General features: G+C 40.2%; 2 protein-coding genes across 4 annotated transcripts in view; one reads left to right on the top strand and one right to left on the bottom strand.

Moving 5' to 3' along the window:
* Positions 1–2,697, bottom strand: part of LOC109899095 (ventral anterior homeobox 1-like) — a 10,574-nt gene extending 7,877 nt beyond the window's left edge. The window contains exon 1 of the mRNA XM_020494150.2: positions 1,641–2,697. Within this exon, the coding sequence (XP_020349739.1) occupies positions 1,641–1,857 (217 nt within the window). The 5' untranslated portion in view covers positions 1,858–2,697. The remainder of the gene's footprint in view (positions 1–1,640) is intronic.
* A 22,156-nt stretch (positions 2,698–24,853) lies between these two features.
* LOC109899096 (cytosolic phospholipase A2 zeta) lies at positions 24,854–49,912 on the top strand. 3 transcript variants are annotated; one of them, XR_004211629.1, is made up of 21 exons: positions 24,854–24,965; positions 25,761–25,827; positions 26,072–26,144; positions 26,337–26,473; positions 28,621–28,749; positions 28,848–28,888; positions 29,026–29,068; positions 30,530–30,584; positions 43,401–43,540; positions 43,886–43,993; positions 44,101–44,135; positions 44,251–44,389; positions 44,652–44,788; positions 44,935–45,157; positions 45,409–45,526; positions 45,770–45,907; positions 46,021–46,128; positions 48,031–48,210; positions 48,402–48,552; positions 48,778–48,964; positions 49,268–49,912. XR_004211629.1 is itself a non-coding variant. In XM_020494151.2 (21 exons), exons 2-21 carry the CDS (start codon positions 25,822–25,824, stop codon positions 49,639–49,641), a joined length of 2,541 nt encoding a protein of 846 aa, XP_020349740.1. In that variant the 5' UTR covers positions 24,855–24,965; positions 25,761–25,821; the 3' UTR covers positions 49,642–49,912. The 3 variants fall into 3 exon arrangements, 2 of the variants coding, with proteins under 2 accessions (XP_020349740.1, XP_020349741.1); XM_020494151.2 differs by having other exon boundaries at positions 24,855–24,965; positions 48,402–48,571; XM_020494152.2 differs by having other exon boundaries at positions 24,906–25,001; positions 48,402–48,571.
* Positions 49,913–72,089: the final 22,177 nt, after the last annotated feature.

Here is a 72,089-nt window from a genome sequence, read left to right as displayed (position 1 = left end):
CCTACTGTTGTCCATGAAATTGATGATTGTCTTCAATGAAAGACTTAGGTCTTGAGGATCTCTGTACATCTCCATTTAATTACATTACACAATCCAATATGTTTTGATAACTAAGAATGTCTGCAAAATGGAAAAATGAACCATCCAGGTACGCACATGAAAATGGTGCAGTATTTATATGAATGCATACAATGCACAATGTCAATCACAGTTCTACGCATTACTTCAGTTGATACACTGACATTTTCCCAACCAACTACTGTACTTTGCAGACTAACTACGGGTAACCTCTAGTGCACTGAAACCAGTTTAAAAAAAGAACCGTCTTTAATTCATTTGAAAAGTGCCGTTTACAGAAGAAAGTTGATTGAAAAAAAAAGAATATAACATCTACAAAATACAGCGATATTATCCATTTATTTCATTGTGATAATTTACTTTTACCAACTCATTTATTGCTGTAATACTTTAAATGATCATATTTTATCATGTCAATCAGAACTCTCTCCTAAAATGAGTCAACTAACCTCAAACGTGTTTTTTCCTCTAGGTTTCTACAATCCAAATCGAATGTGTACAGTAGTTAAAAAGTTGTACTTTTTGTCATGTGAATGGAAAATAATTCAAGGATATACATTTAAATAATTTGATTTGATATTAATTCCATATCTGTATTAGCTTTTATTGACTTAATAGAAAAGAGAGAAAATGTAGTAGGAAAAGGTTATTTCTCAATGAACTTTTAATAGTTTTTATATAGTATTATTATTTCTCTCATCTAAAAGCAGCAAAAGACAACCTAAAAGTATGACCATTTATCTTTGAATGTAGTTTTCATTTAGTTAAATGATTTCTATACCAATTAGCAAGGATTATTCCTATTTTTTAAACAGTCTCTGTTTAACCAACTGTGTTAAACAGAGTAGATAAATGATGTGTGCTTATTCTGCGGTAATTTACCCCTGAGGCCAGACGACGCTCATAAGAATTAACACATTTATTTGTATTAACTACATATGAAATAGCTTGAATTAAAGATGATATAAGCAAATACATTTTACGTCCATTAGTACTGTCATTCAACATCTGTATCTGAATAAGACAGCGAACACCTATGTATCATATTCTTTTAAGCTTCTCTGAATATTGTTTTCAAAAACAGTGTTTTTCAAAAGGAGAAATTGTATAGTATATAGCAGCGTAAAATGCATTCTTAATTTAGAAACCAAATGTATTTAGAAACCTTAAATAAAGGTTTGCTATGATTCTTTAAGTGTGCCCTATAATTCAATTTCAGAAGAAACACAATTGTTGTGAATCATTTTTGACACAAAGAACATGTCACAAGGAGCATGTCACAAGGAGTATGTCACAAGGAGTATGTCACAAGGAGTATGTCACAAGTGTTACATAAGTCATGAAAATATGAACATACAAAATGCTCAAAATTTATGTTTTTATTCACACTTTTATATTTGTATTTACTCCTAATTCAGAATGTTTTTTTGAAAAATTCAGCATATCTCACATAGAAAATTATCTTTCTCTATTTCTGCCTGTGGGTACATATAAAATAAAGCAATGAGTAAATAGACCCCATACGCTTCAGCATTAGAACATATGAGTAGAAATCCTCTCACCTCTGACCAGTATTCTCCGGCAGTAGTCTGGGTCCCCCGTGCTCGCTCGGTTCTTCTCACAGTTTTCCACCATCCCAGATGGTGAGAAGGACTCCTGCTGATTCTTTAGGAAGGTTTTGGAAAGGTTTCCCTGGGAATCCTTGCTGTCTTTCCCATCCTTTAGTCCGTTCTTCAGCCCCATCCCCGGTTCTGTCTCCTGGTTGTATCTGACCTCCATAATCACTTATCCTCTCCGATATTTTTTTCCTCCCCCACTTTCTTTCCTTTGTCAGATGAAAAAAGGGATTGCAGAGAGTATTGCGCGTTGTGTTGTCTCAACAGTGTGGCTTTGTTTTAAAACAGCACCTTTTAGACCAGAGAGTCACCTACCTAATGTTCGGGGAGCGCTTGCCTCACCCGCCAAGGTGCCCTATTTTCATTGTCCAACTCACTTGCCCAATGATCATGGACTTATCACTGAAACTTAAAAGCGATTTAATGCCACCTCGCCTTGTTACATACACATCAGGCTGATAGATGATCTCCAAATAATCAGAGTGATGGATCGACACACGCTCGCTGTTTCAATTGATTACGGTCATTTTGCTGCTTCCACATTTGCATTGCCTCATGAATACACTAAATTGTTTGGGAAATATATCAGGTCCTAATAGAGGGGTTCGCTCACTCCGTCCTCATCTGTCAGCCAGCTCTCAGTCAGGGAATCAAGAGAAATGATTGGTCTCGCTTTGCAAAATAGCCTCCCTGAGCACACAGACACAATCACAGGGGTACAACACTTCCAGAAAAGTTCCCAGGCACTTCATTCTTTGATCCCCGGAACATGGCCAGCCATTTTCAACGTTTCTCCAGTGTTGGTTGTCTGGCCACGATGGCTAACTTTAATCGCATTTATTGTGTCTTTTGCCAATGATCGTCCCTCTGCAACATAGAGCTCTTGCCGATATAGTACTTTCACAGGCGAGTGGGAGTAAGAGAAGGATAGAGAGAGAGAGAGAGAGAGTGAGGGAGGGAGACCGAGATAGAGAGAATAAAGCAGAGGTGGAGAGACAGAGGATACAGAATAAAGTGAATCCACCCTGATTGGAATTTGTACTCTCCACGACAGCTGATTCACAAAAACCACCTGGCTCTGCTTAACAGGAACTGTGTTAAAGTTTCCTGTGTCGTCCCACGTCACTCAGCCCGACGAACAACAGCAGGAAGAGCTGCCCACAGGTCCTAGTCATTAATGCAGTGTCCCCACCATTCATAAGAAGCAGTCTGCTGCATTTCTAATCTTAATCTGAAAAACACAAAAAGGGGACAAAACTTGTCATTAGTGCCCCTGCACTCACACCAGTGGAACGGCCCCCCTCTCCAGCACTTCCTTCCATCCCACTATCCACCCACCCACCCACCCACCCACCCACCCACCCACCCACCAACTCTTAACTATTTCCATTGTCAGAGCAACAATATCTCAGGGAGTAATCCAATAAGACCATTGATTAGGCTACAATGATTCAATTCAAACCAATGGCCTTGTGCAAGGAACATTCTCCGGCCCTTCTCGTCACCTTGCGGGGCCAGAAGCCCTCTTCAAGCTGCCCCCCTCCCTGAACACCAATAATTCCTTTATGGGAAACAGAGAGGAAAAGGAGTGAAAGATGGTAATTATCTAATTGGACTATTAACAAACAATTCTGTGAGTGTGGCTGCCAGGCAGCAAACTTGGGGTGGGTTTAAGGGCCGCATGTTGCACTAACTTTATTCACTGAGTGTTTGGGGACGACTGGTTGAAGTGGAGAAGGAGCGATTGTTCAAGAAATGTAAAAGGGGGCTAAAAAGGGAGCGACTGAAGGGGAATTCTGCTTCTCAAGCTGTGTTGCTGAGCTTCAGCCTGGGAAACAGCTTGTACACGTAGCCCTGTGGCCTCTCGGGTTCCAACAATGGCTCATCTTGAAATATCCAGTCCCCAATTGCTAGTTCTACAGCAATATTGCAAATACATTGTAAATTAGTGTGAATATAATGTGAAAATTCAAAATCCATTTAACAGGCAGGAAAATAGTATGTACATTCAAAAGGTTGAGTATTAAAAAAATCGATGGGTGTGCTTTGTTGAGAAATGAAATGCTCTATTCTCTTTTTGACACTTAGATTCTGCATGTCTTTTCACAGGCTTCGCAGCTAGTTTGATTTTATTCCATTGTTCTTATCACAATGTATTAGTTGAGTTTCTCATGTTTAATTATGAGCTCACTTGAAAGCTTTGTATACATCAAACAAGATGGTAAAACAGTACATCAGTAACAGTCGCTATATACCTGTGCAATGTCGTAATTACTATAGTAACAACATTCTATTAACATGCTGTTACGTGGTGATTTTAGTCATCACTTTACAATGGCGTTGTTATGGAGTTGAGCAATTTGTTGGGGGTGAAATAAGGACCGGATTGCAACAATCAAAAATCTGATTGCAACAACTTAAATGCTGGTACTAAGTGCAACCACATGGTTCAGTTACAGGTAGAAGAGCAACTTCATGTGAAGTGTTACCAGGACCAGCGAATGCGCTATTACTGGTCAAATTGGGAATGGTTGGGCACAATATGAAGAGGCAGTGGTGGTGCTGTGGTTATTAAAGGGGCATGGTCTTCCCCAGTAACAGTCCTGGCAATGCGGGTGCCCTCGGATAAGATTGTAAAAGCTAAATGAATACATTTAGAGGCTGCACCCCATGGCGCTGCATTGTCGCTGATTTTGTCACTTCCACTCTATCCAAAAAGAAGGTTACATCCCTCCCAATAATGGGCATTATTCAAGAGAGACATAACAGTCTCAGTAATAGTAACATTTTGCAACAGAGATAGCGCTATAGCATTATCCTCCCACAAATACAGTGGTTTCTGCTTATAAGAATCACAGACAAAATAACCATTTATGGTGGAAGAAAACAGGACAGAGGCCTTTGTAGACTTAGAATTACTTACTATGCTTGTAAGAAGCAATTGGTTATAAGATTGTCAAAATGTTCCAAATTGTGTGGGTTGAATTTGGTTCTTTTAAAATAAGAAAATTGTGGTACACATTATTTGTATATGTATCTACATGTATGGCAGATGGTAGGGAAACTACCCCTCATTTCCCCCTCAACCTGTGTCACCAGGAACCCACTTCACATGATCCCTTCATATAACATGCATCTGTAGCTCCATTCAGAGCCTCTCTCAGAACACCTAATAGCAGCAGCCCACAACTGGAAGCTCTTAACCATACATATTGGTCATCATGGGTGGGCTAGCGACTGTTTACAGAAAAGGCCAACTGCAAGCAGAGACACTACCACTAGCAGTTCTAGTAAAGCGCTAACACATTCATCATGATCACAGCCAGCATGATTAGTGGGAAGGTCCAGTATCAGAGCCTTGCTCTTTCAGTGTGATTGTGTGTGTGTGTGTTTGTACAGTGTAATGGATTGGGAAACAGAGAGAGGACATTTCATTATCCTTCTGTCAATCAAGGCAGAAAACTGGAGGTTTAAACTAAACACATTTATGCCTGGATAGAAATCAATGTGTTTCACAAACAGGCGCCCGGAAATCAAATAGGCCTGCACATAAAATACAAATCTGTTCAATTGGGGTGGCATGATGATGTGGTGTGAAATTTGTAGCGATCTCGAAGATGAAATGGTAAATGTTGATGCAGACCAGACAATAACATCCATCTGTGTTTATATTAGAATTCCTTTATGCTGCCTAAGCAAAGGCACTCCTGGCATTAGTGATGAGCAAGTTCAGTCAACAGAGAGAACCCGAAAACTACATTCTTGTTAATAGGTCATTGATGCCTAATTACCAAGCTTCCCAGTATTTTCTTTAGGTAATGTTACTTGGCACCCTCTAACAAAGCCTCTAATAGAAATTAACTTGCTACCAGGGGATAAGTCTTGGCAAGTTATACAAAATGTGTTAATTCAAGGTAAACATGTGTATTGAAAGAGTTTTATGTTTACGATTAGCATGATTATATTCCTTATGGTAGTAAACCCAGCTGTTACCCAAACTGAATTATGTAGTAAGGAGCTTGTTCTTTCTAGGTACATAGGGGCCTGCACAGGCGGCTGAGCTGGAGAATCTTGTGTGGTTTATAGCTGGTTTCACATTTACTTTTTTCTTTCTTGTCAAAACCCTTGAGCCATGTGGTTCCAAGTGATCTTGTGAAAACAAACTTTCCTCCCTATTATATTCAACATTTTGAGACACTAGGTTTAAAAATGACCAATTGTGACAACTGCGCAAATAATTGGGATTATGGGTTTGTGTTGGCTTCAACACAAACGCCAGATGTTCTTAAAGGTCCCAGCTGCTCCATAGTTTTCAAAGAGAGGGGGTGTCAGCTATCTTACGCCTTTTCTCAATCAACAGGTTATACAGACAAAGTGCACACAATACCCCTTAACGACAAAGCGAAAACAGGTTTTCAGAAATGTTTGCAAATGTAAAAAAATTAAAAACAGAAATACCTTATTTACATAAGTATTCAGACCCTTTGCTATGAGACTCGAAATTGAGTTCAAATGCATCCTGTTTCCATTGATCATCCTTGAGATGTTTCTACAACTTGGAGTCCACCTGTGGTAAATCCAATTGATTGGACATGATTTGGAAAGGCACACACCTGTCTATGTAAGGTCCCACAGTTGACAGTGCATGTCAGAGCAAAAACCAAGCCAAGAACACAGTGGCCTCATCATTCTTAAATGGAAGAAGTTTGGAACCAACAAGACTTTTCCTAGAGTTGGCCATCCGGCCAAACTGAGCAATCGGGGGAGCAGGGCCTTGGTCAGGGAGGTGACCAAGAACCCGATGGTCACTCTGACAGAGCTTCAGAGTTCATCTGTGGAGATGAAAAACTTTCCAGAAGGACAATCATCTCTGCAGCACTCCACCAATCAGGCCTTTATGGTAGAGTAGCCAGACGGAAGCCCCACCTCAGTAAAACGCATATGACAGCCCTCTTGGAGTTTGCCAAAAGGCACCTAAAGACTCTCGGACCATGAGAAACAAGATTCTCTGGTCTGATGAAATCAAGATTGAAGGAGTGGCTTTGGGACAAGTCTCTGAATCTCCTTGAGTGGCCCAGCCAGAGCCCGGACTTGAACCCGATAAAACATCTCTGGAAAGAAGTTAAAATAGCTGTGCAGCAACACTCCCCATCCAACCTGACAGAGCTTGAGAGGATGAGAGAAACTCCCCAAATACAGGTGTGCCAAGCTTGTAGCGTCATACCCAACAAGACTCGATGCTGTAATCACTGCAAAGGTGCTTTAACAAATTACTGAGTAAAAGGTTATTTAAATGTGATTTTCTTTAAATGAGCGAACATTTCTAAAAACCTGTTTTTGCTTTGTCATCATGGGGTATATTGTGTGTAGATAGATAAGGGGAAAAAAACGATTTAATCAATTTTAGAATAAGGCTGTAACGTAAAACAAAATGTGGAAAAAGTCAAAGGGTCTGAATACTTTCTGAAGGCACTGTACATATTACACCATCGCTGAAATGTAGCCTATAAATGAAAATAAGGAGAGAAAAAAATGACTTAATGTCTTGATATTTAATAATGTCTTGTTGTACTGATGTTTCAATTAACAAGGCCTAAATAAATTATGCTTCATGTCATGAACCAGAAATTAGGCAACATAATCATACCCAATTCATATTCCACCAAAGCATTACCGTGAGACCTGTTCTCCCTCTGTGGGCTCAGTGAGGGGGAGGGAGAGGACGAGGAACAAAAGCCAGAGAGAGGGAGAGTGAGGGGATTTTTTCAATAGGTAAGCCCTCATCACATATCGGACCTGTCTCTATGTAGTGACTGTTCTAAAACTGTACACTGTATATTCGGTACAACTCACAGCAGAGTTATCCTTTGTAATTCTCGATCATGCCATACAGTTAAGATGATGTTAAACGTAGAGCACCACAGCTGTCCCCACCTCGGTCTCCCATGTTTCCAAACACTCACAAAGATTTACCCCAAAAATCCATCTGCGCGCCTGAATGACATTCATTGTTGGGTGGGAAAATGATCTATTTTGAAAGCCTTTATGGGTCTTTTCATCACGACTGTTATTCTTAGTCTAAAGGTACACAGTGACTGACATTGGCACATAACTGTTCCAGAGATACAAAGAAACTGCTCAAATTACACCTGTGGCAATTACTACAATGATGAATTATATAGGACAAAGAGTGCTATCTAAAACTACTCAGGAATACTGTAGAAAAATCTAAGGACCATACTGGCTTCATCATAGCTTTTCAATAGTAGATTAGTGCATGAACACTTTGATGTTTTCTTTCTTTTTATATACCAACATCCTGACTATTCAGAAAATCCAGATATTGAAAAATACAGCTGTCAATGTTAAATATTCATATTTTCAAAAAATGTATGGTTTTATGTATGGTTTTATGTAATGTATGGTTTTATTCATTTAAATCACAGAGTGTCTGCCGGTTTTTGCTCTTCCCTTGTATTTGATTGGTGAATTAAGGTCACTGATTAGTAAGGAACTTCCCTCACCTGGTTGTCTAAGTCTTAACTGAAAGGAAAAAACTAAAACCTGCAGACACTAGGCCCATCATGGAATGAGTTTGACACCCCTTATTTAAAGTAACTGTCCAGTGAAAATGTCACTTTAAAAACCCCTTCTCAAACTTGTATCTCAAACAGACCATTAAACAAATTATTGCAATTAACTAATGTATAATGATGTCATCCTGTCTCGTTGTCTGAGTTGGCCAATCAGCGGTCTACCTGCGTGAATATTTTTAATGACAGGTATACGCCCACACCATTCCAACACTGAAAATCTGCTTATTAACATACTTATTTAGCATTTTTTTGGAAGGAAAAGTATTTCACTGTAATTAACTATAGGTCATATTTCATAGAAATCTGGAAACACTGGACAGTTATGATTAACTCGATTGTGGGCCTAATCATACTAACGTGGAGTGATGTAACACCATGCTTTGGAAGACAACAGCACAATTGGTTCAACACAAAGATATTAATGGAAGGTAGGCAGACAGTGTCAAAACAAGGTGTCAATTTGAATTTCCCTCACCATCTTGTGGCCAACAGCATGAGTGATCACATGGAGGCCTGAGATGCCTTCATCAAGCCAGAACATCAGCAAAAAAACAATGAACAAGAAATCTGATGTCATTAAGACTTAAGGAAACACCGTAGTCTTGTAATGAGGAGTAAGTAGAGCTAGTAAATTGCCAGGGATGCGGTACGAAGAGTGAGCTTGCGGATATGCTGTACTATAACTCTCAAGGCTATGATTTTAAAAGGAACTTCATTCTCGACTTATGAGGATATACTCAAATCAGATACGGTTTACATCCCAGCTATCTGAACATGCCAGAGAGTATAGAAAAGGGTGGAAAACAGAAACAATTACACATTACAGCATTTAAGGCTGCAATCAGCTGTTGAAACAAAAACAAAGTGGGCACCCTGCCACCTGTTTTGGTAAACAGCTTAGGGATGGGGCTTGAGAAATATAACCACTCTTGAATTCATAGACAGAGCTAAGGATGCAAGGACTGAACATCCATGAGATCAAGGGCTCTATTCAATCTGTATCACTGAAGCCATAGAATTGAAGAAATGTAGCATTGCCTTTGAATTTCAGTCAATGCTGAACTTCCGTGATACAGATTGAATAGAGCCCCTTAACTACAGATTTAACCATGTTTTGAAGCTATACAGTGTTTGTTTACATTGACTTTGTTTACAAACATTGGAGTAAAACAATAATATATTCGGGGTTCTGATGGGATACGAAAGTTGAACTAAGCTCATGAGGCGTTTATAAGTTATTTTCTTCAAGAATCAATGGCTATATATCATTAGTTTAACTGTCCAAAAATGGATTTTGCAACTGCAGATTGCCCCTTTAATGTACATGACGTGTATTGTTTTCATTTAATGTGTATCATTGTCCCCATCTATCACTATCACCAGACAAAATGAACACTCTCCGTTCAAGGTTAGGAGGGAAAAAACTATAATAATAGTGATGCCTGGCAGTTTTAAGTGAAGAATTGTTACAAACGTCCTCCAAACCATTTGTAAACGCTGAAGCATTTCCTCAATCATCAAACAGCATTTTATCTGGATCTGTAGCCATATGTGATCATTCAGTCTCCAAAGAAAATCAATACCTTCATAAGTACTTCTTCACTGAACAAATCAGTGCAGTGAACCACGTATGCACAACAACGAATAGCTGGATAAATTCAGCTCTTTTAAAATATGTTCCCATTACTCTGTGTTTAGTCTTTCTGTATTGGGGTGATAATCTTGTCAAGTGTTTGGCCTGATCTTCCTAATCAGACAGGATTGTAAGTGCTCTATTTATTGGAGGCTCCTGAAGCCAATATCGAGGGGGAAAACACATTCTGTTTGGAACAGTCAGGAGAAACAGAATCTTTCCAACATTGGCAATGGTTGATAGAAGAAAGGGAAAACAGTTTATTGTGCTGAGTGATCAATAACTTGATAAAACTTATACATGTGTAGTACCATATATTTGTAAGACAATACATAAATTCAATTTTGCTTGTACAGTTGCCCAACATGGCATCAAGAAAAATGTATGTTTAAGGGTAATGCTTAATGCTAAAATCCTTTGACCTGTAAAGCATCTACGAGCAAACACTTTCAATAAACCATCTAAAACACATTTACATGTACATAAAGTCCAGATTGCTTTCATTAAGGGAATAAGAAAAGTAGCATATATATACAACACTGTCCGAGATTATAAAATGTGTTTATGTTCATGTTTAGTTGAATGAATCTATTTCCTATTCAAATACTGAAGCATAAAACAATGAATAGAACTAGGGTCTTCACTGTAACATTTTGGGCATTTAAATGTTTTTACAGGAGAAAACATTCAGTATTTTGAAGAATGATTTAGTATTTGTGTTTACATACAGTAGCTATTCAACGGCTGCAATTATGAAATGTGATAGTATTGCATTGTCAACTTCATTCATCTTTAGTTTGACAATATAGTCAACATTTAGAAAACAGTGTCTAGAGATGTATTTTACCTTAGCTACATGAGATTTTGGGTGTTGGGCCTCACTACTGTATCCAATACAGCCACCATAACCTTTATACAGTCACAATTTGAAAATCTAGAAGCATCTTGTCTTTGACTAGTAAACCCTGTATAATTATAGGAATGTGATAGTGTATAATCATTCTAAAACGAATGGTTATATGAATATTGTCTATGCACATAGATTGAGTTGTGTGGTGCAGCCAGCCATGTTTGTCTATAGATTAGAATCCCCTCCTCCACCCACCCCATGACCTTGCTGCTGTGTCTTCTACCGTGCTTCCCATTCTTTTTGCTTATGATACCAACTTGATTTTATCACACAAGAATTTCGGTTCACTAATCAATGAAGCCAACTCAAGCATGGCCAAGTTTTCTAAATGAGAAATCCAACGTCATTGTATTCACTGGTAAGCCAAGAAATATTGTTTAAATTTTCATTTTATTTTTAAAAGAGCCACAATCTCGATGGGTGGAAATTAAATGGACCAAGTTTCATCCAATAGATTCGTAGGTGTTCTAGTTGATGAAAGGTTATCCTGGAAAGATATTCACTTTGTCTTCAGCAAAGTGGTGAAGTCCATTGGTATCATCAGAAACATTAGTGGTTTGGTTCATCAGGCTTGCTTCCCAAGACTATACTACAGCTTAATTTACCCATATATAATTGAATGCAATATTGTCTGGGCCAGTACATATGCTTCCTACTTACACAAATTACTCATCACACAGAAGAAATGTGCAAGACTATCCAGCTCCTCTAACTACTTGGCTTCATCTTCCCCTCTGTTTAAGAAACTCAATATGTTGTCTATCTACAACATGAATATACTCCAATTATCCAAATACACATACCTCCCAGAAAGTCTACCTAAACCCTTCCACTGATTCTTCCAGGTTAATTCCCAAATCTAATGCATACAACACACTGTGACACCCTTCACCCTCCTCATTGCTGCACCTCACATAGTCAATTCTCTATGAACCTTCACATTGCCAAAACATCATCATCCCTCAATAACTTCAAGCGAAGACTAGGGGTCAGCCTGACTACCCAGTAGTCTCCTCCATGTAGCCTAACTCTTGCACTCACACACACATACTCAAATGTTCTTTCTTGTATATCAATTATATCATGTACATTTTATATGCTCTGTTTATCTGATTGAACACATTTTTGTTGTATTTAGATTTGTATATTGGTTTTGTTGTGTGGTTTTCATATAAGCCCCTTTGAGTTTCCAACCTCACCTGCACAGCGTTTTTGGAGTTGTTAAAAAATATATACTGTTAGGTATAAGGTTAAATCATCCTCAAAGCTCTGCTTATAGGAATATCCTAAAGACTCCAATTTGTTTGCAAGGTATTTAAACTCGTCTGGCAGCTACTTACACTTTAGCTCTAAAATTAGTTAATGGGGGAAATTAGGGGAAGAACTACTTCAATTTTTTCAGACACTGATTTGGGAATTAAAGCAGCCTGGATGTGGCTATTTCACAGTTTTAGACTACATTTTTAACTGGCATGCCTACTTTAGAACAATAAATCATTAGAAAAATGTATGATTAATGTAACTCCATCAAAATGCTCTGAGATGGACCACTGTGAATGCAAGTGAGAAAAATGACATTTAAGCTGGACTACTCTTTGGGTAGAATACCCACAATGCTCTCCACTGCCCCGTATTCCCAACGAGCTGATGTGTAAATAGCACTAACTATGATGGTTGCTATATGTCAATCAGAATATTTCCTTTTACATTTGGATGGTGATTTTGTTGCCTTGGTATACAATACATCACAAATGTCATGTTTTTTTAAGAGGTAAGGAGCCTCAAACAAACCATGACAAAGACCTGACAGAAAGGGATCAAGGACAGACAATAAAATATGGCCATGGTTTTCAATGATCATGGCGTAATAGCTGCAGTAGCATCTGGAGGTCTGTGACTAGTGAGGCTCTATCGCCCTCCTGTGGCCATCCCCGCATTCCCTGTGGTGATGATTATGAATGTACATGGGGGGGGTCCTTCATAATTGATGTCTCTGAAACAGAATATCACAACTATGAACAAAGATAAGAGTAATAGAGACTTTTTACAAAGTATTTACAGATTATTGGTAAAAACATTTGTATTGGTATTTTGGTATACAACGGAGGGGTGGAGCATGTAAGGAAATGTAACCTCTCTTAAATTATCCTCAAACAACATTCTAGAGACAAGGACTGACAGTCCATGACATCCAAGAGGGGGGGGGGCAAGAGACCAAATGTGACAGAACGGAGTGCTCTGGTCGGGGTTTGAGCATAGACTGAAGGATTCAGATGTTGTGAATCCTTCTTCTTGCAGAGTGGAAGGTATAAACACTATGTAGGGGAGGCAAAATGGTAGGACCCACTGTTTTCAGGCTCAGGCATGTCAAACTTAAGAAACCAGAAATCCAATTGTTTTTCCACAATGTTTGTTTACGTTCTTGTTGTTTGTAAATTACGCTAATGTGACTACAATGACGTTGTATACAACAGCCAACTTTCCGGGACATAGACGACGCACTAGACGACAAGTTTTGATAACCTTTAGCCGTACTCTCATCCTACTCCTCCTCTGTTCCTCGGGTGATGTGGAGGTTAACCCAGGCCCTGTGTGTCCCCAGGCTCTCTCATTTGTTGACTTCTGTACCTGAAAAAGCCTTGGTTTCATGCTTGTTAACATCAGAAGCCTCCTCCCACTGCTTTAGCACACTCCGCCAACCCTGATGACCTTGTCGTGTCCGAATTCTGACTTTGGAAGGCCACCAACAATTCTGAGATTTCCATCCCCAACTACAACATTTTCCGTGAAGATAGAACCACCAAAGGGGGAGGAGTTAGCCCGTAAAGTTCTATCATACCTTCCAGGTCTATGCCTAAACAGTTCGAGCTTCTAATTTTTAAAATTAATCTCTCCAGAAGTAAGTCTCTCACTGTTTCTGCCTGTTTTAGAGGGGTGGTTGCTCCTGCAGGCAGAGGAGGGTCGTTAGTGATTGGATTCATCTGGGCTCTAAGTATTTAAACTGTGTCACTAATCACTTCTCTCTCTCTCCGCTCCTCCAGGTATGAACCTGTTTTGTTTGTTCTTTTGTAGTTTTGCATAGTTTTCACTCAGTCATTCACACACACAGATTCACGCATCCATGCACCTTACATACACCTTACATTATAATACTTCCACACCTCATTCATTTTTCTTAGTTTAAAGTTAAGTTTTGTTTACAGTAAAGAACATTTTTTTAATTGGCCTATACCTGTTCACGTCCCTTCATTTTTGCAACAGGCTATGAGCCGGCCTGTGACAAGTGGGGGCTCATCCGTAAGTTAAAGTTAATTATACTTTAGTCTTACTTTAGTATTTTAGTTTACTTTAACATTTTGTTATAGTTATTTAAGGTTTTGTCTAGATTGTCTTTGTATTATTATTGATATGTTTGTTTATTTGTAATTAGGCTTATTTGATTATTGTTTTGTAGTTAACTTGGGTTAGTTTAGTTCAGATTGCCAAAATTTTTTGTTGGAGGGGATGTTTTGGTTATGAGGCTATGAGCCGGCCTGTGACACACTCTAGACTCAAATTGTTAGGCCTATGTCCATCCTGTCCTGCCTTTTTAAAGTCTTCGAAAGCCAAGTTAATAAACAGATCACTGACCATTTTGAATACCACTGTACCTTCTCCGCTGTGCAATCCGGTTTCCGAGCTGGTCACGGGTGCACCCCAGCCACGCTCAAGGTACTAAAAAATATCATAACCGCCATCAATAAAAGACAGTACTGTGCAGCCATCTTCATCAACCTGGCCAAGGCTTTCGACTCTGTCAATCACCATATTCTTATCGGCAGACTCAACAGCCTTGGTTTCTCAAATGACTGCCTCGTCTGGTTCACCAACTACTTCTCAGACAGAGTTCAGTGTGTCGGAGGGCCTGTTGTCCGGACATCTGGCAGTCTCTATGGGGGTGCCACAGGGTTGAATTCTCGGCCGACTCTTTTCTCTGTATATAGCAACTATGTTGCTCTTGCTGCGGGTGATTCCCTGATCCACCTCTACTCAGACGACACCATTCTGTATACATCTGGCCCTTTGGACACTGTGTTAACAAACCTCCAAATGAGCTTCAATGCCATACAACACTCCATCCGTGGCCTCCAACTGCTCCTAAACGCTAGCAAGACTAAATGCGTGCTTTTCAACCGTTCGCTGCCCACACCCGCCCGCCCGACGAGCTTCACTATTCTGGACAGTTCTGACTTAGAATATGTGGACAACTACAAATACCTAGGTTTCTGGCTAGACTGTAAACTCTCCTTCCAGACTCATATTAAACATCTCCAATCCCAAATTAAATCTAGAATTGGCTTCCCATTTCGCAACAAAGCCTCCTTTACTCACACCGCCGAACATGCCCTCGTAAAACTGACTATCCTACCGATCCTCGACTTTGGCGATGTCATTTACAAAATAGCCTCCAACACTCTTCTCAGCAAACTGGATGCATTGCTACTATGGGCTATTTTAATGCCTTTCCTCCTCACGCCATTTTGCTTTATCTTGGCCAGGTTGCAGTTTTAAATGAGAACTTGTTCTCAACTAGCCTACCTGGTTAAATAAAGGTGGAAAAAAAATGTAAAACATGTCTTATATGGGCATGTTATATGGTAGCTATCTAATTTAGCTTGAGCAACAGGATGGGTCTTTCGTTTCGTTTTTTTATGACTCGATTTGGACCAGCCACTTTCAATGCAACATACCGAAACAAAACAAACTATGCAAGAGATTTTCTTGAAGGCAGAACACAACGGAATAGGATTTTATTGCATTGACAGGCACATCTCAGCCAGTAGTCTACAGACCAGTGCTGCATAACCAATCAGCGCTGCCGTATCCCTATATTTAAATAGACCATTGCCATATATGGATCTGTTGGTTGGTGTGAGCAGAATAAAATAATGAAGAAACCTAACCTGAGCAAAGAGGCGCTACATTCTCTGAAAAGGCTACAGTCAGACCCTACTATTACCATTCGACGGGCAGATAAAGGTGGAGCAACGGTGGTTTTGAACACTACTGACTATGTTTTTCAATGCAAAAGTCCATTGTCAGTCTGAAACTTATACATGTCACTATCCTCTGATCCAACCTCCACCTAAAATGAACAGATCAAAGAGACATTGGTGGAAGCAGTGAAACACATCATAGATGATAGATGATAAAGCACGAGCGTTCTTGTATGTACAACATCCCCGCATCCATCTGTTCTACACGGTGCCTAAATTACACTAGAATATGGACAATCCCCCAGGCAGATCTATCATGTCAGCGATTGGTAGCATAACTGAAAACATCTCACTCTATGTCGACCACCTCAACTCTGCCATTTCATCTCAAAAGACACAGGGGATTTTCTAAAACTACTGATTGACATTGAGATACCAGAACAGTGTTTCCTAGTGTCTTTCGATGTCTAGTCCCTGTACACAGTCGTTCCTCATGAGTTAGGAATTTAACGTGGTGTCCATTTCCTTGACTTGAGAACAGATCCCAACCCACTCTCTTTTTCCTAGCTGACCTCATGAGGTTGGTGCTCACCAGAAACTACTTAAAGTTCAATGATATCTACTTCCTGCAGCGTAGCGGGACAGCCATGGGCATAAGGATGGCACCAAACTTCGCTAACCTACACCTTGGGTATGTTGAAAAAGATCACATTCTAAATGAGACATCCCAACACTTTTTTTTACGAGAACCTGTTCATTTGGAAACGTTAGATTGATTACATTTTTGTTGTTTACAAAGGTGACTTAAAGTTCTTGAGGTCCTTTCACCAATTTCTGAATCCCATTACAGGAAACCTGCGTTTCACTATGGAACATGACGAGGGACATCCTGGACATACATGTTACTGCAACGCAGGTCAACTAATGTTGAATACTTATCGTTACTAGTGAGATTCCAGTAAACAATCCTATTATATTGTGACATGTTTAAAAGTTGACAGCTATTACAAATAACCTGTCAGAAGCTGCACGACGAGCAGTTTATTTTCAGATAATCAAATTTCAATATTTTATCTTAGTCCCCCTCCTAAGCTCACATTCTACACCAGTGGGCGCTAACATGTTGACAGGGAGCTAGAACGGAACTTGAAGAGCTACCACCATTCGATGGAAGAAAAAAAGAGTTTCAAATCGTCGTGAGAAGTTGTATAAAACTGAACTAAAACGAGAACCGGATGTCAACACTCTTATCTATCCAAACGTAATGTGAAGGGATTGAGGGAAAGATTGATGCCAGGATTTGGGGAGTTTTCATAAAGAGAACGAGCTGTTAGCGATTAGACTAGCTAAGCTATTGCTAGCATTTTGTGCGTGTTCATACCGAACTAAGCATATACACAAGCCATTAACATTTAGGCTAGCTCAGCTATTGATCAATTGAAATAGCAATTGTTAGTGATCATGCTAATCATGCATGGAGAAATAATAATCTAAATAATCTATCCGTTCATACTGAACCAATCATATGCACAAGCTGTCAACATTTAGGCTAGCTCAGCTATCAGTCAATTGAAATGGCAATCTTTAGTGATCATGCCAATCATGCATGGCAAACTATTTTAGTTTTAAAACATTTATAAAATGTGATTAGCTATTATCATAATCCATTATGGGTCACAGTTGTTTTCGATTACTTTATAAGAAATGATGTATAGGTGTAAGGGTTTCACTCAGTTGGAAATAGGGGAGAAACCTCCTCCCACTGTTAGAGCCGAGCTCACAGAACTCCCTCTGTTGCTGCGTGAGTAGAAGCGATTGGAGCTAAAGAATGATGTTCTTTACAGAAGGCAGGAAGGATCCAACATTACTTTTCAGTTAGTGCTTCAAGAAGAGCTGAGAGCAGTTGCATTGAATAGTCTGCATGATGATATGGGCCATATGGCCATCGAGCGCACGCTGGATCTCATACGATCACGGTTCTACTGGCCCAAGATGTCAATGTCTGTGGGGGAGAAGATTAAGACCCGTGACCACTGTGTGCAACGTGAAACCCTCCCAGAGAAAGCTGCACTAGGAGTTAGCATTAAGACCAGCAGGCCTTTTGAGCTAGTATATATGGACTTCCTTTCTTTGGAGCCTGATCATAGTAACACAAAGGAGTTACTGGTAATTACAGATCATTTTATCAGATATGCAGTGGCCATACCGACTCCCAACCAGAGAACCTGCACCGTTGCAGTCTCTCTGGGGCCACTTCATTGTGCACTATAGCTTTCCTGAGCTCCTCCACAGCAACCATGGTCCTGATTTTTGAATCACAAACAGTCAAAGAGCTGTGTGAGATTGCTGGAATCAAGAAAGTGAGAACAACGCCATATCATCCAAGACAGAATCCTGTTGAGCGTTTAAACAGGATGCTCCAGATAATTGGTACTCTGAGGATGCATGACAAAACTCACTGGCGGGACTTCGTTAAACCACTTGTACAGTTGAAGTCGGAAGTTTACATACATTTAAACTCAGGTTTTCACAATTACTGATATTTAATCAGAGTAAAAATTCCCTGTCTTAGGTCAGTTAGGATCAGCACTTTATTTTAAGAATGTGAAATGTCAGAATAATAGAGTGATTTATTTAAACTTTTATTTATTTCATCACATTCCCAGTGGGTCAGAAGTTCACATGCACTCAATTAGTAATTTTCTATAAGATTGATGTCAGGGCTTTGTGATGCCCACTCCAATACCTTGACTTTGTTGTCCTTAACCTCTTGAAGCTAGGGGGCACTATTTTTATGTTTGGAAAAATAACGTTCCCAAAGTAAACGGCCTATTTCTCAGGACCAGATGCTAGAATATGCATATAATTGACAGATTAGGATAGAAAACACTCTAGGATAGAAAAGTTTCCAAAACTGTCAAAATATTGTATGTGAGTATAACACAACTGATATTGCAGGCGAAACCCTGAGGAAAATCCAATCAGGAAGTGCCTCTTATTTTGAAACCCTTCTGTTCTTATGCATCCCTATTGCCCATTTAAAGGGATATCAACCAGATTCCTTTTTCTATGGCTTCCCTAAGGTGTCAACAGCCTTTAGTGTCACGTTCTGACCTTTATTTTCCTTTGTTTTGTCTTTATAGTATGGTCAGGGCGTGAGTTGGGGTGGGCAGTCTATGTTTTGTGTTTCTATGTTTAGGTTTCTGTTTCGGCCTAGTATGGTTCTCAATCAGAGGCAGGTGTCGTTAGTCATACTTAGGTAGCCTGGGTTTTACTGTTGGTTTGTGGGTGTTTGTTTCCGTGTCTGTCACCACATGGGACTGGTTTGGTTTTCGTTCATGTTCACATTTATTGTTTTGTATTAGTGTTCAGTTTGTTTTATAATAAATTATATGGACACTTACCACGCTGCGTTTTGGTCCGATCCCTGCTACACCTCTTCAGCTGAAGAGGAAGTCTGCCGTTACATTTAGACATCGTTTCAGGCTTTTATTTTGAAGAATGAGCGTGAACGACCACATTGCGTAAGTGTATAGGTGGGGGCTCTCAGAGTGAGTTGTGCGCAAAAGAGAAAGGCGGTCATTGTTACTCCGGTCCTAGTGAAAAGCCAACTGTCCCGGTTGATATATTATCGAATAGATATTTGAAAAACACCCCGAGGATTGATTATTAAAAAAAATTGACATGTTTCTGTGGACATTATGGATATCATTTGGAATTTTTGTCTGCGTTGTCATGACCGCTCTTTCCGGTGGATTCCTGGGCATAACGCACCAAACTAACAGAGGTATTTGGATATAAATATAATATCTTTATGGAACAATAAATAATATCTTTAATATCTTTATGGAACAAAAGGAACATTTGTTGTCTAACTGAGAGTCTCGTGAGTGAAAACATCAGAAGATCATCAAAGGTAAACGATTAATTTGATTGCTTTTCTGATTTTCGTGATCAAGTTACCTGATGCTAAGTATACTTATTGTTTTGTTGCGCGATCAATAAACTTACACAAACGCTTGTATTGCTTTCGCTGTAAAGCATCATTTCAAAATCTGAGACGACAGGTGGATTAACAAAAGGCTAAACTGTGTTTTGCAATATTGCACTTGTGATTTCATGAATATGAATATTTTCTAGTAATATTATTTGACTGTGGCACTATGCTATTCAGCGTTGCTGATGACAATTATACAGGATCCAGGATGGGTGGTTCAGAGGTTAAGCCATTTGGCCACAACTTTGGATGTCTGCTTGGAGTCATTGTCCATTTGGAAGACCATTTGCGACCAAGCTTTAACTTGACTGATGTCTTGAGATTTTGCTTCAATATATCCACGTAATTTTCCTGCCTCACGATGCCATCTATTTTGTGAAGTGCACCAGTCTCTCCTGCAGCAAAGCACTCCCACAACATGATGCTGCCACCCCCGTGCTTCACGGTTGGGATGGTGTTCTTCGTCTTGCAAACCTCCCCCTTTTTCCTCCAAACAAAACGATGGTCATTATGGCCAAACAGTTCTATTTTTGTTTCATCAGACCAGAGGACATTTCTCAAAGTACGATCTTTGTCCCCATGTGCAAACCGTAGTCTGGCTTTTTGATGGCGGTTTTGGAGCGGTGGCTTCTTCCTTGCTTTGCGGCCTTTCAAGTTATGTCGATATAGGACTCGTTTTACTGTGGATATAGATACTTTTGTACCTGTTTCCTCCAGCATCTACACAAGGTCCTTTGGTGTAGTTCTGGGATTGATTTGCACTTTTTGCACCAAAGTACGTTCATCTCTAGGAGACAGAACGCATCTCTTTCCTGAGCGGTATGACGGCTGCGTGGTCCCATGGTGTTTATACTTGGGTACTATTGTTTGTACATGGTACCTTCAGGTTTTTGGAAATTGCTCCCAAGGATGAACCAGACTTTTTGAGGTCTACAATTGGCTGATTTCTTTTGATTTTCCAATGATGTCAAGCATAACCGATCGCTGCAGCTGTACATAGTCTATTGGTAAATAGCCCACCCTTTTCACCTACCTCATCCCCGTACTGTTTTTATTTATTTACTTTTCTGCTCTTCTGCACACCAATATCTCTACCTGTACATGACCATCTGATCTTTTATCACTCCAGTGTTAATCTGCAAAATTGTAATTATTTGCCTACCTCCTCATGCCTTTTGCACACATTGTATATAGACCCCCCCTTCGTTTTCTACTGTGTTATTGACTTGTTAATTGTTTACTCCATGTGTAACTCTTTGTTGTATGCTCACACTGCTATGCTTTATCTTGGCCAGGTCGCAGTTGCAAATGAGAACTTGTTCTCAACTAGCCTACCTGGTTAAATAAAGGTGAAATAAAAATAAAAATAAAAAGAGGCACTGAGTTTGAAGGTAGGCCTTGACATACATCACAGGTACACCTCCAATTTACCCAAATGATGTCCGTCTCTAAAGCTGTCTGTAAACAATTGTTGGAAAAATGACTTGTGTCATGCACAAGGTAGATGTTCTAACCGACTTGCCAAAACTGTAGTTTGTTAACAAGAAATTTGTGGAGTAGTTGAAAAACTAGTTTTAATGACTCCAACCTAAGTGTATGTAAACTTCCGACTTCAACTGTACATGCATACAACTGCACGAAGAATAACGTCACTGACTACACTCCATATTAACTAATGTTCTGGAGACAACCTAGACTACCAGTTGACATAACCTTCAATCAACCTGTTAATGACCAGAAGAAACTGAATTCACAGTATGTGCAAGACTTGAAGAGTGCTATAGGATAGCCACCCGGAATGCTCTTAAAACAGCTGAACGAAACAAGACCAGATTTGACAGGCATGTCAGAGTCCACCCTTGATGTTGGTGACAAGGTTTTTTGTTACCCCTTTTTCTCCCCAATTTTGGGGCATCCAATTGATAGTTACCAGGATAGTTACGGGAGTTGTTAGCACCCAGCCCCAGCGATGCTGTGAACATTTGTTACTCCAGTTGAACTCTCTTGTGGTACTCTGTTTTTGTTCTCGTTTGTTTATTTTTGATCTTTTGAGGCTTTTTCCCTGCTGTACCTACCACCTTGTGGATTTACCTTTTGACTTCAAGGATTACCTTTTTTCTCTTGGAATTACTTTTGACGTTGTGGATTTATATTTTTGCCTGAAGAACCTTCCTTTTTACTTTATTAAAACACCGTCTCAAGTACTGCTGTGTCTGCCTCATCTTCTGGGTTCTGCTGACTATTAGTGGCTCAGTTTGCTAAGGGACTGTTTCTCACACCGGAGACCCGAGTTCGTAACCGGGTCCTGACAGGGTCTTTAAAAATTTTTTTCAAGTCAAATAGTTTGACTATGATTGTTGTTAAAACAATTCTAATTAAATTATTAAATGAAATCATACTCTACCTTAACCACAATGTATTAAAATGCATTGGTTTGTTATGAAAAATAATGCTATTAAACATTTGCATTTAATTAAGTATAACTTTTGAATGTATATAAACAATCTAAACAGTATAATAGAATATTGCACCATATCAAAGAAAAATAAATAACAATTTGCAAAACTGCAGCATCCCACAAATTGAAATAAATGTAAAAAAGGATGCTATTACACCTGCATTTAAAGTATAACTTGTAGTAAGTAGTAATAACTGCTTACTGTACCTCTCTCCACTGATCTCCACAGTGACCTGCTCAATGGGTTCCAGGACTCTGCACATCTCCTCCACCACCTCCCATTCCTCTTGGGTCAGAGCATCAACATGTGCATTGACAATGGCCAAGGTAGAGATGATGGCATCCTTTGACTCAAGAAACCGCTTCAACATATAAAATGTTGAATTCCTCCTTGTAGTGCAGTCTTGTTTAGGCCTCAGCTGAAGCATCCCCATCTGGCGTTGTGTAGACTTTTTCAGCACCTACTTTGCTCCTGTGCAAGTATTCCACAGCTGTTTTCACTTTGTACACAATGCGCTTCATCACCCTCAGAGCATCTCTTACAATCAGGTTGATTGTGTGTGCAAGACATGGATGATGGGTCCATTTAAAAATGTTCATGGCTTTGGTTATGTTAGCTGCGTTGTCGCTAACACAACAGACCACTTTTCCATCTACTTGCCTTTCTCTGGCCACTCTCAACAGTTCCTCTGCCATGTTCTCTGAGGTGTCTGTCACTGAACTCAAAGCAGTCCAGAAGATAGCTAGACATCAAAAAATCATCAGTGAAGTGACATGTAACCAACATGTAAGAAGTGGTTACCCTTGATGTACAGCAATCAGTGGTAAGGCAAACTGCAGTAGCTTTTAATCTCTTTCCCACACTGAAGCCTGTGTGCTCTCGTACAGTTGTGGAATAACTTATTTTGAAATGGTTTTCCTGTGTGGAATTGTGTACATTGGATTTAGACTATTGCTATAATTTCTGAAACCTCTGTCCTCCACATAAAAAAATGGCTGGAAATCGGTGGCAATTATTGCAATATCAATTTGGCCTTGTTTTGCTAGACATAGACGTTTGGCATAAAGTGGTCCATAGAAGACTGCGTTGCTGTGGGTCGCGGTCTAGGCCTATTTGACTGAGTGGATACATCTCCACATGTGGAGGTGCTGGCTCCGCCACTATCACTAGCAGGCCCGCTAGTTTCTCGCATGCCGGTGTAGGTTGTGCGTAGAACCGGCTTTATATGAAATGTTTTGGCAAATTCTACACTGTGCTCTAACATTGTCTACATTATTAAAATGCATCCAAATGCTACTGTGCTTCTGACTCATTCTCCAGCTGTTTTCAGCTGTCCTTCCTCTCGCTCCTCGGCTGCTAAGTGTGTGACTGAGAGATGGTTCTGCCCTCCCTCATGCATCTTTGGTTCATTGGTTGACACTGCGTGTCTGATTGACAGGAACAACAGGGGAGGCAGTCTGAGCAGACAGTCTGAACGAATGTGTGTGCGATTGAGCATTTAGGCCATATTATTTGATAATTTTTTTGTTCTATGAATGAGTTAATTCTATTTATTTAAATCTTTTGAATATTCATCTTAATTTTTTAAATATTTAAAAAAAAAGATTCGGCTCTTCTGATGTGCGAGCCGGCTCCCAACGTTCACCTATCACTACCGTGGATAGATGGTGCGCAAAACTGAAAGTGCGAACCACAGCATTCAACCATGGAAAGATGACTAGGAATATGGCCGAATATAAACAGTGTAGTTATTCCCTCCGCAAGGCAATCAAACAAGCCAAATGTCGGTATAGGGACAAAGTGGAGTCGCAATTCAATGGCTCAAACACGAGACGTACAGTGGGGAGAACAAGAATTTGATACACTGCCGATTTGGCAGGTTTTCCTACTTACAAAGCATGTAGAGGTCTTCAACTGTGAGAGATGGAATCTAATCCAGAAAATCACATTGTATGATTTTTAAGTAATTAATAAGCATTTTATTGCTCACTAACTGCTGTCCAAACCAGTTGTTAGACCTCTTTGCCTAAGCTTTTGATGTTTATTGTTGGTATCCCTAGTTTTGCTTATCCCTGTTTATTTTTCAACACAACATATTCAACATGAATGATATAGTAGTGGTTGTATATCAATTACACCTACCGTACTGGAAATTAAAAAAGCTTGTCTAGTTTTCCAATTGTTGTTTACTAGTTTCACTTCTGTATTTCAACATTAGGTGGAGACCTTGACCACAGCACACCACACCCTGAGTACTAACCTGTATGGTCTACCACACTGTCTCTCATTGGCACCACCAGCTGAAGAGTTTTCTCCCTAATTGTGCTCCCCGTGCCCTACATGAACTTGTCCATTCCCTTTGTGATTATTCTGAAGCATGCCATCGAAGGCCGAAACATCAATCTAATGTTATTAATGTTTATTAATTTATTAATGTTTATAAAAATACATATTTTTAATGGTGAGCCAGCATTGCACATTTTCCTGTCCATATATGGATCTGTGCCATTCTTTTGAACTGGACTCAGCATGAGTGGTCGCGATTAGATGCGTTTGTTTTGTAATCAAAGCGAGAGCTGCATGTAGTCACGTGTGCACACCATTTTCATATCCTTTGCTAGCTAGTAAGTTATTAGCCCAGTTGTAGCTCATTTCTAGTCGGCAATGGGGAAGTGGTTGCTTCCTACAAGAGCACAACACGTGAGCATTTCTATCCATCTTTGAAAAGCTAGTCAGGTAAAGAGCATTTTCTTTGGTCTTAACGGGGCAGTGTTGTATTTTGAGACAGGCTTCAGTAAGTTAAGTAGCCAATAGGCAGAAGGTGGCATAATTTGTCATTCTCTGTAATAATGGTATGGAAATAATAATGAACTTTATTTTGAAAAGCGGTTTCTTGCATCAAACAACACTTTTTCAGTCACTTCCTTATCTTAAGGACAAGTGGATAAGCAGGTTTTAATGTCAAGCCCAGCATAATTTTTCCTTAAGTCTCTTGTAATGTATGCCTACATTGAACAACACACAGGCTCCTACTGTAGGCAGAATGATAAAACAGATTTTTCCATGTCAAAATGTTATGGGATGCATTTTCTCCATTGTTTTATCATTCTGATAGGCCTATATTATGATCAGGAAGCCACTGTTAAACTGTAACTTAAAGTGGGTACAGCCTCAGTGTTCACAATAAACGCGTGCCAGAAGTTGCACAGAATTTTCACAAAGTTCAAGTTTGTGCTCAGCAAACCTGAAATTTGATCAGTGCTTACATTTTTTTTGTGTGAACATTGCACACCCGCCCATTTGTTTCCTTGAGGCTACCACTCTGGACCATTATTAGCCAGATAGTGATCCTTTTGTGCAAAAAAACCCAACAAGTTAGGCCATCCCATCTGGCATTGAGACCCCTGGTTTCCTGTGTTGGACATGCCTGAGCCTGAAAAGTGTGTCCTCCTATTATGCCTCACCTACATAGTGTATTTACCCTCCACTCTTCAGGGAAAAGGATTCCCAGCAGCTGACAGGCTCTTCAATTCTTTGGGAGGAACATTCACTAACCATGAAGGTACAGTACTTCTCTATATTTTAAAGTGTATGCTATAGATCATGCACAAAACATTGTTTATCTCATCCAGGTGCTTTCATGTTTGAAATGTATCCATTAGAATTATGCAGGTGCTTAATGTATCTACTATATAAAAAATATTGTTCTTCGCTACACCCTTCAGCACCTTTTTTCCAGAATATGTAGGGTGTATGTGTGTTGTATTTCTGTAACTATGTCTGTATGTTTTTGCCTCCCCTGTTAGAGAAGGGTTAAGACTTACCAGAGCCTGACTGTTACCGTACTCCGAGCAAAAAACAACCAATCTCATGATTATTGTGAGTCATATTGTTTTCGCCTTGTGCATACTTTTCAAAGACTTCTAAATTAATTTTCAGGGTGAAAAAAAAAAAACTGAACTACCCCTTTTAAGCTTTTTAGTTAAGGTCTCTGATCTGTTTATACATACATACAAAGACCTACCTGCTATTGGCAAAACTATTTTGTAACAGTCCTGTTTTGTTTTACAGGGTCTGAGTCGGACTGTTATGTTATTGTACGCCTCCCCACAGCTTCTGCCAGGTCTCACCGTACTAAGACTGTGCCCAACAGCAAGACCCCAGAGTGGAATGAGAGTTTCCACTTCAGGGTCCACCGTCATGTCAAGGTACGTCCCCTCACACAATAGGCCAATCACTAGGCAGAGTTACCCATAGGTTTAAGGAACACTATGTCCCTATGTATTTACACATGCAGTGCCTTCAGAAAGTACTTGCAACTCTTTACTTTTTTCACATGTTGTGTTATAGCATGATTTTTAAAATGAATTCAATTGTGTTTTTTTTGTCACTGGCCTACACACAATACCCCATGATGTTAAAGTGGAATTGTGAAATGTCTGGAGTCATTAAGTATTCAACCCCTTTGTTATCGCAAGCCTAAATAAATGTGACAGAGCGTGAAGACATTTGAAAAGAATAATGGGCAAATGTTGCACAATCCAGGTGTGGAATGCTCTTAGAGATGCTCTTAGAGAAAGACTCACAGCTATATTCGCTGCCAAAGGTGCTTCTACATGTGTGAATACTTATGTAAATGTAATAATTCTGCATTTCATTTTGAATAAATCCGGAATACATTTTGAATAAGATGAAATTCTAAAACCATGTTTTCACTTTGTTATTATGGGGTATTGTGTGTAGATGGGTGAGGAAAAAAAGGAATCATGTATTCCATTTTGAATTCAGGTTGCAACACAACAAAATGTGGAATAAGTCAAGGGGTATGAATACTTTCTAAAGGTACTGTAAGTAGGTAGGGTGCAATGACATTGTAGCCACCCATTTGGGGTATTTGGTCATGCTGGTAATAGCCTGGTTGCCAGGTCTGCTCAGCATTACATTACACACCTTGCCACTCCTGTCATTTGCCAAAGAGACTGGCCTTACGGCAATCTTCAAATATTAACATTAATGAGCTTGAGGTGGTCAGAGGATTCAAGTCTGATTCGATAACCCTCACAGCTATCATCCAATTGCAGTGTTTATGAAAGTTAGACTGATAGGAAAATGTTAAAATTGAATTCATACATTTGATTGGGAACATTCTAACATTTGGCATTCCTGCACCTCTCTGACACATTCCGGTTTAATGCATTCAGTTGTGCAACTGACTAGGTATCCCCTTACCAATTCTGATGTAATACATGTAATTGTAAACATAAACACTGGGTGAGAGGAGAACAGAGTATTCCACTTCATTGTATTTTTACCAGCGGCCAACGTGATCACACCAGAGAAGCTCTCACCATTCAAACTTCCCTCCTAGTTGACAAGATGTAGCCTATATACTTTTTTTTTCTTCCTCAAATATATATACATTTTTTAATTGATCGGTATAAGTGACCAAACTATATAGCTACTACTGGGACACACATTGAACTAGGCTACTATAGAGAGAGGATGGATGAGAGAGAGGCCAGTGGAGATGCATGAATTGCGCCATGGAACCGAAGACAGATGAGTAAATTAAAAGTGATTTAATTGGCTGGGCAATTTAATCCAAAGTATTCAGACCCCTTGACTTTTTCCACATTTTGATACGTTACAGCCTTATCCTAAAATTGATTACATAAAACATTTTCCTCAGCAATCTACACACAATACCCCATAATGATAAAACAAAAACAGGTTTTTAAAAATGTGTTCCAAATAAAAAACAGATACCTTATTTACATATGTATTCTGACCCTTTGCTGTGAGACTCGAAATTGAGCTCAGGTGCATCCTGTTTCCATTGATCATCCGTTTTGACATTCCTGCAGTTTGGGTCTATAGAAATCAAATATCTAACTGATTCGATCTGGCGCCGGCCCTGCAGTCAGCAACTGCGCCATAAATCCGTCTGCATATTGAAACTTGAGATTGTGAGATGGTGACCTTTTGAGCTGCAGAGACATGTAATCAGAAAACCTGTTCCTTCCCTACCAGAAATGGAATAACAATAATTACACAATCACACATTTTATTGGAACACAAATTGAATTGTAACACGTAAAAAAATGCATTCTACCCAGCTTTTCTTTCACAAACCCCTGAAAAGCTAGTTTGGAGTGCATTTTTATTTCCTTAATATATTGGAAATAGGTTATCAAGCTGTTTCACATGCCATGGAATAAGAGAATGAGAGATTGTATCTCATTAGTTTACCCATTATTGTATAAAACAGACATGCATTGTCTTGTTGTAATATACTGTAAATCAAAATACATCCAAACGTGGTAAAATGGAGTAAGAGATGCCCTTGTCTTTTCAGAATATCGTGGAGTTGACGATGTACGATGAGGACAGTATCATGGCTGATGACTTGTGCTCCATTGTAGTGTTTGACATCAGTAACCTCACACCTGGGAAGAAGGAGACCAAGACCTTCCTCAGTGAACCGGTAGGACTATTATAGCACTAAGGATTAGAGCTAGAATATGTCATTAATGAATCCCATGTAGCCTATGTTTAGTCTCCTATGCCATCTCTTTATTTCAGACCACATATGAATTGTGGGTTGAGTTTGAGTTGCTGGAGAGGTGAGTGACAACTTTGACATCCATACCATTGTCAGACTACTTTCAAAGAAGGTGCTGAAATAGTCACATTTTTGTTGTTATAAAAAGGTATTCCATGACTGACAACAGTTTGTGTTCCCTGTGTGCCCTGTTTGCAGTAAAGAGCATGCTGGTGACTATCTCTCTAATGGTGTACTAGTGGTAAGGACATGATCATTTGTTTTATCATTCTAAGGCAAAGTCAGCATAAAAAGGATGATCATAGAGGGATAATGATGAGGTCAATAATGAAAGGACATGGTAATGTGCTGTGAGAAACAGACAATTATTTGTATTTAATACTGTGCATTCGGAAAGTATTCAGACCCCTTCCCTTTTTCCAAATGTTGTTACTTTATAGCCTTATTCTAAAATGTATTAAATTCCTCATCAATCTACACACATGAACCCTTAATGACAAATCAAAAAATAAATGTATGCAAATGTGTGTGTGTGTATATATAAAATTGTGCTCAGGTGCATCCTTTTTCCATTAATCATCCTTGAGATGTTTCTACAACTTGATTGGAGTCCACCTGTGGTAAATTCAATTGATTGGACATGATTTGGAAAGGCACACAAGGTCCCACAGTTGACAGTGCATGTCAGAGCAAAAACCAAGCCATGAGGTCGAATGAATGGTCCATAGAGCTCCGAGACATGATTTTGTGTGGGGGGGGGCATCTGGGGAAGGGTACCAAAAAATGTCTGCAGCATTGAAGGTCCCCAAGAACACAGTGGCCTTCATCATTCTTAAATGGAAGAAGTTTGTAACCACCAAGACTCTTCCTAGAGCTGCCCGCCCGGACAGGCTGCGCAATCGGGGGTGAAGGGCCTTGGTCAGGGAGGTGACCAAGAACCCAATGGTCACTGTGACAGAGCTCCAGAGTTCATCTGTGGAGATGGAAGAACCTTCCAGAAGGACAACCATCTCTGCAGCACTCCACCAATCAGGCCTTTATGGTAGTGGCCAGACGGAAGCCACTCCTCAGTAAAAGGCACATGACAGCCCGCTTGGAGTTTGCCAAAAGGCACCTAAAGGCTCTCAGACAATGAGAAACAAGATTCTTTTGGTCTGATAAAACCGAAATTGAATGCCAAGGGTCACGTCTGTAGGAAACCTGGCACCATCCCTATGGTGAAGCATAGTGGTGGCAGCATCATCATACTCTGGGGATGTTTTTCAGCGACTGGGACTGGGAGACTAGTCAGGATCGAGGGAAAGATAAATTGAGAGAAGTACATTCCCCATTGAACCTGACAGAGCTTGAGAGGATCTGCAGAGAAGAATGGGAGAAACTCCCCAAATACAGGGTGTAGCATCATACCCAAGAATACTTGGCTGTAATCACTGCCAAAGGTGCTTCAACAAAGTTTTTGCTAAACCTGTTTTTGATTTGTCATTATGGGTTATTGTGTGCAGATTGAGGGGTGTTTTCCATTTTTTAAAATCCATTTTAAAATAGGACTAATGTAACAATGTGGAAAAAGTCAAGGGGTCTGAATACTTTCTGAATGCAATGTACATGTAATGTACTATTGTACAAAATGAAGGAAAGAACTTGTCATCCACAAACAGAAGCCTATTCTATTGGCTGATCATTGTAGTATATTTTGTCCTAGGCCTCCACATTCTCTACTGTGGATGTGAATGTGGAAAAGCTGATGACCACTGCCAGTGAGTATTATTGTGTCATGTCTGTAACTGATTCGTTCTGGCGCCGGCCCTGCAGTCAGCAACTGCGCCATAAATCCGTCTGCATATTGAAACTTGAGATTGTGAGATGGTGACCTTTTGAGCTGCAGAGACATGTAATCAGAAAACCTGTTCCTTCCCTACCAGAAATGGAATAACAATAATTACACAATCACACATTTTATTGGAACACAAATTGAATTGTAACACATTAAAAAAATGCATTCTACCCAGCTTTTCTTTCACAAACTCCTGAAAAGCTAGTTTGGAGTGCATTTTTCTCCAGGTGCCTGTTAAACACAGTTTGCCATTTACTTGACCCGTAAAACAGGTTTAAACTTGTTTGCAATATTTAAGACGTGGATATATCTACAGTCTTAAGACTATCCCTGGGGCAAAGTTGGTTGCATTATTGTCATTATCAGTTCCTGGTTTGAGTTAGTTTTGCCTGTTCAGTGTCAGGACAGGCCTAAAGGGATGTTCATTTTGTTATTAGTATTTGCATTCTTCCTAACCCAGTTGCTTCCCTCTATAGTCCTGACAAGAAGAGTGACCACGTTTACATGTGCACAGTATTCTGGATAGTAGCTCATATCTCGCTTAAGGTTTTATTCGGGATAAGTTCATATGGGTTAAATGGAAGGAATAGTAACTGAAATCTGGACACTGACTGTAGGTCTATAACCTCTCACATGTAGCATAATATAATATTAACTCCTGCAGAATTATGCACTTCTTTCAGTAAAATGATAAAACAAATGTTATTTTGTCTTGGGAACAGGAGTGGAGAAATTATTTATTTTCTCTTTAGAAAATGAGAATGCGCGTGTCACTTGTTATCTTTAACACTGTTATGCAAGCAGACAGCATTTCAACCACATATTATGCACCCAAGAAGAACTGATGTCTTATCAGAGACATGTTTAATCTTTTTTTCAGCTTTTAATTTCCTTAACCGGTCAAGCTGATTACATTTGGACATTTTGCACAGGAACAATCTTTCCACTGTTTTGGAGGTATTGTGTTTTCTCTCCCGTCCCTAAACAAAACAGACAGCTTTACAGGTGTTAACTAAATTACTAATAAATGAATTCTATTGATGTTATTCTGGTGAGCACTACTTTATTTAGTCTTCTGGGCAACAAGTTATGACAGAAGCGAAGCTGCATGTATCTAACTATAGTTGACAAACACATGTCGGAAATTATAATATGCCCTACCAAATGTCGTAAATTGTAAGCAAAAACGTATCTAAATTAGGGGTAAAAGTAGCCTAAGCCACTAGGCTATACGGTCCAGTACAATTTATCAGCAAAATAAAGTATAATGGAATTATTATGGTGGATCGAACTGCACAGGACTGGTTCTAAAATCTGATAGGATTTTTCTATTGGATTCTTGTATTGGAATCCTATAGGATCCTAAAAGATACAATCCTAAAGTATCGAATCTCATAGCAGTCCAATAGGACTTGTTCCAAATTCTGATAGAATTTGAATCACTCCCACATTGTGGTGGTGTGTTGAAGAGGTTTTCCAATTATCACTGGTGTGAGTAGGCAAAGAGATGGAGATTGTGCTTCGGAGCGATACGGGACAGAGACTGTTCCTCAGTTTACTGGTCTTTAATCTTGATTGCAGTTGAACATAAATGTTCAGGTTTCTGTTCCATATTTAGCTGTGAGATTGCCCAATAAAGCTACATATTACAGTAGATTATTTGATATTATTTCCGCTATTTTCCTGTACGTGGAGAGTATGTGTTACTTACTACATTACACAACCTCACGCTTTGACCAAATCTAATTGAGGGTAATTACACGTCCTTTTTACCACAGATCAGATTTGTCATACAGTCTAATTTTGCTATCAATTTTCAAACTCAAATGGCAGAGGAAATTCGGGGCGCTCTCTGTATTAAAGTCGCTGGCTTCACACAAATACATGGATTTGAGAGTCAAACTTTCACTCCAATAACAGCCAACTCTTGTCACTGTTGATATACTATGGTGGGTCGTGATTCGTTGACGTTAAATAATAAAGCAACTGATTCTGAGATTCAGTGTGGCCTTTGAATAGTGCTAGTTTAAAATCAAACGTTTGACCCCGCTCTATTGATGTCAAATTGATATCGATATGCGATTAACAAAATAGTGTTGCGTTTAGCTTTCTGCGTTGGCGACCCACTTGAAACAAAATGCAACATTCCAAAATGTGGCTGGCTGTCTTCTACAAGTTGTCCTCTAACAAGTGACGCAAACAATATTTCCAGTTTCCATTTGGTTTTTGATTTGTGTTAGTTTCAACAGCGCATACAGCCTGATTTTCCCCCTAGTCAATATGAGTGATTAATTGCCATTTGTCAAAACAACAGGGTTTTTGGTTTATCCCCAATAGCTGCTGCAAAAGCATCAGCTACTCTTCCTGGGGTCTACATAATACATAGTACAGAACGTTATTAGTTAAGGATGGAAATACCTCAATTTAAAATGTCACACATAGCCAACATATCAGTACTTACACACTATCTAAGTCTAATACATGGTATAGTGCAAATTACAAGATGTATAAAATGGCTGTGTCTCTTCAGTCCTTTGTTCATTAAAGTGTTCTTTTCTATGTTTTTATTGCTAGCTTGAGTTACCTGGGGTGGCAGAGTTCCATGTAGCCATGACTCTATTTAATACTGTGAGTTTCCCATCCTCTGTTCTGGACCTGGGGACTGTAAAGAGACCTCTGGTTGCATGTATTGTGTTGTACCAATGTGTGTCTGAACTGTGTGCAAACTGCTTGAACAGACAGTTTGGTACCTTCAACACATCAATACCTTGCACAAAGACCAATATGCAGTCAATCTCTCCTCAACTTTGAGTGCGATACGCACTTCTTTGTTCTGGACCAACTGCAATTTACTTATGTCCTTTGTCGCAGATGACCACACATCTAGACAGTAGTCCAGGTGTGACCAAACTAGGGCCAGTAGGACCTGTCTGGTCGACTGAGCTGTCAAGAAGGCAGCGCAACACCCTATCATCACATTTTAGCCACCTTTTGAGTCTATGTTTAGACCATGACAGCTTGCCATTTACACCCAGCAGTTTAGTCTCCTCAACTTGCTCAATAGCCACATTATTCAACAATAGATCTGAATGAGGTTTAGCATTGAGCGAGAGATTTGTCCAAAAAAGTGATGCTTTTCGTTTTTTAGAACTGACTGGAGCTCTATGTTTATCAGTTATTTATTTAACTGTTGCAGCCAACGTGTATACTGTTGAGTCGTCAGCGTACATAGACACACAGGCTTTATTCAAGGTCAGTGGAAGGTCATTTGTAAAAACAGAAAACAATAATGGCCCAAGCCGACTGCCTTGCGGTACACCATACTCAACTGAATTTGCATGAGAGGCTTTCATTAACGAAAACCCCCACTCTTCTATAAGAAAGGTAACTCTCAATCCATAATAAGACAGAGGATGCAAATCCATAACACCTAGGTTTTTTTCAGCAATAGTTTATAATCAATGACATCAAAAGCTGCACTGAAGTCTAACAAAACAGCTCACACAATCTTCATACTATCAATTTCTTTCAGCCAATCACCAGTCATTTGTGTCAGTGCTGAGCATGTTGAGTGCCCTTCCCTATAGTCATGCTGAAAGTCTGCTGATAACTTTTGTTCTGTAAAATTACTTTATTTGATGTTTATTGATTTTTAACACTTCAAAACAGTGTTTTGACATAAGGCTATTTATCAAAAATGATTGTCAAGGGGAAGCAGCGACAGCATAATTTTCAACTTATGTTTTAGGAATATAAATGGAACATTCAACATTCATTTCCAATAGTATTCTTCTTAATTTGGTCAAAACTGCTGAATGAGTACAAATAACGTGATGTAATTGAGTTATTTTGATCTACCTGAAATAATGAAAACGTGTTTGCCTTGCCTATAGTAAGGCTGACTCGCCTAGTTAAATAAAGGTTAAAAATATAAGGAACATACATATATTTAGCAATAAGAAATATTTCTCATCTGCTATAACAATAGTTACTCAAAAACAAGATGCAAATGGATACAACTTAGCCAAATAACAGTAGTTTCTTAGCTAGCAGAAAAATGTGTGCATAAAGGGTTGCACAATGACAAAATAGGACTTAAACATTGACAACTTTGTCAGGAAACATAAGGAAACAAATACTGTACTCCAGTGGTGGAAAAAGTACCCAATTGTCATACTTGAATAAAAGTAAAGATAACTTAATAGAAAATGTCTCAAGTGAAAGTCACCCAGTAAAATACTATTTGAGTAAAAGTCAAAAAGTATTTGGTTTTAAGTATACTTAAAATCAAATCAAATCAAATGTATTTGTCACATACACATGGTTAGCAGATGTTAATGCGAGTGTAGCGAAATGCTTGTGCTTCTAGTTCCGACAATGCAGTAATAACGAACAAGTAATCTAACTAACAATTCCAAAAAAAACTACTGTCTTATACACAGTGTAAGGGGATAAAGAATATGTACATAAGGATATATGAATGAGTGATGGTACAGAGCAGCATAGGCAAGATACAGTAGATGATATCGAGTACAGTATATACATATGAGATGAGTATGTAAACCAAGTGGCATAGTTAAAGTGGCTAGTGATACATGTATTACATAAGGATGCAGTCGATGATATAGAGTACAGTATCTACGTATGCATATGAGATGAATAATGTAGGGTAAGTAACATTATATAAGGTAGCATTGTTTAAAGTGGCTAGTGATATATTTACATCATTTCCCATCAATTCCCATGATTAAAGTGGCTGGAGTAGAGTCAGTGGCATTGACAGTGTGTTGGCAGTAGCCACTCAATGTTAGTGGTGGCTGTTTAACAGTCTGATGGCCTTGAGATAGAAGCTGTTTTTCAGTCTCTCGGTCCCAGCTTTGATGCACCTGTACTGACCTCGCCTTCTGGATGACAGCGGGGTGAACAGGCAGTGGCTCGGGTGGTTGATGTCCTTGATGATCTTTATGGCCTTCCTGTAGCATCGGGTGGTGTAGGTGTCCTGGAGGGCAGGTAGTTTGCCCCCGGTGATGCGTTGTGCAGACCTCACTACCCTCTGGAGAGCCTTACGGTTGAGGGCGGTGCAGTTGCCATACCAGGCGGTGATACAGCCCGCCAGGATGCTCTCGATTGTGCATCTGTAGAAGTTTGTGAGTGCTTTTGGTGACAAGCCGAATTTCTTCAGCCTCCTGAGGTTGAAGAGGCGCTGCTGCGCCTTCTTCACGATGCTGTCTGTGTGAGTGGACCAATTCAGTTTGTCTGTGATGTGTATGCCGAGGAACTTAATACTTGCTACCCTCTCCACTACTGTTCCATCGATGTGGATGGGGGGGTGTTCCCTCTGCTGTTTCCTGAAGTCCACAATCATCTCCTTAGTTTTGTTGACGTTGAGTGTGAGGTTATTTTCCTGACACCACACTCCGAGGGCCCTCACCTCCTCCCTGTAGGCCGTCTCGTCGTTGTTGGTAATCAAGCCTACCACTGTTGTGTCGTCCGCAAACTTGATGATTGAGTTGGAGGCGTGCGTGGCCACGCAGTCGTGGGTGAACAGGGAGTACAGGAGAGGGCTCAGAACGCACCCTTGTGGGGCCCCAGTGTTGAGGATCAGTGGGGAGGAGATGTTGTTGCCTACCCTCACCACCTGGGGGCGGCCCGTCAGGAAGTCCAGTACCCAGTTGCACAGGGCGGGGTCGAGACCCAGGGTCTCGAGCTTGATGACGAGCTTGGAGGGTACTATGGTGTTGAATGCCGAGCTGTAGTCGATGAACAGCATTCTCACATAGGTATTCCTCTTGTCCAGATGGGTTAGGGCAGTGTGCAGTGTGGTTGAGATTGCATCGTCTGTGGACCTATTTGGGCGGTAAGCAAATTGGAGTGGGTCAAGGGTGTCAGGTAGGGTGGAGGTGATATGGTCCTTGACTAGTCTCTCAAAGCACTTCATGATGACGGATGTGAGTGCTACGGGGCGGTAGTCGTTTAGCTCAGTTACCTTAGCTTTCTTGGGAACAGGAACAATGGTGGCCCTCTTGAAGCATGTGGGAACAGCAGACTGGTATAGGGATTGGTTGAATATGTCCGTAAACACACCGGCCAGCTGGTCTGCGCATGCTCTGAGGGCGCGGCTGGGGATGCCGTCTGGGCCTGCAGCCTTGCGAGGGTTAACACGTTTAAATGTCTTACTCACTTCGGCTGCAGTGAAGGAGAGACCGCATGTTTTCGTTGCAGGCTGTGTCAGTGGCACTGTATTGTCCTCAAAGCGGGCAAAAAAGTTGTTTAGTCTGCCTGGGAGCAAGACATCCTGGTCCGTGACTGGGCTGGGTTTCTTCCTGTAGTCCGTGATTGACTGTAGACCCTGCCACATGCCTCTTGTGTCTGAGCTGTTGAATTGAGATTCTACTTTGTCTCTGTACTGGCGCTTAGCTTGTTTGATAGCCTTGCGGAGGGAATAGCTGCACTGTTTGTATTCAGTCATGTTACCAGACACCTTGCCCTGATTAAAAGCAGTGGTTCGCGCCTTCAGTTCCACACGAATGCTGCCATCAATCCACGGTTTCTGGTTGGGGAATGTTTTAATCGTTGCTATGGGAACGACATCTTCAACGCACGTTCTAATGAACTCGCACACCGAATCAGCGTATTCGTCAATGTTGTTGGCTGACGCAATACGAAACATCTCCCAGTCCACGTGATGGAAGCAGTCTTGGAGTGTGGAGTCAGCTTGGTCGGACCAGCGTTGGACAGACCTCAGCGTGGGAGCTTCTTGTTTTAGTTTCTGTCTGTAGGCAGGGATCAACAAAATGGAGTCGTGGTCAGCTTTTCCGAAAGGGGGGCGGGGCAGGGCCTTATATGCGTCGCGGAAGTTAGAGTAACAATGATCCAGGGTCTTTCCACCCCTGGTTGCGCAATCGATATGCTGATCAAATTTAGGGAGTCTTGTTTTCAGATTAGCCTTGTTAAAATCCCCAGCTACAATGAATGCAGCCTCCGGATAAATCGTTTCCAGTTTGCAGAGAGTTAAATAAAGTTCGTTCAGAGCCATCGATGTGTCTGCTTGGGGGGGGATATATACGGCTGTGATTATAATCGAAGAGAATTCTCTTGGTAGATAATGCGGTCTACATTTGATTGTGAGGAATTCTAAATCAGGTGAACAGAAGGATTTGAGTTCCTGTATGTTTCTTTCATCACACCATGTCACGTTGGCCATAAGGCATACGCCCCCGCCCCTCTTCTTACCAGAAAGATGTTCGTTTCTGTCCGCGCGATGCGTGGAGAAACCCGCTGGCTGCACCGCTTCGGATTGCGTCTCTCCAGTGAGCCACGTTTCCGTGAAACAGAGAACGTTACAGTCTCTGATGTCCCTCTGGAATGCTACCCTTGCTCGGATTTCATCAACCTTGTTGTCAAGAGACTGGACATTGGCAAGAAGAATGCTAGGGAGTGGTGCACGATGTGCCCGTCTCCGGAGTCTGACCAGAAGACCGCTTCGTTTCCCTCTTTTTCTGAGTCGTTTTTTTGGGTCGCTGCATGGGAACCATCCCGTGGCGCTGGTTGTAAGGCAGAACACAGGATCCGCATCGCGAAAAACATATTCTTGGTCGTACTGGTGGTGAGTTGACGCTGATCTTATATTCAGTAGTTCTTCTCGGCTGTATGTGACGAAACCTAAGATGACCTGGGGTACTAGTGTAAGAAATAACACGTAAAAAAACAAAAAACTGCATAGTTTCCTAGGAACGCGAAGCGAGGCGGCCATCTCTACTTACACAACCGTTCAAAAGTTTGGGGTCACTTAGAAATGTCTTCGTTTTTGAAAAAAAAAATCCATTAAAATAACATCAAATTGATCGGAAATACAGTGTATACATTGTTAATGTTGTAAATGACTATTGTAGCTGGAAACAGCTGATTTTTTAAATGGAATTTCTACATAGGCATACAGAGGCCCATTATCAGCAACCATCACTCCTGTGTTCCAATGGCACGTTGTGTTAGCGAATCCAAGTTGATAATTTCTAAAGGCAAATTGATCATTAGAAAACCATTTTGCAATTGTTAGCACAGCTGAAAACTGTTGTGCTGATTAAGGAAGCAATAAAACTGGCCTTTAGACTAGTTGAGTATCTGGAGCATCAGCATTTGTGGGTTCGATTACAGGCTCAAAATGGCCCGAAACAAAGAACTTTCTTCTGAAACTCATCAGTCTATACTTGTTCTGAGAAATGAAGGCTATTGCCAAGAAACTGAAGATCTCGTACAACGCTGTGTACTACTCCCTTCACAGAACAGTGCAAACTGGCTCTAACCAGAATAGAAAGAGGAGTGGGAGGCCCCGGTGCACAACTGAGCAAGAGGACAAGTACATTAGATTGTCTAGTTTGAGAAACAAATGCCTCACAAGTCCTCAACTGGCAGCTTCATTAAATAGTACCCACAAAACAACCATCTCAACAGTGAAGACTAAAACTTAAAGACTTAAAACTTCTTAAGGATAGCCCCCTTTTTTTCAATTTTCGTCTAAATTACATCTAACTGCCTGTAGCTCAACCCTGAAGCAAGGATATGCATATTCTTGGTACCATTTGAAAGTAAACACTTTGAAGTTTGTGGAAATTGTAAAGCAATGTAGGAGAATATAAGATAATAGATCTGGTAGAAGAAAACACAAAGAAATACCTTTTTTTCTAGCACCATCTACCGCCATCCAGCCATCACTCTGGTTGTAATTCCGATAGTGTCCACAAGATGGAAGCAATGTATGTGCAAAGTTTCAGACGGATAACTTGAAGAATGAGTGAACTACAAGACTTTTAGTGTTATGTCCCCAGGTACATTTGAGCAAATCGCGAAGGAAACATTCATATTAAATTTTTCTGCAAGAATATCGTCAAATCTTTATACTTGGACTTTGATTTAGCTTTCGAAGTATTAGTAGCCATATTATATGTTCAACATTTGCAAAACAACCAGTTTTCATAAATTCATAACTCTGAATATTCTCAGAATTTTTGTCCAAAATGAAAAGGCATGCTGTTGTACAAGGTTAGTAGCTACATTTTACGACGTATACACGGTTTCCGGATACTCCCATAAAGCCCAGCTCATTGGCTATCTAGCTAGCTTTGTTTGACCCCGTTTGGTGCTTATTTGACGGCGTGCCATGAAGGCATCGCTCTCTGACCAAATATGGTGTCCTATAGGATATACTACACCCCTAATGAAGTGAAGTCTTGTTACGTTCTAGGATCTCTGAGGAATAAATACGAATGTGATTTGACTCATTGAAACAACGTTTAGGGTGAGATTTTTACAAATTCCTTCCTTTGCAAATTGAACGAGTGGAAATACAAAATCGATCGTGCATGCTATATTGACCTTTTTAGGATATGAAAAATGATTTTATCTAACAAAACAACACTTCATGTTATCTCTGGGACCCTTTGAATGATTAATCAGAGCAATATTTCAGAACGTAAGTACACATTTCACCTTCAAGAGTGAATTTATCAAACCTACTGCAGTGAAAAAAACTTTTTGTTAGGAGCGCTCCTCAAACAACAGCATGGCATTTCTTCACAGTAAGAGCTACTGTAAATTGGACAGTGCAGTTATATGAACAAGAATTTAAGCTTTCAGCCAATGTAAGACACTTATATGTACCGACATTTGTTTATCTAAAATATGCGATCTTGAGAAGACGCTGCATGATTTACAATTGTCCCGTTGACGAGACGCCAATTTATTTTTATTGGTCAGTCTGAGATATGGCTTTTTCTTTGCAATTCTGCAAAGAAAGTACTTAAGTAGTACTTGAAAGTTTTTTTTACTTAAGTACTTTACACCACTGCTGTATTCACAAGTTCTTGCATTCACGCACAGTGTAGGATAAAACAGGTAGAATATTAATGTTAGAAAATCAGAGATCCTCTGCACAGCCACAGGTGGTGAACTGAACTTGGTAGTTAATTAATACTGCAAGCATGTGCTCGCTGTGACGTCAGTCCTTCTTAAAGGGACAGTCTTGAAGGTGAATAAAACAGAAATGAATATTGAACTGTTGTTTCCGATCAACTAAAATGTTGTAATTAATGTTATGTTGTACAAGAACTTACGGCAATAACTTATTTTATTTATAAAATAAAATATATTTATTGGGTTCAATTAAGAAATAAAAGTTCTATTTGATTTCCAATAGGGGGGAAAAGTAATCCAATATAATTCTGATACAGGTGACACAAAATCCTATAGGACTGCCAGAATCCTATAGGATTCTATTGGAAAAATCATTAATTCTATAGGGTATTTTGACTAGGGCCATGATATGCGAAACTGAGCCTGCTGTATACAGACCGCAAAAAAACATGAGTAAACGGGATAAGATGTTTGCATGCCACAGTATCCTATCTAAGATCAGTATATCCCAGGCATCTTATCCGTGTTACTCATATCCAGTTTACAAGCTTTTTCATGTTATTGTAAATGGGATATGATGTTCATAAGCTATGTGTCAACTCAAAAACAGAATACTTGAGTAACCTGAATAATAACAGGATATTGTTGGGCATGTAAACGTGGCCAGTGACTATAAGTGCCACTTATTTACCCACTTTATATTTATATACTGTATTCTAGTCATGGCTCATCCTATATAACTACTGCAATAGACTCATTTTCTATTCACATACTGTCTATACACACCACTCACACACATATTCACATACACTCTGGCCCGGAAGCTAATTTCCTGCAATTCTATCTGTTTTGCCATGGAGTTTTATACTGTGTATTTAAATACTGTATTCTTGACATAGCTCACTCTACTATTTCTACTACTGTAAATTGCATTTTAATTCAACTGTTTATACACACTGCCATATGTATTTATATACTAGATTATTTACATAGCTCACTCTATATCTACTGCTGTACATATAATTCTTAGTATATCTTGTGTAAATTCAACCGGTGTGCATACGTATAGATTGCATTTGGATTACTGTTACAGTGCTATTTCAGTTGTTAATTAGATTCATTAGATTCAGTACCAGCCAAAAGCATCAGTCAAACGTTTGGACACACCTACTCATTCCAGGGTTTTTCTTTATTCATACTATTTTGTAGAATAATAGTGAAGATATCTAAACTATGAAATAACACATATGGAATCATGTAGTAAGCAAAAAAAGTGTTATAAACAAGTCAAACTATATTTTATATTCTTCAAAGAAGCCACCCTTTACCTTGATGACAGCTTTGCACACTCTTGGCATTCTCTCAACCAGCTTCATGAAGTAGTCACCTGGAATGCATTTCAATTAACAGGTGTGTCTTGTTAAAAGTTAATTTGTGGAATTTCTTTCCTTCATGCGTTTGAGCCAATCTTGTTATGACAAGATAGGGGACGATAGCCCTATTTGGTAAAAGACCAAGTCCATATAATGCAAGAACAGATCAAATAAGCAAAGAGAAATAACAGTCCATTACTTCAAGACGTGAAAGTCAGTCAATCCGGACAATTTCAATAGCTTTCTTCACGTGCAGTTGCAAAAACCATCAAGCGCTATGATGAAACTAACTCTCATGAGGACTGCCACAGGAAAGGAAGACCCAGTTACCTCTGCTGCAAAGGATAAGTTCAGTAGAGTTACCAGCCTAAGAAATTGCAGACTTAATAAATGCTTCAGAGTTCAAGTAGAAGACACATCTCAACATCAACTGTTCAGAGTAGCCTGTGGGAATCAGGCATTCATGGTCGAAACTACTACTAAAGGACACCAATAAGAAGAAGACTTGTTTGGGCCAAGACGTATGAGCAATGGACATTAGACCGGTGGAAATCTGCCCTTTGGTCTGATGAGTCCAAATTTGAGATTTTTCTTTCCAACCGCTGTGTCTTTGTGAGACACAGAGTAGGTGAATGGATGATCTCCGCATGTGTGGTTTCCACCGTGAAGCATGGAGGAGGTGGTGTGATGGTGTGGGGGTGCTTTGCTGGTCATACTGTCAGTAATTTATTTAGAATTCAAGACACACTTAACCAGAATGGCTACCACAGCATTCTGCAGCGATATGCCATCCCACCTGGTTTGCGCTTAGTGGGACTATCATTTGTTTTTAAACAGGACAAAAACAGGACAATGATGGAGTGCTGCATCAGATGACCTGGCCTCCACAATCACACGACTTCAACCCAATTGAGATGGTTTGGGATGAGTTGTACTGCAGAGTGAAGGAAAAGTAGCCAACAAGTGCTCAGCATATGTGGGAACTCCTTCAAGACTGTTGGAAAAGCATGAAGCTGGTTGAAGAATGCCAAGAGTGTGCATAGCTGTCATCAAGGCAAAGGGTGGCTACTTTAAAGAATCTCAAATATAAAATATATTTTGATTTGTTTAATACTGTTTTGGTTACTACATGATTCCATATGTGTTATTTCATAGTTTTGATTTCTTCACTATTATTCTACAATGTAGAAAATAGTTAAAATAAAGAAAAACCCTTGAAGGACTAGAGTAGGTGTATCCAAACTTTTGACTGGTACTGTATATATATTTGTGTGCTGTTTGACATTATACTGCATTGTTAGGAGCTAGTAACAAGCATTTTGTTGCACCCGCTATAACATCTGCTAAACTGTGTACGCAACCAATAAACGTTGATTTGTTTTCTAAATACACCCCAATGTATGAATTGTATATCATAAAGCACTCAACTGAGCAACCAATCTATGTTATTGTTCTAGTGGAGCAGAATGTGGTACTGAAACTGTGTGGGGCCTTTCAAGAAGAACATAAGATTCTTGCTCCTGAAGAAACATCGAACCTGGCCAAAACCGTACGTTACTACATCAACAGAGATTTGGAGACGGAGCTTGGCTTGACGGTGCGGTTAACTGATCCTTTTATTTCATTATTTTATTTCATCTTTATTTAACCAGGTAGGCCAGTTGAGAACAAGTTCTCATTTACAACTGTGACCTGGCCAAGATAAAGCAAAGCAGTGCGACACAAACAACACAGAGTTACACATGGAATAAACAAACATACAGTCAATAACACAATAGAAAAAGTCTATATACAGTGTGTGCAAATGAGGTAAGATAAGGGACTGAAGGCAATAAATAGGCCATAGTGGCGAAATACTTTACTTGACCAATATCTTCCTTATCGTCATCCAAGTTCCATATGATTTTTAAAAATTCCACTATCATGTTTCTTGTATCCCCAGGATAAATTGGGTGAGATAGAAGGTGCAACTATCACTGGCGTATCTGCTGTTCCACTCCAGCAACTTCCAGCCAGTAATGACTTCAAAGTATCTTTACCTGTGGGAGAGGTACAGTAGACCACATTCTAGTGTTTGCCATAAAGATCCAAGAAAGATTATTGATGAAGGGTGTTTGTAAAGCCTATATGACTTATGTGGACACTGCCCCTTCACAGGACATGGTGGATCTACATTTGAGAGCAGAGGACTGGTAAAGTGTTCCTTTTTACGAGAAAAGAAAACCCATCAGTATTTCATTCAGAAGTATACAAACACAAGACATTGTTGTTGTAAGACAATGTGTGCATGCCCCTGTAAATCCACAGCCTAGATGATGAATTTGAGGTGCGTCTTGATTTTGACATCCCTCCGGAGGAAAAAGAATTCCTGAAGAAAAGAAAGGTGCTAGTGGGTCAGGCCTTACAAAAGGAGTTGGGCCTCAGCTCGGCCCCTGACCCTAAAAAGGTACATGGTGATGAGTTTTATGCACTTATTACACACTGCACCAATGGCTGCTTGTCATCCGTAATTTACACACTAATGAAGACTGAATATTGATGCTGACCCAATATGTTTGTGTTTTTCCAGTCTCATGAAAGACATTGTTGCGGGGAATTGGTTTATTTCTACTGTGGTGTCATTCACTGTAATTATGGAACAAGTCTCAAACAGGTTGACTGACAGATGGAAGCTCCAACCAGAGATGGTGTTTGTCTTTTTCACCCAGGTGCCTGTTATAGCTGTGGTTGGCTCAGGGGGAGGGACCAGAGCAATGACTGGCTTGTATGGCAGTCTGAAGGGCCTGCAGAGACTGGGCTTACTGGATGCTATGAGCTATATCACTGGTGTGTCAGGCTCCACATGGTGAGCATGGAATTTATCGCCATTGCAATTAAATAGGCCGTATCCAATAAGCAAAATGAATGAAGGAGTGAATGAACACACACATGCCAGTTTATACTACTGAGACCCATACTTATGTGACATCATAACAAATTCCTGTTCAACAGGGCCTTAGCGACGCTGTATCAGGAAGCAGATTGGTCACAGTGTGATATGGATGAGTCCATCTCAGCTATGGAGGGGGAGATCACCAAGAGTTTCTTCAGTGCCTTCACCCCTGAGAAGCTGCAGTACTACAGACACCAGATGGAGGAGAAAGAGAAGGAGGGTCATATGGTGTCACTCATAGACATGTGGGGTCTGGTCATCGAGCACTGCCTGTATGGGAAGGTACAACAGCCTACTTTACAATACACACTGTACTAATCACACTGCAATGGGAAGGAGTTTCGCGGAAATGGTGGTTGCCTGTAATTATAGTGCTTTTTATTTAATTGAAACTATGGAATGTTTTTCCCACAGCCACAATTAGTGTCTTAATGTCTTTCACACGGAGTTATGATGCTTTACATATTTAACATTTTGCAAAGTTGTTTGGAACAGCCTGTGACAGAATGATTTCTCCAATGTGTGATTTGTAGGAGAACACCAGTACTCTGTCTGACCAGCAGAAGGCTGTATCAGAGGGACAGAACCCTTTACCCATCTGCACTGCTGTCAACCTGAAAGATGGAGTGAAAGACACCACAAGAGAACTTGGTAAAGCTGTTCTAGCATCTTATGTTTGATAATATGTATTTTAATGCAACCCAAACAGTGGTCCACATGTTGAATCAAGGAATATTGTAACAGAATGTTGGTGTTAACTTGTATGTTATTTACATATCTTTATGTATCCAGGTAATACACCAAACTTATGTTGCGCGTGTCAAATCAAAAGTGCTATACAACTGATTTGAAAAATTGCAGTTGGAGTTGAAATGGCTGTTCCTATCATTTTAGAGTGGTGTGAGTTCACACCATATGAGGTGGGCATTCCAAAGTATGGCGCCTACATCCATGCGGAGGACTTCGGGAGTGAATTCTACCTTGGTCACCTAGTCAAAAAACATCCAGCGATACGTACATCCTATCTGCTTGGTGAGAGATCACTTATTTGTGTGTGCATGCGTGTGCAAAATGTATCTATGAATTTCAATGTAAATGCAATAATTTTACAACAGTTGTGGGCACCTCTGCCTCTGTGTTGACAGGTCTTTGGAGCAGTGTCTTCTCTCTTAACCTGACCCAGCTTTGGAGATTTGCAACTGGAGGTCAGCCATCCTGGAGCCCATGGCTGGGTGAAGATGTCAACAAAATAGGTCAAATCAAATGAACTTTTATTGGTCACATACACAGGATTAGCAGATGTTATCACGGGTGTTGCGAAATGCTTGTGCTTCTAGCTCTGACAGTGCAGTAATATCGAACAAGTAATATGTAACAAATTACACAACATATACCCAATACACACAAATCTAAGTAGGAATGAATTAAAACTAATTACATATGGACGAGCAATGTCAGAGCAGAACGGACTAAAATACCGTAGAATAGTATAGAAAACAGTATATACATATGAGATGAGTCATGCCAGATATGTAAACATTAAAAGACTAAGATACCGTAGAATAGTATAGAATACAGTATATACATATGAGATGAGTATTGCAAGATATGTAAACATTATTAAGTGACTAAGATACCGTAGAAAAGTATAGAATACAGTATATACATATGAGATGAGTAATGCCAGATATGTAAACCTTAGAGTGACTAGTGTTCCATTCCTTGAAGTGGCCAGTGATTTCTAGTCTGTCTATAGGCAGCAGCCTCTAATGTGCTAGGGATGGCTGTTTAACAGTCTGATGGCCTTAAGATAGAAGCTGTTTTCAGTCTCTCGGTCCCAGCTTTGATGCACTTGTACTGACCTCGCATTCTGGATGATAGTGAGGTGAACAGGCAGTGGCTCAGGTGGTTGATGTCCATGATGATCTTTTTGGCCTTCCGGTGACATAGGAAGGCCAAAAAGATGCTATAGGTGTCCTGGAGGGCAGGTAGTTTGCCCCTGGTAATGCGTTGGGCAGACTGCACCACCCTCTGGAAAGCCCTGCGGTTGCGGGTGATGCAGTTGCCGTACCAGGCGGTGATACAGCCCAACAAGATGCTTTCAATTGTGCATCTGTAAAAGTATGTGAGGGTTTTAGGTGACAAGCCACATTTCTTTAGCCTCCTGAGGTTGAAGAGGCTCTGTTTCGCCTTCTTCACCACACTGTCTGTGTGGGTGGTCCATTTCAGTTTGTCAGTGATGTGTACGCCAAAGAATTGAAGCTTTCCACCTTCTCCACTGCGGTACCATCGATGTAGATGGGGAGGTGCACCCTATGCTGTTTCCTGAAGTCCACGATCATCTCCTTTGTTTTGTTGACGTTGAGTGAGAGGTTGTTTTCCAGGCATAACACTCCCAGAGCCCTCACCTCCCCTCAGTAGGCTGACTCGTCATCGTTGGTAATCAAGCCTACTACTGTTGTGTCATCTGCAAACTTGATGATTGAGTTGGAGGCGTGCTTGGCTATGCAGTCATGGGTAAACAGGGAGTACAGGAGGGGGCTGAGCACACACCCTTGTGGGTCCCCAGTGTTGAGGATCAGCGGAGAGGATCGGTTGGTCTAGGGATGTTTCCTACCTTCACCTGGGGGTGGCCTGTCAGGAAGTCCAGGACTCAGTTGCACAGGGCAGGGTTCAGACGCTGGGCCTTGACCTTAAGGATGAGCTTGGAGGGTACTATGGTGTTGATAGTCAATCAGCATTCTTACATAGGTATTCCTCTTGTCCAGATAGGATAGGGCAGTGTGCAGAGTGATGGCGATTGCATCGTCTGTGGATCGGTTGGTCTAGGGTGTCAGGTAAGGTAGAGGTGATTATGATCTTTGACTAGTCTCTCAAAGCACTTCATGATGACAGAGGTGAGTGCTATGGGGCGATAGTCATTAAGTTCAGTTACCTTTGCCTTCTTGGGTACAGGAACAAAGGTGGCCCTCTTGAAGCATGTGGGGACAGCAGACGGGGTTAGGGAGATATTGAATATGCCCTTAAACACACCAGCCAGCTGGTCTGCACATACTCGGAGGATGCGGCTAGGGTCTCTATACTATACTGTTCTACAGCCAAACTCTGTGGCAATATTTCAGTTATTTGACACCCCTCAAATTCTTCCTCCAAAGAAACCGACAATGAACCAACCACCCTGGACACCTATCTCTTCAAGCCTGTCACTAACACTGCCTCAGCGCTGACCAGCTTCTTTACCACCCGGCCAGTCATCACTAAGATCTACAACTTTATGCGTGGGTTCTTCCTGCACTGGAACTACAATGACAACAGCAACTTTACTGCCTGGAAAGGTACTATGCATGAACTTCACCTAACTATTACTGGTAAAACAAATTCAACATGGATTTATTCAAATACTGTTGTACTGTGTGTGTGTGTGTGTGTGTGTGTGTGGCACCAACAGTCTATTTATGTATTGTATTATTACTGTATGTAGATTAAGATTATGTTTGCTGAAGTTTTTCTCCCAATGTTGCTGCAGATATGCATCCAGATGCCTTCCCCAACAGACTGACTCCAGCTGACTCCACACTCCACCTGGCAGACTCTGGGTTCTCCATCAACACAGGCTGTCCCCCTGTCTTGAGACCAGAGAGGGCTGTTGATGTCATCATGTCCCTCAACTATTCGTGGTGCGAGGACCAATTTGAAGTAAATGGGTTGAATTTATGAATAATACAAGAGTGAATTTGTGTTGAAAGATGAACAGAGCAGTGTACTTGATAATTTGCTCGATCCACATTTTGCACAGAGGTCTGCACACACACACACTAGGCCAGAAGGTGCATATGACTTGCATAATGGCCATACACAGAGTTTGAATTTTCTGACTGACATCTCTGTAATCGATCTACCAGGTCCTAAAGAGGACTGAGGTTTACTGCAAAGACCACAGCATCCCCTTCCCCCGCATTGACTTCAGCAGCCTGAAGGGACAGCCCCTGAAAGAGTTATACATCTTTGAGGATGAAAAGAACCCCAAGGCTCCCACAGTGCTTCACTTCCCTTTCGTCAACATCTCATTCAAAGAGTTCAAGGCCCCTGGTAAGCACTGTCAAGATGATGGTCATTTTAAAAGAAGCAGAGTGTAGGGGTAGTGAATGAGCTACTGTAGCTAGCTTATAGTTCCAGCTGTCAATAAGCCATTGGCTCTGTGCCTGTCAATCAAATCAATATTCTGTCAATAGAAAATGGTTCATATGTGTTTTAGGGATCAGGGCCAAAGATCATTGCCTTCAAACTTTGTATTGGATTGCACTTTGTTGGTATTATTGATCAAACTATAGTTTGATTTTAAGGTTGTTTGATGTTTAAAGCTGATGGTATTGTTATGTTCTCATTCTTTAGGTGTGGCACGTAAGGGTAAGGAGGAGATGATGGCAGGGGATGTTGACGTTAGCACAAGCAGCTCCCCCTACCTCACCAAACACCTGACCTACGCAGCAAAGGACTTCCGGGCACTGACAGACCTTACCTCATACAACATCCAGAACAACAAGGAGAAGATCCTCCAGGCTCTCGGAAGGTCCTCGAGAGGAAGGTGCCTGTGGAGGAATAGGACCCCCTTGAGCAGCACGCATGCCATTGACATGAGCCCCTCCATGGAGGAAGAGCGAGAACAACATGCAATCAGATCAGTCTTTACATTGAGAGGAGCAATTCTAACTGCAATTTATTGGTGGGACGTCCAGTCTGGTTACACTGTCCATTTGAGACAGTAAGGGAGAGAGGAAGACAGTGTGAAGACATCATCAGCAGCTTGCTGACTTGACATTGTGAAAATATTTTCATGAATTGTATCTTCAATTCAGGGGCCTTGGTTTCATTTTTTAGATCATAAAGAGCAGAGTATTTTGATATGAGTTTTTGCCTTCTTCGTTTTATGATTGATGTATTTTCAGAGAGACCGGGTCTCATTCATTTGCTTGCTTATTATTAGATGTCATGTCTGAACTATCATTAAATGTTAAGACTGTTATTTTATCAAATCAATTCTCTATGTGTATGTATTATTATGTGTTTAAACTAATCATGTACACTTTAATTAACTAGGAAGTCGGAGCATCACGGGAAAATGTTTATAGTCTATTTCCCCGAATCAACTCTTCAGATATTTTCATATCTTATCGATTAGTCTTCTATTAATGTATAATTATTACCTCATCAGTTCTCATTATTGAACGTCGCAAACCCTTGGATATCTGCACGAGCGTAAATGATGAATCAGCGATATACAAATTGGCTTAATTATTTATTTGCTAACTAACTAAATCACAGAAATACATAACAAACAAACAGTAGTTATTGGTTTCTAACACAATGCATTGATAAGTCCCTAGTGGGCTAAACCGGTATGACATCTTGGTAAACAATGGAAACGGTTGGGGACAGGAAAAGAGCGGGAAAGACCAAATGGATTCACTACACACAGTTTAATTATATTCTTTGAAATGCTAATCCTTTGCACTTGAACGGCCGCTCATTCGAGAATAATTGCAATCTATATATTTACGCTTGTATGTCATTATCTTCTCTGTTGGAATCGCCGGTCTGTCTGCTGGAAAGTCAGTTCATCAGAGTCTCTGGTTAACTTCCCCAGAAGTCACAATGTCTTTCGTAGTTGTCGCTTTCTCAGCGGCTCTGGATAGTGTCTGTTGTAATGGATACGTCAGGCGTACAGATGGTCGTTGCATAGATGCTTCCGCGGTTGTCGGTATTCTCGTACTAGACTTACGTAATTTCCATCTGAAGACTAGTAATTCTACGTCTAGGATTTGCTCTTATTCTGTAGTGATCGATAGTCTTAGAGTTGAACCATTTCCAGCCGTGTAGCCAACGCTGCACGCTGTATGGTCTCCGTGACCTATGGAGTACAAGTTCTAAACCATTTCAACATGTAGCATCAGCTTCATCTGTTCTGATGTCCTATAGAATTGTAGCCATTCTAACGCGGGGACTCCGTCCCAGCATTCTCTGGCTTTAATGTGCATTTTGTAGGAAGTAGGTTTTATACTCTGTGAATGAAGGGGCAGTTCTATGATGCCTAATGTGATGTCTGGGCTCACGAGGGTGTGGTCACTGACTAGTTAAACTTCATATGAAAATCCCTACTCTAATTTAGGAGGTTAACATCACATTTTATCTTTTCACAAATAACTTATGAAACTATCATATTTTATCCAACATCTAGATGTAAATCTGATAACTGAAAAGTGTACACAAACAAAGATACAGTTATGTAGGTTTCCTGTCCTTCATGAGATCATCAAATGAAACAACCTCGTCATGACTCTCCCTTAAGTGTCTACGAACCACTCCCACATTCTCAACAATAGAAATATTGTTTAATTATTTTTGTCCAAGGGCCTCTCTGTGTTCCACAGTTTACATTCCAATCTCGAACACTAAAGAGCATATGGGCAGCGTATTTTATAACCGACCATTAAACAGCCGACTTCCCGCTCTCCCCCTCTATGAGAGAGAGCACACTGTAGAGCGGACCCACTAACCTGATCCTTCAGATCGTCACAGGAGAGTTATGACACAGATGAACGCATTCCTGGTGTTCGTTCATAATATTGAAATTAAGTTGTGTGATCTGATTGGAATAGTCTCTAATATTTTATTTTATTTTTTCGCCAGCAGAGTGATGCTAATTAATGGGGGGGGGGGGGGGGGGTCTTCTTATGGCTGCAGGGGCAGTATTGAGTAGCTTGGATGAAAGATGCCCAGAGGTGCCCTGGGTAAACGGCCTGCTCCTCAGTCCCAGTTGCTAATATATGCATATTATTAGTAGTATTGGATAGGAAACACTCTGAAGTTTCTAAAAGAGTTTGAATGATGTCTTTGCGTATAACAGAACTCATATGGCAGGCAAAAACCTGAGGAGAAATCCAAACAGGAAGTGGGAAATCTGAAGGTTGGTCGATTTTCAATGTTGCACTTCCTAAGGCTTCCACTAGATGTCAACCGTCTTTAGAAACTTGTTTGAGGATTCTGCTGTGAAGTGGGGGTTCAGAAGGGCTCTTTGAGCCAGGTGTCTGGCAGAGTGCCACAGGCTCTGAGGCGCGGTCATGAGAGAGTTAGCTCTCGTTCCATTGCTTTTCTACAGACATAGGAATTCTCCAGTTGGAACATTATTGACGTTTTATGTTAAAAACATCCTAAAGATTGATTCCATACATCGTTTGACATGTTTCCATGGACAGTAACGAAACACTTTGACATTTCGTCTGAAACTAGGGAACGCGCTTCATGACTTTGGATTTGTTTACCAAATGTGCTAACAAAAGTAGCTCTTTGGACATAAATGATGGACATTATCAAACTAAATCAAACATTTAATGTGGAACTGGGATTCCTGGGAGTGCATTCTGATGAAGACCATCAAAGGTAAGTGAATATTTATAATGCTATTTCTGACTTCTGTTGACTACCCAATATGGAGGATATCTTTTTGGCTGCTTTGTTGTCTGAAAGCTGTACTCAGATTATTGCATGGTTTGCTTTTTCCGCAAAGTTTTTTTGAAATCTGACACAGCGGTTGCATTAAGGAGAAGTGTATCTATATTTCCATGTCTAATAATTGTATTTTCATCGACATTTATAATGAGTATTTTTGTAAAATGATGTGGCTCTCTGCAATATCACCGGATGTTTTTGAAACTAATGAGCGTAACTCGCCAATGTATTCAGAGATTTTGTTTATGCACTTTATCGAACAAAACATATATGTATTGTGTAACATGAAGTCCTATGAGTGTTATCTGATGTAGATCATCAAAAGGTTAGTGATTCATTTTATCTCTATTTGTGCTTTTTGTGACTCCTCTCTTTGGCTGGAAAAATGGCAGAATTTTTCTGTGACTTGGCTCTGACCTAACAAAATAGTTTGTGGTGCTTTCGCTGTAAAGTCTATTTGAAATCGGACACTTTGGTGGGATTAACAACAAGATTACCTTTAAAATGGTATAAGACACATGTATGTTTGAGGAATTTTAATTATGAGATTTCTATTGTTTGAATTTGGCGCTCTGCACTTTCACTGGCTGTTGTCATATCAATCCCGTTAACGGGATTGCAGCCCTAAGAAGTTTTAAGCCCTGCTTCTGATGGTTTAAAAGGAGAATGCATTTTGTTGTAACTTCGGGTTCTTGTTTCCAAGCTCCTAGTCTATGTTCCGTATGATATAGATGCTGTGTGTTGTTTATCTAGACTGTATTTTTTATATTTTACCATTATAAACCATACAGTATGTTTCATATGGAGACACCACCACCTTAGGTGTAACCATGTTATGTCACACCCTGATCTGATTCAGCTGTCTTGTGCTTGTCTCCTTCCCCCACCGGGTGTCTCATTTTTCCCCATTATCCCCTGTGTATTTATATCTGCGTTTTCTGTTTGTCTGTTGTCAATTCGTCTTGTTTTGTTAGGTCTTACCAGCATGTTTCTCGTTTCTCCTGTTCTTATTTTTTATTTTCTAGTCTTCCCAGTTCTGACCTTTCATCCTGTCCTGACCCTGAGCCTGCCTGCCGTCCTGTACCTGCTTGACTCTGACCTGGTTTACGAACCTCTGCCTGCCCCATTGTTATATTAAATATTCTGAGAAATAAACTATCCGCCTCCTGTGTCATATCCTGAGTCGTGATCATTTCATGATAGTGATTTACTTTGCTTTATTCTGTACCATATCTTCCATGTTTTTGGTTATTGTTTGTATTAATTCATTTGTGCCTAATACATCTATTAGTTGGTAGTTGTAAACTACACTGAGTGTATAAAATATTAGGAACATCTGCTCTTTCCATGACAGACTGACCAGGTGAATCCAGGTGAAGGCTATGATCCCTTATTGATATCATCTGTTAAATCCACTTCCTATCAGTGTAGATGAAGGGGAGGAGACGGGTTAAATAAGGATTTTTAAGCCTTGTGACAATTGAGACATGGATTGTGTATTTGTGTAATTCAGAGGGGCAATAGGCAAGATAAAATATTTAAGTGCCATTGAATGGGGTATGGTAGTAGGTGCCATGCGCACCGGTTTCAGTGTGTCAAGAAATGCAACGCTGCTGGGTTTCCCATGTGTCTCAAGAATGGTGCACCACTCCAACCAATTGGAGTCAACATGGGCCAGCATCACTGTGAAATGCTTTTGACACCTTGTAGAGTCCATGCCCTGATGAACTGATGCTGTTCTGAGGGCAAAAGGGTGTGCAACTCAATATTAGGAAGGTGTTCCTAATGTTTTGTACACTTAGTGTATATCTTAATACAAGTTACATTTGGGGAGACTGATTGTGTGACTGACAGATTAGCTCCCAGCCTAAATCTGTTAGTCTCGACTGAGCCTCTTGCTAAAATAGTGTCTATGAACGTTAACATTAAATTGAGCCAGATTAATTGTAGGTTATTGAATATAATTTAGTCCTACAAGGCTTCATATTGCAAGTGCCTTTATTAGACATTGGAAGAAACAATCAGAAGTAGTTACCTGCAAGATTTCACTTTAAAAGACTGTCAAATAAATTGATAGCATGTTACCTTCAAGTCACACTAGACTTGATGGAAAAAGCGTATACCTGTTTTAAATGCTTTTGCTACTGGCCTCAAGTCCATTCCTTCAAAGTGGTGCAGGTGGTAAAGTGCAGTTATCTGGTTGTCACGTTCTGACCTTTATTTCCTTTGTTTTGTCTTTGTTTAGTATGGTCAGGGCGTGAGTTGGGTGGGTTGTCTATGTTTGTTTTTCTATGTTTTTTCTATTTCTGTGTTTGGCCTGGTATGGTTCTCAATCAGAGGCAGCTGTCAATCGTTGTCCCTGATTGAGAACCATACTTAGGTAGCCTGTTTTCACCCTTGAGTGGTGGGTGATTGTTTTCTGTTTTGTGTCTACACCAGACAGGACTGTTTCGTTCATTCTCCTTTGTTATTTTGTTTAGTGTTCTCGTGATAATAAATTATCAATATGGACACTTACCACGCTGCGCATTGGTCCTCACCTTCTTCCACCAACAACGGCCGTTACACTTTGTACAATAAATATCACAACTGAGTAAAACAGTAGGCCTATTTTCAGTAGGCAATGTTTTAGCAATGGTCATGATTCACCCAATAATTTTCATTGTGATTTATGGCAGCAGAAGTTAGTTGTAATGGTTGTAAGATGTTTTTAATTTTAAGGTAGTTTTGTCCCTGTACATTGTATTGTCTCTTTTACTGCCTGGTATTTGAGAAGACTGGAGTCGTTCCTCTGAAACCACACTGGCATATGGGCTAGCTAAATACAGATCAACACCTGTTGCTCAATGTACAAAAAGGCAAGGGGACAAGATCAAATTGTTAACTGATTAAAATGGCAATTGCATTATCCAGTTTAGGAGGCTTTAATGTGAAATCAAGTACCAAACGAATAAATGTCCTCTTTTGTGGAGTTTCATCCTGAGATGAAGATGCATTAAGATGCATCTTAATTGTTGGATGCCTTCCAAGAGACATCTTTCTGCCGTGTCTGTGGATGGTTAGACTACAGATGGAGGGATAATTCGTTGGAGTCAATAGCTCTTGTCTCCTGGGGGACTTGAGTAAGGATTTGCTTAATGCAGAGGGGTGGCCAGGTCCTGCGCTTCTTGCCGTCAGACCGTCTTGACAGCCTTACCGTGGAGAGATAATTTGGAATTGCGATACAATAGCTCTTCAGAGACTGGAAGATGTTGGTGGCAGAGGGAAAGCCACGAAGTTCGATAGAGAAGTCAATAAAGTTGAATCTATGGAAGCTGTTTCCTCACGTTTTTCTCATACTTTCACTCATCGGATATGCAGCCTTGGGAGCGGTGCTATTCTGGTACATAGAGGGAGGGCGTGTGTACAAAACAGAACGGGAATATCGTGAGTTTTTGGGTGAACTGGTGCGCACAATTCAGAATTATCCAGGTAAGGTGAAATACCAGATAGATAGATCTAGCTATGTTGATAACACCAGTATACATTTTGTTTTTGTAGTAGGTGTGAGTTGTAAAGTCTTTATAGATGGGGTGGAAATGTGTTTTGTTTTTTAAGTGTAGGCTACTTCTATTCAAATAATAGCATTTTACTTGCAGTTAATTCGTCCAGCAATTCTACTCAAGAACAAGATTTGGTAAAAGAACTAGAGAAAGAAATCAACAGGGGGTTCAAGTCCATATGGCTTCAACGTCCAGAGCGATGGACATATGATGCATCCATGTTCTTCTGTTGTACTGTATTCACAACCGTGGGTAAGTAATCTAATGCACATACATTTCAAAAGACATGCAGAACAAACACAAACACAAAATACTCCCAATTAAGACAACACTTTAGGCCTATACTAGGAGGCCTGGTGTAGGATTTTAATTTGCTACTAGGAAATGTGAATTATTGTGTGGATAATTATAATTAATGGACTTTTTTGTAGTAGTTGATACATTTTTCATATGGGGAAATCAAGTACAAAATTGAAAAGTACAAATTACAAACTTCAGAAGCCTTTTTAAAGCAACATTTTAAACAGTCCTGCATTGCAGCAGTTACAACCAGTCTCTATTTTTTTTAGTGCCTGTTTTGCAAGTTATTTTTTCATTATTTCGTGTCACATATCAGTTTGCAAACTGTAAAAAAATAAAATAATCAAAAACATTGAGTTAAAAAACACAAAAACAGTCTCTTTCTTGAGTAAGGCAGCTCCAAAATGAAGGTGTTTCAGCCTAGCTCAGTGCTTTCTGTGGTGGAGGGGCAGCCAGCTATAATACATAGTGTAGGCATTGGTAATCTTCTCTAGATGCGCCGTGATTGGCTAAGTGGAGAGACTATGTCACCGCCGAATCCACAGGGAGAGCTAGCCAGTTCATGCCCCCTTGGGTGCTGCCATAGATTTACATTAGAAGTGTCTGTCCAAGAAGAGTCAAAGTAATTGGCCTCAGATAAAATTACATCAAATAACTTTAAATCTACAGTAGCTTTAACTGGAAGGATCATGTTAACATCATACTTTCACAATCGTAGCTAGCAAGCTTGACAAGGACTCATCATCATGAATTATGTTGACAATCTACTGGTAATTCCTTTTCCATCCTTGTCGTATGAAGAGAAATTACATACTGAACAAAAATATAAATGCAACATGCAACAATTTCAAAGATTTTACTGAGATACAGTTCATATATGGAAATAAGTCAATTGAAATACATTCAATAGGCCCTAATCTAGGATTTCACATGACTGGGAATACAAATACGCATCTGTTGGTCACAGATACCTTAAAAAAAGGTAGGGGTGTGGATCAGAAAACCAGTCAGTATCTAGTGTGACCACCATTTACCTCATGCAGCGCGACACATATTCTTTGCATAGAGTTAGTTGATCAGGCTGTTGATTGTGGACTGTGGAATGTTGCACCACTTCTCTTCAATGGCAGTGCGAAGTTGCTGGATATTGGCGGGAACTGGAACACACTGTTGTACAAGCTTATCCAGAGCATCCTAACATGCTCAATGGGTGACATGTCTGGTGAGTATGCAGGCCATGGAAGAACTTGGATATTTTAAACTTCCAGGAATTGTGTACAGATCCTTGTGACATGGGGCCATGCATTATCATGCTGAAACAATGGGCCTCAGTATTAAAATTGCCATACATCAAATACATTGTTTGTTGTCTATAGCTTATGCCTGCCCATACCATAACCCCACCACCACTGTGGGGCACTCTATTCACAACGTTGACATCAGCAAACCGCTCGCGAGCACGACGCCATACACGTGGTCTGTGGTTGTGAGGCCGGTTGGATGTACTGCCAAATTCTCTAAAACAGCTCTGATGGAGATTCCTGCAGTCAGCATGCCAATTGCACACTCCCTCAAAACTTGAGATATCTTCGGCATTGTGTTGTCTGACAAAACTGCACATTTTAGAATGGCCTTTTATTTTCCCCAGCACAAGGTGCACCTGTATAATGATCAGGCTGTTTAATCAGCTTCTTGATATGTCACACTTGTCAAGTGGATGGATTAGCTTGACAGAGGAGAAATGCTCACTAACATGGATGTAAACAAATTGGTGCACAAAATCTGAGAGAAATCAGCTTTTTGTGCGTATTGAACATTTCTGGGATCTTTTATTTCAGCTCATGAAACATAGGACCATCACTTTAACATTATGCGTTCATATTTTTGTTCAGTGTAGATAAAACGTATCAGTGCTCATCGGCCATTGGAGATAAACATTACACAAATTCATCAATGAGTGGTTTGGAAGGAATCAATAGCTAACTGCAAGCGTCACAAAGCAATCACTATGTTGCTTCCCCTGCCTGCTATTCAATGGTGAGGGTGTGTGGGCTAAGTATGGCTTTAAGGATTTAAAACATATCTTTGAAAGGGTATTTTTTTCCAGGCTTAAAAGGATCAACATTCACATGCAACACCATGGGCCAGAAAAGATTGAATACATTGGCCATGCTGTCAATCCAGCATGACTTCTGCTGCATTCAAAACAACTGGAAACTCGGAACTGGGAAATCTCAGAATTCAGTCGATTCAAGACAACTGGGAACTCTGAAAAAAATGAACTTGGACTGGAAAAATATGTTTTGAGCGGTCATCCAACTCAGAATTTCAAGTCGGGAACTCGGGCCTCTTTCTAGAAAGCTGACCTGAAGATCACTGACATCATGATTTAACCTTGTTTACTTTTGAGTTCCCAGTTGTCTTGAAAGCACCATAAATCCAGAGAATGCCAGACTGAGGTGACAAAGTTAGATGACAAAGTTTGCCCACAAGACGGACCGCAGCACCACGTTCAAATGAGCACAGCACAACAACGCTGAGTCCAAAAATATGCCTTGTATACTGCGCCATAAATTATGTAATATGCCAGGGAGATATGTATACAGTAGCTAAGAAAGTAATACTAAGTTTATGTTGTGTAGTATGCTGTTAGTAGCCCATTTGTCTCACTCTAAGAATTTGTCCCATCTCCCCCTAAGACTACTGTTCTGACTTGGTGGTGCACACGTAGCCTATAGCCTGTTTTTAGGGAAATATCACCATTGAATATTGTAGGAGCTTTCATTGTCTGCTTCATATCCCCATTATTTATCCCACGGTTCTGACGTGGTGTACAGGGAGAATATTGTAAGAACATCCCATGTTCTGAATCACCGTACATTTCAAAAGTGCTGAACAAATAGTTATATTGACTACTCGCTCATTAATGTCTTCTTCGAAATTACAACTTGCCTCCTATCAGCTCATCGTTCCTTTATGCCATAGTTTGTACATCTCAATTGATTTATTGCTTTAACAGCAGTGGAGTCTGCTGAGAGGAGGACGGTTCAAAAAGAATGGCTGGAATTAATTGAATGGTAGCAAACACATTGTTTGATACCATTCCATTCACTCCATTGCAGCCATTACACTCCATTCCAGACATTATTATGGGCCATCCTCCCCTCAGCAGCCTCCACTGTTATATAGGTCTCTCTCATTAGTATCTAATTCATCATTTAAGACAATGTTGGAATGATTTAATTGTTTTGTGTACTTTGTGTATTATAATTAGCACATGCTAAATAATTAGCTCATGCTCCTTTCTTCATGAGGAGAGGATCCTATATAATGTTGTTCGGTCTGTAACCGTGTTTGCCAGTGATAGTCTCTTCCCATTCAAATATTTTTTCCAACAAAAGGTTCAGCAATAGACCCATCTAATTCCAGTTGATATTGCAAGGGTTATTCTGTTTGCGCAATGCGCTGTCAGTGTGTCGGTATATTGTCTTTGCAAGTGTATTGTATTTTCCTTCCTTTTAAGATTACAAATGGCAAATAAAATAAAATAATGGCTTTGCTGGCATGCATGTGAAAAACTTGGTTGAGTTTGCCCCACCAAGATTAATATATAAGGCTAAAATATTCATATTTCGGGGGAGATCTATGCGCAGCAATTTATTTGTCAATTAGGCTATTCTTAGAATATCTTTAACGTTGTCGCAATTACATGGCTACTGTTAAATAAAGGGGAATCCCTGCTTTCCAATGGTACAGATGTATTTATGCTGTACAGTGCCGGTGGAAAGGCAGTAACGAAATGAATGCTTAGTTAGTTATAGTTAACTAGCGAGATAACTACTACAAGTTATGTTTTGAATTGTTGATCTAGTTAGTATGTCTGTAAATACTGTGGCAGATGGCAGGGAGAGGTGAGAGTGGTTATTGAGGGGAGATATCTTGCAGCCCGCTGGCTCCACCCCCAACCCTTATATGGACTTCCTGCTCCAACGAGGCAAGGCTGTGGGTCGTTAAACCAGGGAGTGCTTGGGGATAAAGGAGGAAGCAGCCTGCACAAAGGGGCAGAGTAGGAGAGAGCCAAGTGCGTTATGAAGAGTGGGAGAAGAGAGAGCAATATCTGTGAGATTACCCGTTGTGACCTGGACTGTCAGACTACCTCCCTTGTGTACTAGATCGGATTAGCTGAGGACCCGAGTGTGAGGATTACCCCCTCTTCCCCAGTGTACCAAAATCCCTAATAAACTCCCAATTTGCACTGGTGCATGTTTTGTTATTGAACTTGGTGACATGGAAACCCCACACCACTGAGCCTGCTACAATACGTTATACCTGCTGCTGGAATGTCACACTCTCTTTAAGGTGCGCTGAAAGTTAGGATGACTCAAAGGGCCTGTGACTGACAGGGGCCCTAAAACATTTGGTACATTTCTTTCAATATTAAATTATTAACCTATCATTAAAATTATATTTTATTTAAAATGTACGGTTTCCTTTTCTTTTCTTGTTTTGGCAAAAACAAGAAAAGCAAGAAAAGCAAGAAAAGCAAGGAAGAACATCCAAAGAGCCTCTGGATTACAAGTACCCCTGACTGCAGGGTGCAATTCGGGGCGGGGCTCAATGTGGGGGGAGTCAAATGTCAAGGAAGGGCTCAATGTGGGCGTAGTCAAACGTTTGACTCCGCCCACATTCACCCCCCCCCCCTCCCACCCACACACACACACACTTTTTTTTTTGTCCATCTCAGGTTTGACAGTCACACTGAATACAAACACACACGTTTGTGCAAAGCACATGTACAATACAAACGTATTTAATTTTTGAAGATCGTAAGAAATATTATATGAAGTGGTACCAGCACGTGTTGTAACACTTTTTGCTTCATGCTATATTTGAGACAAGCTACTGATATTGTTGCAGTGAACAACAGACTTATGTACTGTTAAAATTGTGTTGATAAATGTTAACTTTATAATTAAATTGTTTAATTGAGCATATATACAGCTGAAGTCAGAAGTTTACATACACTTAGGTTTGAGTCATCAAAACTTGTTTTTCAACCACTCTACAAATTTCTTGTTAAACTATAGTTCTGGCAAATCGGTTAGGACATCTACTTTGTGCATGAAACAAGTAATTTTTCCAACAATTGTTTACAGACAGATTATTTCACTGTATCACAATTCCAGTGGGTCAGAAGTTTACATACACTAAGTTGATTGTGCTTTAAACAGCTTGGAAAATTCCAGAAAATGATGTCATGGCTTTAGAAGCTTCTGATAGGCTAATTTACATAATTTGAGTTAATTGGAGGTGTACCTGTGGATGTATTTCAAGGCCTATCTTCAAACTCAGTGCCTCTTTGCTTGACATCATAGGAAAATCAAAAGAAATCAGCCAAATTGTAGACCTCCACAAGTCTGGTTCATCCTTGGGAGCAATTTCCAAACGCTGCCTTTTTCAATCTCTCTTCTTCAGACCTTAGTGAGTGAATGACATACATTCAATATGAAAATATATTCAGGTCAGTCTGGCTACAGTGAAACAAGTGATTTTAAGGATGCAAATGAAAAGTTTTTATAATGTTTAAGACTTATGGCATGGGAAAGTTCTGCAGGAGAACTAGGCACCACCATCACCTAATTTGCTGCATGTTTTCCTTTGAAAAAGAAAATCACACAATCGGATGGGAATCCCAAAAAACATATCCACAAGTGATGAGAATCCCCCCCCCCCCCCCCCCCCAGTTTGCAGTGTGGACAAGTTACAATGACTTTTCTTGACTTGCCATGTATGTTGGGACCAGGTGATATCATTATTTAATATACTATGTGTAGGCTGTGTAGACTCGCTATGTGTAACTAAGGGAATGGCTGTCGGCATCAACGATACACATTTTGATCCAGCCAAACACAACAAAGCATACATTGAAGAAACACAGAAAAGCAATGATCAAATTACATAACTGTACATGTAAACCTAGGCTTACAGCTCAGGTAGGCAAATTACTCCAAATAAGGTTCCCTCATTGTAAGCAATTAGCTAGCTCACGTGCAAAAGGGTGATATTGATAATTAGCTAGCTCAAGTGCAAATGGGTGCTAATTAATGCTATTCTAACATCGGTGCGGTAGTTGGTTATATAAAAATATACCACTGCAATAGAAAAACATGAATATTACAAAGTACATTATACTCACTTACTTCCATGGCTTATATTTTTATCCATGTTGGTTAGGTTCGATTAAGATTCGTTGAAGTTGATACCTTCGACGTGAACCTCAACTTGGCTGACCTTGAAGGAGGCGGGAAGGGTTCAGGTTAAACACGTTTGACTCCGCCCACATTGAGCTCGGCCCTGAACTGCACACTGCAGTCAGGGGCTTCTCCTGTATTGCGCCCACCCCCCCTCTATTTACATGAAATGGTTCGGTCCTGCCCCCAAACCAGGTGCAAACGGTACTTGCCAGTGAATTGCAAGTGTGGAGTGCCGGTGGAGCATCATGTCTCCGCTTCCTAAAGACAAATCTGGCTTCCAAAAACTAAAAGAAAGAAAAGAAAGGCAGGAGAGAGAAAAGAAAGGGCGACAGTATGTGACCACATTTTTCACAAAGGAAGGTGGGTGTAGTCTGTGAGTGATGGAAATTAACCTGTTAGCTTAGTTCATAGAGAAATAGGCTACTATTGCTCCCCTAACATTAGTTACTTAATATCTTCACAGAAAATTCTGAGTGTTTACATTTCGCTCCTCTTTTAGCCGACATTTAATCAATGCAGGCAAACCTTTAGCAAGCTATTCATACTAAATAAGTTGCCCCTGCCCCTGCCTGGTGCCAGGCCCAACAGATGCAGCTTCAGGCTCAGCAGCCCTGTCTCCCAATCCCCATACCAGCCCTACTCCCAACTGAAGAAGGAGGTGGGCAGCATTGTGTTGAATGACATGTCAGTTGGCATAATTGCAGGAACTGCAATGCATTGAGGACAGGAATGTGATTCTTCAGTCAGGAAAAATCTCACTTGACACAGCCTTTTTTATTTTATTTAACCAGGGAAGTCAGTTAAGAAAAAATTCTTATTTTCAATGACAGCCTAGGAATAGTGGGTTAACTGCCTGTTCAGGGGCGGAACGACAGATTTGTACCTTGTCAGCTTGGGGGTTTGAACTTGCAACCTTCTGGTTACTAGTTCAACACTCTAACCACTAGGCTACCCTGCCACCCCATCTCTAAGATGCAGGCTCTTAGAGATGGATGGGAGTCTCTCCTGTCTGAGGCAACACTGATTGCTACGCAAATGGATGTCCCACCTCAATTTAGCACAGAACACAGCCACCAGAGGAAAAGGAAGAGATTCCATGATGAGACCTCTCAAGAGGAGACAGCTCAGGGCAGTGCAGCAACGGTGTTTCAGAACACAGTGTTTTTTTACTGCTATGGACAACATCATAAGTGACTTGGACACTAGGTTCCACACCACTGCAAAAATTGTAGAAGAAATTTCTGCTGTCCTGAACGTTGGGCAGATTAGTGAGGATAAAGTCCCTTCTGTGTGCCAACCACTGATCATGAAGTATTCCAGAGATCTTACACCTGAGTTTCAAAATGCAGTAAGACACCTGAACACTGTATTCGCTGCCACATTTCCGCCTAACTTGTCCCCTCTTTGTCTCCTGAATGCAATTTGTAAGATGCAGCTGCAAAGCATTTTGGGAGAAGTGTGCATTGCTTTACATATATTTTGCAAACTGCCTGTGACTTGCTGATGGCAAGAGAGCTTTCAGTAAGCTAAAACTGATAAACTATTTGAGGTCTGCTATGTCCCAGGACAGGCATTGCAGTCTTGCCATGCTGCCCACTGAAAGTCAGTTAGCTAGAAAGCTGGACTTCAAAGACTTGACCAGTGACCAGTGAGTAAGACTGAGCAAGGGCCAATGATAACTGTTAAATGGCATGGTTATGGATATTGGATCACTACACACATGATGCCCACAGGCTGAGAACAAGACTGAGAACAGACTGAGAAAAATATATATCTCAAAGTAATGGCTGGATTGTCATAAAATTTGTTGTGCACAATCAAGACCACAAGTGGAAGAAACCTATTGATTTGGTGACCACTTGACCTTTCCTCTAGCGCCACCATCAGGCCTTTTCATTTCTATTTCCATTTTGTTTTCCATTTCCCATATCCACTTTTACAGCTGCTTATTGTCTAGTTGGTATGTATACTTAGTTCATAAATCTGCTTCTGATTTTATTATTTTGTTTGTTATATCATTCTATAGATGATAATGTTAATTTATGTAAATTGAAGAGGTTCATGTATATTTAAGTTATATTTATTTTAAGTTATTCATTCATGTTAAGATAATTTTCCCATTAAAATGACATTTAGACTGTAAAAGATGGCCTTTCAGCACATTTCTTATAGAGGGTATCAGTCTTGCATCAAATAGTGAATTCCACTGTATACAGAATGCTGCATGCATGTCTGCACAGTGTTATATTTTCACAGCTCACTGTCAGTAAATATCGTACAGTATATATTGGACTACAAGAGAGTTGCAAGCCCGCAAAGGTGGAGTTATTTATAAAGCTTTGAATGGCTCGATTGGGTTCTGGAGGTGTGTGGTTACAACAATTGCGCAGGGTTGGTGTGGCCTGTGGTGGTGGGGCTCAATGTGATATCTTTTCATGGGGCCCAAAATCCCTGGCGGCGCCCTTGCTCTCTCTCCTCGGGCAATGGCCCACTCGCATTGGCATGTTGCACTGGCACACACGCAACACCACAGACGTGCACTGAAGGGTCATTCCGATAATGGCTGATATATACTTTTTGAATGGATTTTTTATGGATCATATTTAAAAGTGTGCTTTAATGAATTACACCACCAGCAATTATGAAACTCCTTCCCAGGACTTTTCATGACCTTACAAACCCTCACTTGACAACTTGGAACAGCGCAGCTTGTCATTCAGGCTGACACATTTTCAATCTGTGCAATCTCAAACAGCCTACTGTCACTCACAGATTGACAGCCTCTAAGCAACAATGGCTTTCCTGTAAAAAATAAATGTGCGTGCTTGAAAGACATACACATGGATTTCGAAGACCATATATGATGTATTGGTACAATATCAATGTAAATCTTTTACAAAGATTAACCTAAAAAACAAATAGGACTCTGTCTCTCACATCTCTTTGGGCACTGAGATTTCCACCACATTAGCTGTTGTTTGCCTGAGGCTTGATGTACTAGTGACTGTGTGCTGTGCTCACTAAGTGAACTGATGCTACTAGGCTGTAGAAAATTGAGGAATCTAGAAGAAAAAGAAACGCACTCCTATTTAGGCGAGGTGCTGGCTAGCGGAGTAGAAAACTTGAAAATTAAAGAGAGCCGCACACTCTAGGAGCTCAGATGCAAAAATGTAATTGCCAACGTTTCGACAGCCAAGCCGTCTTCATCAGGGTAGAAAATTGAGGACCTGCTCTCCATCCATCCAGCAGTCAACCATGAAACAACATGTTTAGCCAACAGGGATTGAAGCTGTGATATTTTGGTGATTTGTTCTCTGTAATTCCTACCATAGCCAACCTGACTTCTACATTAGCCTTCTGATACATAGTTTGTCATTACATGGAAATACAGTATAATAAATGTTACACCTTTGTGCACGTTAGATCATTTCATGGACAAAGTTGTCAGTATTATTTATAGGGCGACCGATTTTGTAAACATTTTCCAAAAAGTCTGGACTGTAATATGAATTTATATTCATCCAACCTATATCCCTTATTCAAATTAATTGTTAAAAAAAATGGTTGACATTGACTTGTATCTAGCACATACATAGACGTTCTGTATTCTATATTAAACAAATGTGGTTTCCTGACCCCCTCCCTAACAATTATTTCCCAGAGGAAACAAACATTTCTATTGGGTTTAGCAGGGCCGGACACAGGGATAAGCCACATAAACGGTTGGTTTTTGGGGGAGGAACAGTCAGGGTCTCAACTTACTGTTGAGAGTTAGAATAGTAGAATACACAAGGTGCAAGGTCGAAATGTGTTTGTGCATCGGCAGTTTTTCTCTTGTTTTGTCAGTCGCTAACAGTCACTAAATTAGCCATGTCAGCGAACAATTTTTAGATTGGTAAATTAGTCTAGCTAGCTATCTAATCTTGTAGTAGTCATGGCCGAATACCAAGCGGGCATGTTCCCAGGGGCCCTGATCTCCAAATGGCCCCTATTGATTTTGGTAGTCAAATAATTGAACTGTCAATGACAGATGTGGTCATAGACACGACAACTACTACTATATTGAGGGAGTGTGAGGACAAGGTAGTGTATGTCCAGTATTTAAAGTTATAAGATAAGACATTGGTTAGCCTGCTCTTTCAGCTCTCTTCTAGTGGAGAACATAGATCATTGACTTGGCTTCAACACCAGTCTTGACTTCACTCAAAATCCATTAGAAGCTACAGCATAAGTGCCTAGGTGTGATTGTTAATGTGCCATCCCATCAACTGCACATTTGACATTTTAATCATTTAGCAGAAGCACTTATCCAGAGTGACTTACAGAAACAATTAGGGTTAAGTGCCTTGCTCAAGGGCACCGACAGATTTTACACCTAGTCGACTTGGAGATTCAAACTAGCAACCTTCCGGTTAGTGATATATGATAGTTATTGTGGTCCATGGTTATTGCTGCTAATGGCTAATAGCTTGGTTGGCAAACAGGGAGTCCATAAATGACTGAAAGAGCAAGATGCATTTCCCATCACCAAATGAGATTAGTGGTCCTAAGACATACTTCTTTCCACTTTCTTGACGAGTATTGTTTGCTAGGTTTTAGTCTCCAAGATCACCACAATATACAGTTGAAGTCAGAAGTTTACATACACTTAGGTTGGAGTCATTAAATCTTGTTTGTCAACCACTCCACAAATGTCTTGTTAACAAACTATAGTTTTGGCAAGTCGGTTAGGACATCTACTTTGTGCATGACACAAGTAATTTTTCCAAAAATTGTTTACAGACAGATTATTTCACTTACAAACCCTCACTTGACAACTTGGAACTGTATCACAATTCCAGTTGGTCAGAAGTTTACATACACAAAGTTGAGTGTGCACAGCTTGGAAAATTCCAGAAAATTATGTCTTGGCTTTCGAAAATTCTGATTTTCGGCTAATTGACATCATTTGAGTCAATCGGAGGTGTACCTGTGGATATATTTCAAGGCCTACCTTCAAACTCAGTGCCTCTTTGCTTGACATCATGGGAAAAACTAGAAAAATATGCCAAGATGTCAGAAAAAAATTGTAGACCTCCACAAGTCTGGTTCATTCTTGGAAGCAATTTCCAAACGCCTGAAGGTACCACGTTCATCTGTACAAACAATAGTACGCAAGTATAAACACCATGGGACCACGCAGCCATCATTCCGCTCAGGAAGGAGACGCGTTCTGTCTCCTAGAGATGATGCCCAGAACAACAGCAAAGGACCTTGTAAAGATGCTGGAGGAAACAGGTACCATATCCACAGTAAAACGAGTCCTATATCGACATAACCTGAAAGGCCACTCAGCAAGGAAGAAGCCACTGCTCCAAAACCGCCATAAAAAAGCCAGACTACGATTTGCAACTGCACATGGGGACAAAGATCGTACTTTTTGGAGAAATGTTCTCTGGTCTGATGAAACCAAAATAGAACTGTTGGCCATAATGACCATCGTTATGTTTGGAGGAAAAAGGGGGAGGCTTGCAAGCCAAAGAATACCATCCCAACGGTGAAGCATGTGGTGGCAGCATCATGTTGTGGGGGTGCTTTGCTGCAGGAGGGACTGGTGCACTTCACAACATAGATGGCATCATGAGGAAGAAAAATATGTGGATATATTGAAGCAACATCTCAAGACATCAGTTAAAGCTGAGTCACAAATGGGTCTTCCAAATGGACAATGACCCTAAGCATACTTCTAAAGTTATGGCAAAATGGCTTAAGGACAACAAAGTCAAGGTATTGGAGTGACCATCACAAAGCTCTGACCTCAATCCTATAGAACATTGTGGGCAGAACTGAAAAAGTGTGTGTGAGCAAGGAGGCCTACAAACCTGTCTCAGTTACACCAGCTCTGTCAGGAGGAATGTGCCAAAATTCACCCAACTTATTGTGGGAAGCTTGTGGAAGGCTACCCGAAATGTTTGACTCAAGTTAAAACATTTAAAGGCAATGCTACCAAATACTATTTGAGTGTATATAAACTTCTGAGCCACTGGCAATGTGATGAAATAAATAAATGCTGAAATAAATCATTCTCTTTACTATTATTCTGACATTTCACATTCTGAAAATATAGTGGTAATCCTAACTGACCTAAGACAGAGAATTTTTACTAGGATTAAATGTCAGGAATTGTGAAAAACTGAGTTTAAATGTATTTGGCTAAGGTGTATGTAAACTTCCGACTTCAATTGTATCCTCCTGTCGCTACTAAAAAGCCACAATGGATCCCATCTCAACTATTTCCCCTCTTTATCCCGTAGTAGTCAAAATTGTAAATTATTGAGCATGTATGAGATCGTTATTGTGCACGTGTTGTTGAGTCAATGGTGTGTGTCCACCACATAACAGTGAGAGATTTCACTGTTATTAAGTTGGTGATATGATGTAGCACTATCATCTCCAGGGACACTCTCAAGTGAGAGAAAATGCATGGTAATCCATGCATGCCTTCCATTCTATGCTATGGGAGTAACGCTAATAAGCATCACCCCCCTCAGCGACAGCACATATCTTTTAGTAAGTCAGATATATATTTTCTTATCTCTCATAAAAGTCACTCAACAGCTGCTTTTGAACAGTAATTTTAAAGGGGCAATCTGCGATTGCTACATCAAATGTTTACTTTTAAATTAATAGAATATATGAACGGAGTTCACAGGATGACAGAATGGAAAACAGTATCAGTTGGATATCAAAGCAAGCATTTTATCATGTAGGAACTATCTTCCTTGGTGTTCAATCATGAGTCTCAACACACAATCTGGAGTGAATCTGACATGGTTCATGAGGAGAAGATGATTGCAGATCATTTTGAGCATTAGCATTGCATATGCAAAGAATGAGTTGTTAATCGTTTCCTTGTGTTTTGAGATATCAATTCCAAATGACATGATAGCGATGACACGTTGTAAGTTGACAGGCCACTGTGGAGTGGATTTACAGTGGCTTAAAATTACATGTAAAATCTGATTTTGTATTTATCAATTACTCAGCAATCCCTTAGCTTTTCTTAAACTAAGTTAAAGCTGCAATATGACCAAATTCACGTGTTATAGATCTGCCATTCTCATTGAACTCGAGTCTAAGAAGCGGTAGATCTGTTCTATGTGCACTATCTCTATGCTTCCCGTTCTTAAGTTTGTTTTTGCGTCTTTCACATTTGTTTTTTGTTAACCAGTTTCACATAGCTGAACATACAATATTTTTTGCTATGGGAAGTATATTTCACAGCAGTTTAAATCATACAATGATTCTCTGCACAATATTTGCTTGTTTTGTCACAAACTGAAATTAGGCAAACAATTACAATTTTAGCAACCAGGAAATGGAGGCACAATTTCTGCGTAGTGCATCTTTAAGATATGTACCATGGGCCTAGATTCCACATTTGGTGTCATTTGGTCCTATGGTTCATGAGAAGCATATTTTAGCACTGGTATAGTGTGGCCATCTTTGAATGCATCAATGTTATTGTCTCCATCTCTTTAGGGACCATTGTGATGAGCCCAAAGACAACATTTATAGTGAATCTGACTTTTAGTACATTAGCATTACATAGTCAAAGAAGTGGATTGTTAATAGTTTCCTTATTTTTTAAAGATATCAGTGCAAAAACATGGTTCAATATGGTAATTATTTGATGACTCTAAAAGGTTTCAAGTTGATAGGCCGTTGTGGATTTACAAAGGATTTAAATGGACATGAAACATCTGATTTCCTGATCTACCAATAACTCAGCCATTTCTTAACTAATCCCTTTGCTTTCCTTGAACTATGTTAAGAGATCTGTCAAATCGGGCGTCCAATATGATGATTTAAGTGAGACTGCTCATGATGGCGGTGCCATTGGGGCTATTCTTTTTGAACAAGTTACTGATGGCGTCTAGAATCTGTGTGCCAAATTAGAAAAAAGTTACTAATCTATTGAGTTATTTGACCATATCACGGGAAAAAAACACATCTAAGAATAACAATAGGCTGTGAACCCCTAATAAATGCCTATTGAGCTTACTTCAACTGTCATACCCCCTCAGAACCAAAAATATAAGCTTGTATTATTACATTTCTTGTAAATAATATATTTGTAAACAATCGCCGAATAGCCTCAATGCATGGTTAAAACGACATTTGTATATCATGGATGGCCAGTCATCGCTTCCATAGATATGTCTGTGAATTTGAGAGTGGTTACATTTCTCCAGCCTTATCCCTCAGCTTTTTATCAAAACAGTGGCGGGGTTTCCACTTTGTTATTGTTTGACTACAGATTCCCCCATTTAACCATAGTAATTTTTCAGCATAATGTTGCACTGACTGTAATTGACAGAAATTAATAATAAGGCTATGATAGCAATACCTGCGCAATGAGCATACAGTTAAATGTCCCTGAATGCCCTAAAAGAAGAATCAGCAAAGGCAGCTTAAAGATATGACCAACAGATGGCAGCAATACAGTGGCTTGCAAAAGTATTCACCCCCCGTGGCATTTGACTATTCAACCCCCCCCTCCAAAGTCAATACTTTGTAGAGCCACCCTTTGCAGCAATTACAGCTGCAAGTCTTTTGGGGGATGTCTCTATAAGCTTGGCACATCTAGCCACTGTGATTTTTGCCCATTCTTCAAGGAAAAACTGCTCAAGCTCCTTCAAGTTGGATGGCTGTGCTGGTGTACAGCAATCTTTAAGTCATACCACAGATTCTCAATTGGAATGAGGTCTGGGCTTTGACTAGGCCATTCCAAGATATTTAAATGTTTCCCCTTAAACCACTCGAGTGTTGCTTTAGCAGTATGCTTATGGTCATTGCCCTGCTGGAAGGTGAACCTCCGTCCCAGTCTCAAATCTCTGGAAGACTGAAACAGGTCTCCCTCAAGAATGTCCCTGTATTTAGCGCCATCCATCATTCCTTCAATTCTGACAAGTTTCCCAGTCCCTGCCGATGAAAAACATCCTCACAGCATGATGCTGCCACCACCATGCTTCACTGTAGGGATGGTGTTCTCGGGGTGATGGAGGGGTTGGGTTTGCACCAGACATAGCGTTTTCCATGATGGCCAAAAAGCTCAATTTTAGTCTCATCTGACCAGAGTACCATCTTTGATATGTTTGGAGAGTCTCCCACATGTCTTTTGGCGAACACCAAACATGTTTACTTATTTTTTTATGGACACTTTTCCGTAAAGCCTAGCTCTGTGGATTGTACGGCTTAAAGTGGTTATATGGCTAGATACTCCATTCTCTGCTGTGGAGCTTTGCAGCTCCTTCAGGGTTATCTTTGATCACTTTGTTGCCTCTCTGATTAATGCCCTAGTTGCCTGGTCTGTGAGTTTTGGTGGCAGCCCTCATTTGGCAGGTTTGTTGTGTTGCCATATTCTTTCCATTTTTAATAATGGATTTAATGGTGCTCCGTGGGATGTTCAAAGTTTCTGATACCATGATCTGTACTTCTCCACAACTTTGTCGCTGACCTGTTTGGAGAGCTCCTTGGTCTTCATAGTTTCGCTTGCTTAGTGGTGTTGCAGACTTTGGGACCTTTCAATGAGCATGTGACAGAACATGTGACACTTAGATTTCACACAGG

This window comes from Oncorhynchus kisutch, linkage group LG11 (genome assembly GCF_002021735.2).
Source record: "Oncorhynchus kisutch isolate 150728-3 linkage group LG11, Okis_V2, whole genome shotgun sequence".
Classification (NCBI taxonomy): Eukaryota; Metazoa; Chordata; class Actinopteri; order Salmoniformes; family Salmonidae; genus Oncorhynchus; species Oncorhynchus kisutch.
The sequence above is the reverse complement of the archived record's forward strand: the minus strand, read 5'-3'. Positions and strand labels throughout refer to the sequence as shown.

Bases quoted from the DNA above. Each gene is read 5' to 3' on its own strand.
- LOC109899096 (XM_020494151.2), top strand. The intron at 44,390-44,651 runs GTACATGGTGAT...TTTTTCACCCAG, and splicing joins CGGCCCCTGACCCTAAAAAG to GTGCCTGTTATAGCTGTGGT. The intron at 45,158-45,408 runs GTACAACAGCCT...TGTGATTTGTAG, and splicing joins AGCACTGCCTGTATGGGAAG to GAGAACACCAGTACTCTGTC.